The sequence below is a fragment of the Mustela putorius genome, unplaced genomic scaffold (genome assembly GCF_011764305.1).
Source record: "Mustela putorius furo isolate JIRA1106 unplaced genomic scaffold, ASM1176430v1.1 tig00000421_pilon_pilon_pilon, whole genome shotgun sequence".
NCBI lineage: Eukaryota > Metazoa > Chordata > Mammalia > Carnivora > Mustelidae > Mustela > Mustela putorius.
The window spans coordinates 11,989,464-12,061,552 of NW_025421375.1; the positions used below are offsets into that span (position 1 = coordinate 11,989,464).

Sequence of the window (72,089 nt, forward strand, 5' to 3'; positions counted from 1 at the left end):
AATAGATTGACAGAAGCAAAGAATCAGACTTTATGGGTTGTGTTTATTTATTTATTTATTAAGATTTTATTTATTTATTTGACAGAGAGAGCACAAGCAAGGGGAGTGGCAGGCAGAGGGGAAGGAAGAAACAGCCTCTCTGCAGAGCAGGGGAAGCCCAGTTTTGGACTTGATCCCAGGACTCTGGGATCTTTACCTGAGGCCAAAGGCAGGTGGCTTAACTAACTAAGCCACCCAGGCACCCATAGATTGTGTTTATTTTTCAATGATAAAAGTAGTTAATATTTTGGGGCACTTCTAATTTCTAATGTTTCTACATAAGCCATCTCAATTAATTCTTATAAGTTTGTGTGTATGTTAGAATAGCATTTATAATAGTTGTCCAGAGGAGGAAGAATAAGATGGCAAAATAATTTACCCCAAGCTCACTCAAAAAAAGTAGCTGGTAGAAATTGGATTTGAACTTGGGAATTTCTGGGTCATGAATTAGAAGTCATTAGTCATTATATTATACTGTTTCCAATGATCATTTGCCCAATATTCTTGCTGGTATCCAAGACCATCAGGTATATGATTCATAGGTGATTTGGGTTGGCATAAGGAACTGAGGGCTTGGCAACAAACAAACAAACTAAGCAAGAAAACAACTGAAATGCTCTTAGAGTTCTACCATTTAAGAAAATTCACCATGCAGAAGAATAAATTATTTTAGAAAATGTCTTTTTCAAATTCCCTTAAATGTCTAACAAGTCAATGCCAGTAAATGTGCTATTTTTCCTTTCCTTTACTTTTTTCTGCCTTACCATAATGCCGTCATCTTAATAGTTAGCATATTTTTGCAGAATCACTAAATTTAAATACTTTTCTAGTCTTCATTTCACAATACTTTTACATAGAACTCACCCCTCCTTTCCCAGCCTTGGGTTCTGATTGATAAGTCTTGCAAGCCAAAAAGGGAAAGTATGGCTTTACTACTAGATGAGCAAGCACCTTACCAGTGACAAAATGAGATTTATAACAACCCGCAGTCTTAGACTTGTGGTCACAGTAGGTCCTCATACTCCCTATTTACCTCCAATCAAAGAGACCTGGACCATCAGTTTCCGATAAAGAAACCGGGACAGAAGGAACATGAACTTCACCCAATATAGGAGGATCTTCCCAGGTGTGTTTAGTGTAGGGAAGCAGGAATTGCATGAGTGAATACCACTCCCAAGCAACAAAATTAAAAAGGACATGTGCATTCAGGTTCAGGGTTTTTGTTTGTTCGTTTAAAGTACAGTTGCCCTATTCACCAGCAAAAAGTGGCCTGGTAAATATATAAACACCAAAATTACTGTCTCTAAAACTGCCCTGAGGGAAAGGAAGGACCATGAGCAAATATCATTCTCTCTTAATGGATAGAGATAGAAACAGGGTGAGTCTAGAACAGCTTTCTCCCCTTCAAAAGAACCATTAGTGAAAAAGGCAGTCCTCAATTCCATTTGATGTCTATCTGAGACGTGGAGTGAAATTAATTTATTGATAGTTCCTCAGAAAGAGGCAGGACATCTAGTTTTGGAAGCTAGCATTCAGTCATAGTATCTAATTATCATGTGGTCACCTTGTGCGAGGTATTATATTGAGTTCTGTGTGTAGTATTTCATTTAATCTCCGTCATAATACACTAGAAAGAAAGTATTATTATACCTATGTGACATATAAAAACTGAAGCAGAGAGTTACTCAAAGAATTTACTCTAGGTCAAAGCAAGAAGCGGACTGAACTAAATCTGGGAAGTTATGAAATCCCACTACATGGAAAGGATTATAACAAAAGATAAGATTTACTTTAGGGGCATAGTCGATTAAGTGACTGACTTGGTTTCGGTTCAGGCCTTGATCTCAGGATCATGATATCAAACCCTGAGTCAGGCTCCATGATCAGCAGGGAGTCAGCTTCAGATTTTCTCTCTCCCTCTCTCTCAGCGCCCATCCCATGTGCACTTTCTCTTTATCTCTTTTTCTAAAGTAAATTATAAATCTTAGGGAAAAAAAAAGGGTGTTGACACTTTGGAGCATTCATCTTACTAGTGGAGACGGGAGATATAAATGCCAGAGGAAGGAGTTATTAAGCAATATTTTCCTTTTCTCTTTCTGAGAAGGTCCACGTAAATGACAATGTACCAGAAACCATTTTATTCTTCCTTGTAAAATTTAATCTAAAAATACTGTTATTTTCAGATATTTTTTCTTTATTCAATTAATTTCTTTCAGAGGCATCTTTTACTACATCTTGTTCAACTGCAAATTGTTTCTGCATCCGGAGTTTGGTTTGCAATTCTCCAGGCAGTAATTTCTTAACATAAGTTTCAACAAACAAATACCGTTTCCTACAATTTCCTTTCAAAGAGGAGTATTAGTAAAAACACCTCTGAATTCTAAGCATTCAGTATTGAAAGGAAGACAATGCATTTACTCTGCCAACAATGGTTGTTGAGTGCCTTGTATATTCCCAACCATGTCTTAGGAACTGTGAGTTTGTAAAAGACAGTATGGTTTATCTCCTTCCTACAAGACTGTCTTATCTCCTACTTCCCTATTCGCCCAACAAAGCAAAGTTAGGAGTTCATACATTTTGTTGCAAATATTCTGAGGATTTGATGAAAGTTCATTCATCCTACAGGCATATATTGGCTATTATGTGCTGGGCTACATCCAAGATATTCAATCTTGAATAGGTCACGGTGGCAGATATGGGAGCAAGGTTGAGTTTTGAAGACCTAAAATGGAAGTGATTCCCCAAGTGGCTGTACTTTGAATTTGCATCTTTGGCCTACCGTATATTAGCTGCCTGAGTTGAGGACAATATAATTCCTCAAAGCTCCAGTTCCTCAATGGTAGCATGAGATTATTAATTCTTCTATCACAGGGTTCTTATGAGAATTTAAGGACAATGTATATAAAATATCTACCACCTGACAATTTTTAATAAATATTAGTTTCTCCTCATTTTTTTACTGATCTTACATAAAGGTAGACCCAAAAAGGAAAAAAAAAGCAAGTTTAGTTACGGAGGTAGAAGGTGAGTAAGAGCTACTGGGTTCTGCTGTAAAGTAGTGTCAGCAGACTAAGAGAAGGTCGCTTTTACAGGTCTTGCTTGCTTGCTTTCTTAGCTTTAACTCTTTAATCCTTTTAATCCATACCCATCAGAGTACCCAGAACCAGAAAATATCCCATCAAACTTCTGGTAGTTTAGGCTTATTTTTCCCAAGCATGTTTTCCTCAGCATCTTTTGCTCATTCACTGAATTAATGGACTTCTCTTTTGAAGACAGATTAATATTTTTATTTGTTATGACACAACTATATGCAAGGACTTTATCCTTAGTCTTCACAACAGCACTGTGAATTAGGTACTATAATTACATTTATTTTATACACACACAAGGGGAGAATCATAAAGGATAAATAATTTGCCCAAAGTCACATGCCTTTGATGGAAAACTGAATCGAGTTTTGTCTGCGTTGCTGTGGTTATACTGTTGTGAAATTGCAAGAAAAAATAAGTATTCCACTCCCTAAACAAATTCACCAAGAAACAGAAGATAGGGGCCCTTGTTTCTTCACTTCAAAAGCTCTTGAAATGATATTGCTAAACTGATACTCTTCTAAATTGGCTTATCCTATGGGAACAATTAAGCAATAATCACTTATAAATGGCTTCAGGGAAATGCTGAAACTGGACTCTGTTAGTCTATAACTCCTAAACAAAATAATTGCAAATATGGCCATGGTTAAAATAGCTTTCTGTTTCTGTGGAATACATGACAATATATGGTGTAAATTAAAGCACATTTGTCTGTAAAAACATAATACACATTTGATTCAGAGTTGATATTTGGAGCAAGACTGCACTGGTTTTGCCCCGATAGAAAGATAATAATGCCTCAAAATAAGAAGCCATATAAATATGATCAGAATCAATATGTTTACCAGACCAATAGTTTCTAATGCCAGAATGAGTTATGTTTTAATAAATATTTTTTAATGAAAATGAATGCAGTGCTTACTTATCATTTGACCGGAAGTTTTGTTCTTTCTTCTTTTAGAAATTAAACTGCAGTTTCAATGAAAAAAAAAAAAAAAAGATAGACCTATCAATTATGAAATTAGGTAGGCAGGATTAATTTATTGACTACACTGATTAAAAAAATCATGAGAACTTTATAACTCCTTCAAGAACTGTAAACAAATAAGAATATCATATCAGATTTTTAAAAGTTTAGGTTCTCCTGATGCTTAAAATCTAAATAAGAATGCAAATTTACAAGGGAGCCATGGGGCAGGGAGGACCCAGGTACTTGCACTTTTGGCTGTGATGGAGTAACTGGTACCAGACTAACACTCTGCCATTAAATTAAATAAATAATCCTGGAAAACTGGATTAAATATATGAAAAAACCTCTTTTCATGTATCAGACAAAAGACCATGCATTACTGTGAGTCCTAAGGGAAGAAAAACAAAAGATGTGATCCTTATGATCATGCTGGCTTTCTGTCTGGAGACATCTTCCAGATCTCCACACAGAGGAGGGAGAACCCAACCAAAGCACAACAGTTTTACTAAGGAGAAGAGACAGACATCAGAGGTTAGTAAATCAGAAACAGCTTGAATTCACTGGGTGTAGAATCAGATGGGAGGGAAATACATGGACAAAAGCTCCAGAAACCTATAAGAAGTGCTCCATTGAGTCTTTGCCTGGATAGTAAAGAGTGCATATATAGACAGAGATACATATAAATATGTGTGTGTGTGTGTGTGTGTGTGTATCTGTATGGATCCAGTCAGGGGTCTGTGCAAATTTATAAAACCGTGTAATTTTTACACAATCAGAATCATTCTCCCTTCTTTCCTCTGTCTCTCCCTTAACTATTCCTTAGAAACATGATTTGAATGATCTTGCTGTTACATGTATATGTGTGCTGTCTTTCATGGCATGGATGGATCATAATAAATACAACCAGTCTCTTTTGGCTAAACACTTTGTTTGTTTCCTGTTTTAAACACTTAAACATTTTGTGACTTTCATTTTCTTATGATAAATTCCAGGAAGGTGAATCACATAATAAAAACTACAAGAAGGGCACCTAGGTGGCTCAATCATTTGACTGAAGGACTTTTGATCTCAGTTCAGGTCTCAATTTCAAGTGATGAGTTTGAGTCCTGCATTGCTTACTTAAAAAAAAAAAATGCATTCTTGATAAATATTGCCTGATTGCCTCTAGGAGTTGCAACTATTTGTGCTCACATAGCACAGAATGAATGATAATTTTAATCCATCTTTATTAATATTTATCTTTTCATTTTAAGCTTTTTCACATGTTTACTTGAATAGAGGAGAGTGTTCTGTGTGAAAACTTGCATCCCACTTTATTTTTAATATTATATTATTAATAAAATGTATTTATATAATGTTGTTACAAATGTGACTAGTACATACATTTCCAAGCTAGACTCTTTTTTTTTCTTTGTTGAAAAACCAGCAGTTTGATGTTAGATGAATCTCATGTTGCCTTCAAAATCAAATGTTAAATGCATCTGCTTCATATAAAGGCAAAAGCTGACATTATAGTTATATTTCCTGTCAAAACTTGTTAAACTATTTAGTGTTTTTAAAATTAAAAAATAAGGGGTCCCTGGGTGGCTCAGTGGGTTAAAGCCTCTGCCTTGGGTGCAGATCATGATCTCAGGGTCCTGGGATCGAGCCCCATGTTGGGCTCTCTGCTCAGCGGGGAGCCTGCTTCCCTTCCTCTCTCTCTGTCTACTTGCGATCTCTATCTGTCAAATAAATAAACAAAATCTTTTAAAAAAATTAAAAAATAAAACGTAACATTGACTATATCCCTACTAAGTGCCTGGTACTATTCAAAGTGCTGTAGATGTGTTACCAAATTTTTTTCCTCATAAAGTTCAATCTTCATAACAGTTTCATAAGGTAGGAACAATTTCCTCCCTCTCTCATGGATGAGGAAACTGAAGCACAGAGTAGGAACATAATTTACTTACTAAAGTTACAGACAGAGTAACTATGGAACTAAGATTTCAATTCACTCTTGTTGGGGTGCATGGGTGGCTCAGTCAGTTGAGTATCTGACTCTTGGTTTCAGCTGAGGTCATGACCTCAGGGTCATGGGATCAAGCCCCATGTAGAACCCCATGTTGGACTCCATGCTCAGTGGGAACTGCTTGAGGATTCTGTCTCCCTCTCCCTCATAACCCTCCCCACACTTATCATTCTCTTGCTACCCTCTCCTTAAAGTAAATAAATAAGTCTTTTAAAATAAGTAATAAATTATGTATAAATAAATAAGCTTTTACTATATTATACTATCTCAGCATTTTTTTTCCTGGAACTTATTAAAAATACTGGATATCTTAATCTAGAACTTTTTTTTTTTTTAAGATTTTATTTATTTGTCAGAGAGAGAGAGAAAAAGCACAGGCAGGCAGAGTGGCAGGCAGAGGCAGAGGGAGAAGCAGGCTCCCTGCTGAGCAAAGAGCCCGATGTGGGGCTCCATCCCAGGATACTGGGATCATGACCCAAGCTGAAGGCAGCCACTTAACCAACTGAGCCACCCGGGCGTCCCTAAGCTAGAATTCTAATTCATGATTGTTTTGAGATAATTAAATATAATTGATAGAAATATGGGAATATAAATATGGATTTTAGATAACTTTTTACTTCCTGGCAAAAGTTACTTTCAATGGCAAATTCTTAAAATTTATTCACCATATGCTTCGGTTACAATAAAATGTCATAAAAATATGAAGACACATTAAAAAAACTAAGAAAACATAATGAAAAGAGATGAAGCAAAAGGAAGTTTACTGGCTGGGAAATGTTAAAATGAATGAGCAGATTTACAAAAGTATACTTGACCATTTTGCTAAGGAATTAGAACTATTGAAAGTGTGTATCTGCAAACTCAAGAAAAGCCATACTCTGTGATCCCAGAACACAATGGTCCTAAGCTAAGTTGTTTTAATGTCCTTTGAAACCAGTATGGTAATATAGAGTCAAGTTTTTTCATGTTATTTATAGTTATTGCTTTCTGCAGCAACTTCCATCTAGACTTTCTGCATTTTTTTCCATTGTAGGCTTTAACTACAATCAAATTCCAGGCTTTTGTCCCACCAGTGGTGGGTAGAGGCTGATACTAGTCTTCCTGGCATCTAATATGTCTGCACAGAATATTGGACATCCTTGGTCTCAGGTTGGCCATCTAGCTATCTAGTTTCCTACTGGAACCAGAGAACTGTGTGGTGAGTCTTCATCAATTTAACTAGGGCTCTAACTCCTTATCTAGTTCTGGAAAGTTTTCAGAAAGCTAAATTCCAAGTCCTCTACCCCATGGATGAAACCCTTTTCTCTATGACTGGAACAATCTCTGAATAGATTCATATTTTCCTATAAAGATGTCTTCAGCTGCACATTTTATAATCTTGAACTACTTTTTAAACACATCTATTTGCAGAGCTGGCCCCCTGGAAACCAGTCACAGTCTAAGAAAAGATCTACTTTGTTAAGGTAAGATAGAACAAGAGGAAGAATCCATGCATTTTTTTAAAAAGATTTTATTTATTTATTTGACAGAGAGAGAGAGAGAAAGCACAATGAGTGGAGAGTGGCAGGCAGAGGGAGAGAGAAGCAGGCTCCCCACAGAGCAGGGGGAGTCTGATGTGAGACTTGATCACAGGACCCAGGGATCATGACCTGAGTCAAAGGCAGTCACTTAACCAACTGAGCCAACCAAGTGCCTATGCATTTGTGATAAGAATGAATTATTCTTTGACTCTTAATGGATTTTTAAAAAATGTAATATTCTATTTTTTTCTCAATAAACTTCTTGTCCAGATAGACAAAAATTTTCAGGTTGTCTTCCATTTTTCATATAATAAAAGAACTCAGGGCTTCTTTGGATTAGAAATTTAAAAAGGGGCATAGTCTGTAATCTACCAGTTTACCTTGTTATTTCTGCACATAAACCCACTGTCTGGCCATGGTTTCTACCAGTAATCATAGAGTAGTACTGTGGATAAGCCATGGAGATATCCCCACAGGATACTCACTACCCAATATAATTCTGACTTTGGAGAATCTCCCTAGGCTTCCAAAGCTGAAGATCTTGGGGTACACACCCCAAAGACATCTACATATCCATACCACAATAGAATTCCTCAGATCCATGGGCACTAAGTGTAACCAAAATAAAGATCTCCACCACAGTTCAGTTTTTACAGTGTGTAGAATTCCATCACACCTTCTAATGTTTGTTACTTTTTTTCTTCCATATGTGCCACCTGGCTTCTTGCCCATCTCTTCTTGAACAATTTGACTTTATGATCTCCATAGGCCCACTCTTCCCAAACACAGGTCTTTTCTTAATCTCCCTTGAAAGTATTAGAAGCCCCAACTTTAAGGACAGGAGGATCTCAGTCTGCTCTTCAAAAGATTCTTTTCTCTACTGCAATGATGAAACAAGTAGTAGCAGAAGCAACAACAGAAATGGTCCAAGGCCTCATATTGCTGATGTCAAGTGATGGATAATTCTTGTTGAAACTTACTTGTTTGCAATATATGTCAGTATATACAGTTCTACTTTTTTTTTTAAGATTTTATTTATTTATTTGATAGAGATCACAAGTAGGCAGAGAGGCAGGCATAGAAAGAGGGGGAAGCAGGACAGCCCGATGCAGGGCTCAATCCCAGGACCCTGAGATCATGACCTGAGCCGAAGGCAGAGGCTTTAACCCACTGAGCCACCCAGGCGCCCCCAGTTCTACTTTTTTTTTACTGGATTATTTGCCTACCTACATTGGAACATTAGATTATAAACTGTCTTCATTATTTTGTTTACTGTTCTATCATCAGTATAAGAAAGTTCCTAATGTATAGGAGGCATTCAATACATATTTATTACACACACACGCACACACACACACACACACACACACACATTCATTCTCTTTTCATTCTTCTTCCAATGCGGCACTGCCATTTTCTTATTCCTGCATTCATCAGTGCACCTAAACTTCATCTCATACTGAATGCAGTCCATAGCATTTTCCTAGTTAATTCTAATGATCAATTCTGTCTCATCTATTCCTTGAGTACTCAAAAGGCATATGTGTCACATACATACAAATATAATATTTCTGTACCAAGTTATTAAGTGAAATCACTTGACTTTAAACAACTAGCTCACAAATAAACATTATTATTGTGTCCCTTCACTATTCTATGACCCTAAATTCTCACACTTGACTTTTAAGCATCCAGTCATACACTGGGAAGTCATTTTGAGTTTGACCCACTATATAAAATTTGGTTCTTATTGTTGTTGTTAATGTTGCTTTTTCCATAAAAAAGGCAGAAGGTCTTAAATAGAACATTATATACAGGGAACATGTCATGGATATCATAAAAAATTTTTTTTGGTGTTGACTTTTAAATTAACATCAACTGATTAATGAACCAACGAGATGCACATTAGAAGCATATGAACACTGACCCCATTGTTATAACCCGATTTTGTAACACAGTTTAATTAAAAAACACCATATTAGGAGTCAGACCACCTGGTTCTAGTTTGGGTTTTATCATCCAATGGCAAAGTTTTATATCATTTGTAGTATGACTCGCTTGATGTAGTTTTGAAACATTCTTAAAACAGTGGAATCAATTTTCCAAAGAAATCCTTCAGTAGAACCTAGTAGATTACACAGGTAAAACGAAGGTGATCTGGTTAAAGCTGAAAAGGGAGAGCTGGGGGCCAAATATGCTTGTCCATTTACTCTCCTCTCACCTTTCCACTTAAAGCAGACTCCAAATCAACTTCATGGGACACAGTTTAAATTAGATGCTCTAGTTAAAATTTTTCCTAGCTTTAACATTTTATGATAAATTCTAACAACACACACACACACACACACACACACACATATCAGATTGAACTTTTTGTTTTTATTAGTTATTCGTTTTGTTTTTCGTGTAGAGTATGATTATAGCTCATTAGGAGAAGGAAGCTATCTCTTTTTCTCTAATCCATTGTATGGCCAGATAAGACATCAAGCCATTGCCTGCAGTCCACAGGGATGTTTTAACAGTCAGCTAGGATTCCCATACCTGTGAATTCCATTAGCATAAATGGCCCCACATTCCAACTCTTTATTTTGTGTATGCAAATATTTTAGAGACAAATTCAAAGGCAGAATTAATTCTGATCATTTCTTTTTTTGGGGGTAGGAGAACAGAGGGGACAAGGGTGAATGTTCATTCCTTTAAATTAGCGACAACGGATACAAAATTTAAGATCTCTTTGAAATGCAGAAAACGTTCAATCTCTAGACCATCTGCAACAGATTTACAGCAAATACTCCTGCATCCCTGGAAACAGTTTTATGCCACAAACTAGGAATTTCTCCAAAGTTACAATTACATGATTCAAAACAGGTAATTTTCACCCCAATCTCATGTTTTCATTCCAGGTTTTAGTTAATGCTGTCTTGATGGTTGCTGTTTGATGAATCAGCTTTCCTGTTAACTAGAGGTACAGGGCCATCATCTAATGAAAACACTCTGTATTTTATGACTCCCTGGGCTGCAGTTCTGCATATTAAAATGGAATTTCAATCTCACTGTTAGAAATAAAATCAAAACTAGCATCTGTGGTTTGAACAGAACTGAGAAAAATGCTGCTCATTTAATTTTAACAATATTTTTCATGCTAGACAGTATAAAAAAGAGGCCTGGATATAATTTTAAAATGCCTATAAATTAGAAATAAATTGGTAGAAATCAGCACAATAGGTTGTGCATGGGTTAGTTCGTTATATCCACAAATTTGAATGCTTAAAGTTTTCTGCTCTAGTTAGAAGTTTGCCAAAATATTCATAAATTAAGGTTTCCTGCTGTTCCTCAGATAGCGCTGGTAGCAACTCACTTCCATTCCTTCTATTACTAGTATTGAGGCCCTCTGATCACTTTTTAAAAGTCTCTTTTCTGTCTAGGAATGATTGCACACTCACATTCAAGAGGAAAATGAAGAAGAAATAATTTCATAGTTCAGAATAAAAGTCATAGCAACAGATTAGTTAAAAAAATGGAGCATCCTAGATGGGTTTCATCAATCATATTTACGCAAAAACATTACAAGATCACACTGACACAAAATGGCAAACTTCTCGTTAGTGAGATCAACAATCAATAACGTATTAACCAGTGTGCTCAATGTTTGCCTGTCCAACTCTTTCTCCTTGTCCTTCTGTTTTACTCCTCCTCTCCCCTTCCCATCATACACTACGCACACACTCACAGACATGTCCTGGCAATCCACTTTAACTAATTATGCAAACTTCTGAAGCTTTTGTGTAACTCAAATTTTATTTCAAGATAATATGACAAAGAAGACATATCAGTATTGGATGCTATGCACTCCAGCTTTATTGCAGCTCGAAAACCTTCAGCCTATTTGTTTTCACTAAGTCACTCTAGATGATCTTACCATAGCATAAATAATTATTATCATGGAAAAAGAATAATATACAACAAACATAAATGTAATAGCCACTATTTATGAAACGCATATTATATGTATCATACTAATCCTGTGTCCAGTCTTTGTCTCTCTATAATTTTCCCAACAACCCACAAAGTAGATGTTACTAATATCTTCCTTTTTAAAAATGTGGTAACTAAAGTTCAGAGTAGTTAAGTAGTTTATGCCAGGCCATAAAACTGACAAGTTTTGAACTGAGGATTTAAACGGATGTTTTTGCAATTCCAAAGCTCATACTCTTGAATTTTAAATCATATTCCTTTATACAGCTAGTCTTGTGGATATGTTTGAGTATTTGATACAGCTGGCATCTAGATCTCTGGAGTTGAGCTTATGAATGAAAACTGTTTAGAACTCAGATAGGAAAGAACTAGGACAATGTTTTATGCTTGTTCTCCTTTTACTCCCCCTTCTACTTCTTCTGCCAATTTTTCCTTTTTTTTTTCTTCATCTTCTTACTCTTTGTTTGCTTGTTTGCTCTACATTTTCTTCATTTGTGGAGCCCTTGTCATCATTAACAGAGCCATCTTCTTTCTAGTTAATTGTTACAAAGGTACTTAGACAAAGTACTACATGTATATATAATCCTTTAAAATTATATTCAATGCCATCAATAGTAGTCCATTTTATGGACAAGAAAGTTGACTCAGAGAAGGTAAATGATGTTCCTCAGATGATTAGAATGTTCACATTGGATAGAACGACAGAGTAAGAGGTGAAATGTCAGCTGGTAGCAAGAAGAAAGGACAGTAAGTTTTATGACATTTCAGCTCAACTCATCTCTTTTACAAATCAAAAGAGCACACCTGAGAACCTCCCATTCTCTGTAGCATCAAACACCTTATTTCAGAGCCAGAGCATATAGTTTGGTTCTCAAGTTTCATTTGGAGATTTAGATGGCTTAGATAGCTTACTGTATCAAATTCACCCTTTAAAAAATTCTTCTAATTTAACTGACACCTTTAAGTGCAATATTCTTATATGAAGTACAACCACCGACTACATACTACCAGATTCCATCGAGTGTCACCTATCTTGCAGAATTTCTCCTAGAATACTACCAGAACACCTGCAATTATCCCAAGCCTAGAGAGTCTTTAGGTTTGGACTTTAACTTTTCTTGATTTTTCTTATTTTCTACCAAGCAAATAAGTGAAACAAGCTAGTGAGGAAAAGTCCTAGAGTTTTTTTATTATGTAGAAGATAAACATACCTGGGGGAAAAAAGATTCATTGCCATTAGGGTGAGTACTGCTAAAAGCCAACACCACCTTAGTTCTTTACAATAAACTTTAAAAAAGAGACGTATAAGAAAGAAACCTATAAAAGAAACCTATAAACCTTAACCATATATTAAGCAATGAGGCGAATTCATAGACTCATTCACTGATTAACAGATCTTGAAAAAACCTTAAGAGATCCATCTTCCTAACTTGAAAGAGTTAAAATAGTTTTCTCTCCTCTGTAGGGATGACTTAATTGCTCTAAAGACCAATAAGTGATGTCTGCAAAGTCACAAGACAAAGTTTATAGGCAGAAAAGGCCATTTTACTTTTTCTTTATAAAACAATGGAGTGTAGGATTGGGCATCTATTATTTTCCCCCCAAAACTTTTGAAGATAGGTGTTATTAGCTATTGTTTTTACAGATGGGGAAATTGAGGCTCAGAATGGTTTACTTATCTATAGTCATACTGTGACCTTCCCATGTTCAAAGGCCATTCTTACACATTGTAGCAGCCATCCTAAATATGTAGTATAAATAATCTCTACATATAATAAAAAAATGAGAGACGTTCTAACACATGAGGATGAAAATATAACTAAACATCTAGGAAACTCATATCTTATTTCGTATGAACTTGATTCACCTTGTTAAACACAATCAGTCCAACGTTTTGCAATATTTATGTTTAGACAGTAATTTAAACACTTGACATGAGTCCGTCTTGTTGTAGAGGGATATAAAATAATAAGACATGTAGAGTGATATAAAATAAGACATGATACTCAGTCCCTATGTGCTTTGGATCAAGTTGACCAAAATGAACATATGGGGAGTACTTGTAGGATCATCTAATGTTAAAGTATGTGGGTCACATTTTAGGTGGAGTCGAAAGAGATGCACTGGGGTGTGTTCCTGCATCCAATGCATGAGGGGTTTTGTCTTATACTGTGTGTTGAAGCACGAGTAAAATTTACATATGTGAGTGTGGGAATAAGGTTGCATTTAAGATAACTAGATGACATGGGGGTGCCTGGGCGGCTCAGTTGGTTAAGCCTCTGCCTTCGGCTCGGGTCATGATCCTAGGGTCCTGGGATCAAGCCCCGCATCGGGCTCTCTGCTCCGCGGGGAGCCTGCTTCCCCCTCCCCCTCTGCCTGTCTCTCTGCCTACTTGTGATCTCTGTCTGTCAAATAAATAAATAAAACCTTAAAAAATTTATAAAAAAGATAACTAGATGACATGGAGATAGGGAACATAGTACAATTCTGAAATCTAAGAAATTCTGAAAGCTGAAAGTTTTTATAACTCATTTATTGGTAAAATAAGTCTTGAGCTGATATAAAATTTTTAATAGTCTTTAGGTATCCCACTTGGTGTGAATATTTATGTAGCTGCAAAAATGTACATGTATTTATTGTGTTTAAAGATCCAAATGGGGTTGGCAAATATTACACAAATATGCCTCCACTAGTATCTTTCTAACATCCACAATTTCTGAATTAATTTATCCACCCTGTCCCATGTGTTCTGAGTTAGGAATCATGAACCGTCATTGTGTTGGGAGTGAGAGAAAAAAGGGTACTAAGACATCGAGGAGGAGGTCAGAGTACACAATGAACCTAAAGATGCGCCAATGATCGGAACTAATGTAGTAGCATTAGGTGTTACTGATTCTACGGGATGAGTGCAATATGGTGACAGTGACATTTTTCAAGAAAGAATTGCCAGTCAATGTATTGAATATAAATTGGACAGAAGAAAAGGGGGAGTAAAACAAACAGAAAAACCCAGCATTATGACCTTTAAACATGTTTAAAGAGTTCAGTATAGCACAGAGAAAGTATTCAATAAATATTAGTTCTCCTTCTGATATCAGTGCCTCACCTTGATTTTCTCTATCTTTGATTCCCTGTGGCTTCCTGGTTCCTAATGTCAGCTAAGTCTTTTGACGACCTGGACTTGTTTTACCCATTAGTGATAAAAGTTAACTTTTATTAAGCTGGTCTTTCCTTATTTTTTCCTACACTAGCATTCATATTGAATGGGGCCAACAGAGTTAAGCATTTGCCTTAAATATAATAATAGCAAAAATTTTATTGCTTATTTTGCATCTAAGCACTATAAAATTACTCATTTTGCATCCAAGCACTATATTAAATATTTTCACATGTATTTTCTTATTTTATTGTTAGAATAACTTTAAGAGGTAGATGCTATTATTTTTTCCTTTTTTGTAGATAAAATAAGACTGTGAGAGATTAATAAATTGCCTAAGGGTACAGACCTAATAATTCACAGCACATTATTTTAACCATATACTCCTGACCCCAGACCTTTGCTCTACCCAACACAGAGGATAACAGGGACAGTCCCCAACAGGTCTGCATGCTTGAGATTTTATCACAAATTTTAAACCTACATTGTATTGGTTTCCCATCACTGCTGTAACAATTGACCACAAATTTCATCAATTAAAACAACACAGACTAATTCTTTGATAGTTTTGGAGGTCAGAGGTCCAAAATCATTTCAACTGGGCTAATGTCATGTGTTTGGCAGGGTTAGTTCCTTTTTGAGACCTTGAGGGAAAAAGCTGTTTTTGTCTTTTTCAGCCTTTGTGGCTGCTTATATTTCTTGGCCGATAGTCCCTCCTCTATCTTCTAAATGCAGGATTCATTTCTCCTTCTGTCATCACAGAGTCTCCTTTTTTTTTTTTTTTTTAAGGTAAGCTCCACACAAGGCTTGAACTCACAACCCTGAGATCAAGAGTCGAGCACTTCCCAACTGAGCCCCCCAGGTGCCCCTCTTGTCTACTGCTTATAAGGATGGTTGTGATTACACAAAGAGCTCACCTGGATAATCTAGGATAATCTCATCTAAAACTCCTTAATTGAATCACACCTGCCAGATTCCTTTTGTGATATAATGAAACCTTCACAGCTTCCAAGTTTTGGAGTGTGGGTATATTTGGATGGCCATTATCCCAGACTGCCACATACCTTTTCACTTATATTCAGATTACTTTCCTAAAATTACATGAAGAATTACTTTGAGAAAGTTATAATGGGATTAAATATGCTCTTCTGCCTCACTGTCATGACCTTTGAGCCACAGTAGGAATATTGTGATTCACTCTTATCTACTAAATGGGGAAAAATATCTTCTAAGGTATTGAGTGACAGAAAAGCCCTAAATTAATAAAGCAAGATTGCTTAAAGCATGGCGTTTCTCTGTACATAAAACAACAGATTTTCCTCCAACAAATACTTGTTTAATAGAACAGATGTAGTAAAAGAATAGCATTTTCATGTAACAAGGTTATCTGTTAATTACTCAGGCTGCTTCTGTACTTTCTTCTTTTTTCCTATTCAAATACAGCGCATTATTTTCATATTCAGCTATGTTAGCCGCAGTTCCCAATGTACTTGTTTATCTGATGCAAGGTTAATGTAGTATCAGGAAACTTTATGGAATTACTATTTCTTGTTATTGAACAAGAGTTATAACATTATCGGAGGCTTTGTATTGGATGTGATGATAAAAAGAAGAAAAAAACTAAAAACTAATATAAACTAGGGGAGAATATTCTGATAATGACTTTCTGACATGGCATTTCATATTGTGCAGATTATGAACTGGTCCAGCATGTCAGAAAACTCTATCTTTAATTGGTCTTTATAACCATCTTTCCTACTGCTGAAAGATATTAGCTAATAAAGGAGAACATGGCTTGCATTATTTAGGGCTTGAATAATTAGCAAGTCAGTCTCCAGATGAAGCTGATATGCTTTATTATTGGAAAAATCTAGGTTACTATACGAACTACATCTTTGCTACCTGAAATATACCCATCAAGGCAGTAGTCCAAGATCTCCTGCAATCAAGTCCCTGATTGGAGTTGTTTTAATTATAAAGCAAGCTTGGTTTTCTTTAATTTGAATTTAAATAATGATCTCTACCAACTGGTTGAGAAACATTAATGTCCTAAATTTCATCTGGGATTAAAGAAACCAGTTGACTTATCCCAGACCACATCTAATTCCTAGTCTCTCTCATTTAGTCAATAGAAGCATTTGTTATTACATGCAATGAAATTGGAAAGTGCTGACCAAGGGAAAAAAAAATAAATTAAAAGGAAATTAAATACTCTCTAACAGATGGACAGAGTCAATTAGTTATAAACTTCAGTGAGATAAATATGTAATCTGTGGTGCTTCAGGATTTTGTTTGTGTGTATTGTGTGTAAGTGTGTCTGCTGCATTTGCATGTCTGTGTGAGACCCTCAGCAAACACTCAGGCCTTCTGAGAATGTTGGCATTGAAGGATTATAGGCTTCAGGTGTAGAACAAATTCTTTCACTATGGTATAGGTAACCATAGTCCCATGTTTAGGTGGGGACAGAAAGAGGTATATCCATACTTGGAGAATAAGGGAAAGTTTTCAGTAATTCCTTAGATGCCAGTTCAATTCACCTCAAGAATTTGGTTCCTATTATATGCAAAACTCTTAACCAAGTCCTAGGATATATCCTAAGTTATGTAAGACATAGCTTTGCTCATAATTCATAAACAATTTAATAGTCATGTTATGTAATTTATGCCAGACTTTAAAAGAACAATAATCCATGACTCATTTTCTTAAAAATAAATGTCATAAAAATGAAGGAGAAACATATAATTAGAAGATACTTAAAAGACATCAAAATACCTGTGGAATTCATTTATATTCTAAATTAAACAAATCAACTATAAGAAGATATTTTTAAGATAGTCCACAAAAAGCAATCACAAACAGTATTAAAAGATATTGAAAAGAAAACTGTGATCTAATCTTTTTTAAAAAGGAAAATAATGAACTTGAATGGCATAGTTAGTTTGAATTCCCTATTAAAACGAGCAATGACATGAGTCAAAGTATTAGGTAATGTTACAAATATCACCATGCATTTGTTGTCAGTTAAAACAAAGTATATATACACTCCTTCCCTACAAAAACATGTTTGGATTCTGTTAGCCTTAAATTATTTGGCCTTTCCTTTGTAGCTAGTATGTTGGGGAGGTGACATGATGTGCTGATTGAGAGAACAGGTTTTGGAACTGTAGGGCAATAACTCCTGGTACTGGGTTCCTCACCTATCAGCTGGGTAATTTTGACAGTGGTACTAAAAAATCCTTGAGATGCCTCATTCTCATCAGCTGTGAAATAGGTACCACGAATGACTGTGGAGAGAATTTAATGAGTGTCTCACAAGGCAAACAGCTTAGAAAAAACAAAGTAGGGGACGCTTGGGTGGTTCAGTCGGTTAAGCTTCTGGTCTGGCTCTCTTGATTTAGGCTCGGGTCACGATCTCAGGGTTGTGAGAATGAAACACCCCCTAAGCCCTACTCCCCCACCCCCTGTCAGGCTCTGTACTGGGAGTGGAGCCTGCTTAAGATTTTCCCTCTCCTCTGGCCTTCCCCCTGCCCTAGAAAAAGAAGGAGAAGGACGGACATTTCAAAGTAAATATCTTAGAATTTGGGGCAAATATTATAGCAGCAGTAATTTTTTAAAAATTATATATACTTTCAACTTCCTGTCATGTGATTTTTTAAAGAAGGCTGAGGTTAGTAAGAATGGAATATACTATGGGAAAATACCTCAGTTGGACTATATACTTTGAAAGCCAGAGACATCAAAAGTCTCACTCCTCAGGGTTCTCAGCGTCAAGACATAAAACAAACAAACAAACAAACAAACAAACTCAGTTTCTATAAATTGAATTGATGTCTTTCAAATTATCACACTGATTCAAAGTGACTCTTAAAACTGTGAACAAGAGAAAGAATGTAAATATCATCAGAGAAATGCATACTAGAAGTTTTCAGAGACTCAAAAGAACAAGAAATAATGTCCAGCATAAGAGGACAGTGAAGGCTTCATTTCATTGAAGAAGTAGCCTTTGAAAGGAGCTTGTAAAAAGCTTGTGATTTGGATACAAAGAACTGAAGATAAAAGTGGTTATTTAGAAGTAGAAACAAAGGCATGCAGAACCAGTATAATAAGGATTATTTCCCATATCTTCATAAACACTGGGTAGTAGTTCATGGCAATATTACTAGAAGGTAATTTTTTTTTTCAAAATTTAACTTTGGACTCTTATGAATGTCTAAGTTATTTTTCTGAGACATAATTGATGTACAATAAATCACGCATTTTTAAAGATGCAATTAATAAGTTTGACATAGGTATACAACTGGAAAATGAATATCACTCTCAAAAGGGTGAATGTATCCATCACTCCTAAAGTTTCTTCATGCCTCCTTGTAATTTCTACCCCTTGACACTCATAGCCCCCAAGCCCAAGCGACTAATGATCTGTTTTCTGACACTATTAGTGAGTCGGTATTTCCCAGAGATTTATAAGAATGGAATTACATGACATGTATTCCTTCATATCTGGCTCTTTCACTTGGCATAATTATTTATCTGTGGTGAATATATCAAGAGTTTGATCCTTTTTATTGCTGACTAGTATTCCCTTATATGAATACCCCACAGTTTGTTTATCCATTTATCTGTTGACGGATATTTGGATTGTTTCCACTTCTTGCTATTTCATATAAAGCTGCTATGAATATTTATGTAGAGATTTTTTCTATGGACATATTCTTCATTTTCCGTTGGGTAAATACTTAGGAGTGAAATGGCTAGATCATATGGTAGCTGTGTGATCAACATTTTTAAGAACTGCCAAAATTTTTCCCAAACTGGTTATATCATTTCTTAAGTGTATGAAACTTGTAGTTGTCTCAAATTCTCACTACGTGATAACAAAATGCTAACTACATGGGGAGATAAATAAGATTTAAAACTTAGAATTTAAATCTCTTTAAAAGGTGTTTAAACAAAATATTATTCTTTGGGGACTGGATATTTCTATTCCTGTAAATCTGCTTGAGTTTTTCTTTGGAACTGAGTTAAATCACTTGGAAACAGTTTGAACCTTTAGGACAGGCTTTTCAAATTTGTTGGGCATATCAAAAATAATTATTCTTCACTACCAAGGCAAGAGCCTTCTAAGTACTCTATCAATGTCCAGTGAATAATGAGATCTTCCACTTTGAGTCTTAGGAGCAGGCACTACTTCTGGCCACATGTGATCTCTGGACAATGTTTCCTCTAATGATTTTGGATGGTTCTTTCCTTGGCCTCATGCAGTTTCTGCACACGCATGAACTATCAGCATTCTGCTGAGTACTTCATGGACTGCAAATAGACAGTACTCTATTGTGTGCAATTTTCATCTCTCCAGTCTTCCATCCAAACTCTAGCCACCTTCATCTCTCTCAACATCAGCTCTTCTCCTCCATTCAGAGAGTCCTTTCTGCAGCTTTGTGGAAGATCTCTCAACACACTAAGCTGAGGAAATCACAGAACTCGCTTCTCATGTTGCAGGTTATAAAACTCACAAGGACACTGTCCTTCAACATCTGGTGTCCAGGTTCTTGAAAACCATTGTTTGTCATATTTTGTCTGTTTGGTTTTAATTGTTTTAAGAGGGCAAGAATATCCAATCCTTGTTACTCCATCTTGGTCACAAGTGTAAGTCTGAACACTTTAATAGAAAGGTCTTATGCTTTCCTAAATTCTTATGAAACACCTGTTCATATCAGAAAGGACAATTCCAGACTTTTTTTTTTTTGGATAAAAATCAGCATATCAGAGGAAACAGCACATATAGAAAGCATAGAAAAACCTCTGGTCCAGGATGTGGGTTATGTACCTATTTAACTTCTTCCCCTGGCACTTTGAACCCACCTCCCCAGGAAGGAGAAGCTAGCTGAATAAGAATACACTGATTACCCAAGTAATGATTTATACTTCCTTTCCCAAGAAATATGGTTCTTGAGACCTCTCCTTCTGTCTGCTTAGGGCTTAATGTTTTGAAACCAGTTAAATCTGGGACCCTGGGTACATCTCTCTGAAATTCACTTTTCTCATTAGTCAGGCGGGATAATAACCACCCCTGTTTTTTTAAAAACTAAGCAAAATAAATTTCATTTGTTGATTACATGTTCAATAATTCTAGTTGAGAGTCTCAATATTGGTTTTGTTTTTTATATTAATATTTTATTTAGGTGTCGAGAACTACTTTTGAAAGATACTTTTAACATTGTCCTTACTGATGAATTATAAAATAATTAGAAAGGCTAACTTAATCACCATCTTCCATGTTCAAGTATTTATCTACAGGAGTAGAGTTCTGTGGTCCATTATATTAACCTTCGGCCGCTGCCTTTGAGCCCATGCTGTAAGAGTTCCCTCTCCCCTCCACTTCTTCCTCCTCCTCCTTTCCATGCTGTAGGGTGCATTTTCATTTGTGCTTCATTTGGGCAGGGAAAATAAAATATCAATATCTCAATATCTAACATTCTCTAATATTTTAAATGGGACCAAAAATCTAGACTTTCTAAATATTGATCATAAAGTAATTCTTGAAAAAATCTGCTTAGCATGCTTGGTTTATAGCAAGAGCTCATAATATTCCTGATTTGTTAGCTAGTACTGTTGTATTTCCCTATTGAACATAAATGCACAGGGAAAAACCAGATTAAAATATCCTATCTTTTATCAAATCAAAGATAGTCTATATCTTTCCAAGTTTGATGAAATATGGTAGTAATTCAGGCATACTCTCCCTACTAACCAAGAACCCCAGGCTGCTTCTCCTGAAATTACAACTAGTCAAGTTTCCTATGAATTCTTTTGCAAATTTTTCATGCCTGTCTAACCTGTATCATCACTTTTTTATTTTGGGGACTTTTTTGTTTTGTTTTGTTTTTGTTTTAAGGTTTTTGTTTTTTACACAACTGGGAGAGAATATATGCAATATATGCATTGCTCTATATCATACTTTTTTCACTTGATAATGTGTTAGAGATCAAATATGTATTTATTATGGTATTTTATATTATTCGTTTTATGTTATCCCACCCCACCTGGAACATATTATACCCTGCTATGTCCTTTTTTCTTTTATCAACCTTCAGAGAACTGTTTTGCTACCATCTCTCACTCACTAACTGAATGTCTGGAGGGAATGCCAGAGCTTTACCCATTCCAAAGAAGAAAAGCAAATTGGAAGGATGTTGTGTAAGTCAGAGTTTCCTGAGGAAACAGTACCAACAGGATAGATAGGGATATACATATGAAGAGATATTTTTATAAGAATTGGCTCTCTTAATTATGGTGGCCAGGAAGTCCCATGTTCTGCCATCTGTAGACTCCAGAATGAGGAAAGCCAATAGTGTAATTCAGTCTGAGTCTGAAGGCCTGAGAAACAGGGGCCCACTGGTGTTAAGACCTGGAATATGAAGGAGCTAGAAGCCTGATGTCTAAGGGCTTTCAACTGATTGGATGATAAGGATGAATTGTTCACTCAGTCTGCTAATTCAACTGCTAATCTCTTTCAGAAATACCCTTAAAGACAATCCAAAAAATAATCTTCTACCAGCTATCTGGGCATCCCATAGCCCAGTCAAATAGACACATGTATTTTACCATCTTAGATTTAATTATGAAACCCCATTTGGGTGCTCCTTTATCTGAATCATTCTATATAAAATAATTCTACAACTCCAGATATTTTTATTCCTTTGCTCAAAAGCCTTCATCTGTTTTCAAATACTTATTTAATTATGTACAATTATGTTAGCATTTAAGGCTATGCAGTATCTACAAATCTTTATGTTCCAGTATTCCTCCGCAAATATCTCATATGTTTTATCCAATGTGACCTTACTGTGTGTGTGTGTGTGTGTGTGTGTGACCTTACTTTTTTAAGATATCACATATTCCTACCTCTCTGCCTTTGCGTAATTTTACTCCACCTAGAATGCCCTCCTGTTGTCAAAACGCCACAAAGTCTTTTTTGTTGTTTTCTTTTGTTGTTGGTGGTGGTGTTTTAAGATTTTATTTATTTGTCAGAGAGAGAGTGAGAGAGAGCACAAGCAGGGGGAGTGGCAGGCAGAGGGAGAAGCTGACTCCCCACCTGGAATCATGACCTGATCAGAGGTAGACGCTTAACCGACTGAGCCAGCCAAATGTCCCATGTTGTTTTCTTCCTTAAAACAGAGTATTACATCTCTTTTATCTGAAATCCCATAACGTATTTTTGGTATGTCTTTTAGGACATTGGTGTTCTCCCTCATTTTAGAATTATTTGCATACTATCCTTCCTATAGTGATGACTGATTACTTTGGAAACATGCCAGTATCTTTGTCCTCTGTTTATGCCAGTGTTCAGCATATCTTAGGTAAGTGCCCAACAACGATTTGCTGATTTGAACCGAGTTGTTTTGGCACCTCTTTACCCCAGTGTGGGAGTAAGTTTCTATAACTGATCGAATGTTAGTTTGCTCCTTGGTGAGTTGCAGATAGAAACTACATCAGGTACACTCTGGTGTAGTTAAATGTATTTGCAGCAAAAAAGGAGATCACTGGGAATAACTTCCAAAGCTTTGACGCCCCAAGTAAAGGTGGACAGGTTCTTTTTATTTAAGGTTAGGTTGAATATTTAGATAGGGAAGCCTTGGCATCATATGTAGATATGGCAATAAGGCAATGCATGCACCTTAAGGAAATGTGCCTATACCTACACTGTATGTTTAATAAATGAGGCTTGGGCTCCTCCTTGGGCAGAGATTTTAGTATTACAATGAGGTAAAGGTGATTGTATCCTAGAGGCTACTCCCTCATCCGTCTGTGCCACACTCAAACTGGCGTGGGTGGCCTGGGCTAGCTGGAGGGCTTGTGGAGGCAGTCACTATCACTTGAAGTGTGAAATTGGGTTCCTTTTGCCTTTCTAACTAAGCTAGAAAGAAGAGCTTAAGGAAGAGTATGGGACAAAGGTCAATGATTGCAAGCAGATGGGGAGTAAAGGTCAGATCTTAGCGTCTAGCTGGTGATACTTCTGAGTTATAATGAAAATCACTGGGAAATATGTCACTAGCCTTGCTGGAATTTATGCAGTCCATTAAATGAAAGGCAACTGTGCAGTAACTAAACAGGTAGTTTTGGGGATTTTGTTTTCCAATAGAGTAAGAAAGCTTAAGTTTCATTTAATGATGAAGAGCAAAAATCAGCAATAATGGTTCCAATTACCTTGAACAAAATATTTGTCTTTTAAGAATGGACAGACCAGGGTCGCCTGGGTGGCTCCGTGGGTTGAAGCCTCTGCCTTCGGCTCAGGTCATGATCTCGGCGTCCTGGGATTGAGCCCCGCATAGGGCTCTCTGCTCTGCAGAGAGTCTGCTTCCTCCTCTCTCTCTCTCTGCCTGCCTTCCTGCCTGCTTGTGATCTCTCTCTCTGTCAAATAAATTTAAAAAATCTTTTTTTAAAAAAATGGACAGATCAGATATATATACAGTGGAATACTATGCAGCCATCAAAAGAAATGAAATCTTGCCATTTGTGACAACAGGGATGGAACTAGATGGTATAATGCTTGGCGAAATAAGTCAATTGGAGAAAGACAACTATCACATGATCTCCCTGATATGAGAAAGTGGAGAGGCAATGCGGGGGGTTTCGGGGGGTCGGAAAATAATAAATGAAAGAAGATGGGATCTGGAGGGAGTCAAATCATAAGAGACTCTAATCTCACAAAACAAACTGAGGGTTGCTGGGGGGAGGGGGTTTGGGAGAGGGGGGTGGGGTTATGGACACTGGGGAGGGTATGTTCTATGGTGAGTGCTGTGAAGTGTGTAAACCTGGCGATTCACAGACCTGTACCCCTGGGGCTAATAACATATGTTTATTTAAAAAAACTTAAAAAAAATAATTGACAGACCAGAATCGGATGGCAGAAAAAATTATGACAAATAGCAATTATTTTTCCATTCATCTGGCAAAGTCAGAAGAAAGAAAAGATTATATGGTAACCATGTTGCCAAAATGAGAATAATTTATTCAATAAATCACAAGTAAAAACAAATTCTATCAAATTTGTGTATGTCATGTTTCCCACTTAGCAAGAGAACATGGACTTTATGGGGGGGGGTGATTTCTCAGCTTTTCAGTTATATGATTTTCTTACCTCCAACATAAGACATGTGAGTCCTCAATATGTTAAGTCTGATTTCTATCAAATGCATTTAACAAAATTTTATGAATTCACATTGGAGTCCCAGAAATCACATGTGTCTGTAAGGAAATATATTGAGGAAAAAACGGGGATTTTGTGAATCATCAGTTGGAGAGAACAGCATTAAAACTGGGAAGGCCAGAGAAAACGGCCTGTACATGGCACTCATTTCTCACTTTATCATCATCATAACCTTCTCTGTATTGGTTTCCACTCTGTCCATTGCAAATGTATCAGGTATCACATTTGTACAATATGTGTCAAATAAGCAGTAATCAACATATCAAATTTCCATACAGGAAAAACTATGACTTTCAAAGGACTTTTAGAATCCATATCATTTGCAAATGGAAACTGACTGTATTCTGATCTAATAGTAGCTTAAGTGGGGTTGGGGGAGTAAAATCTTGTATCCTCACTTTATCAATAGGCAAGTCAACTTGGGAAGAAGACATATTAAGGTGGAAGAGTAGAAAGAAGACAATATAGATGCACTTTAGAAGATTCTGTTCATTTGCTGAATTCAGATTCCAAATTTGGGGGTTTGAGTTAGAGCGAACAAATTAAAAAGGGAAATATGGTTATTTACAAAACTAGTTATGGCTATACGTGTTCTTAAAAAATATTAAGTAGCATAATCCTGACAAAATATCTCAGTAAATTATTTCATATGGTTATTTCTTATAGCCACCCCTCCAACAAGCAGTTTCAGTAAAACAATAAAATATCAACTATCAAGCATTTAGTACAAGCCACAGCCAGGAATAAATGTTATACAATTAATATCTTAATTTTTTGAAAAATATTTTATTTATTCATATGACAGAGAGAGAGTGAGAGAGCACAAGCAGGGGGAGGGACAGAGCGAGAGGGAGAAGCAGGCTCTCTACTGAGCTGGGAACCAGGTGTGGGGCTCAATCCCATTACTCCGAGATCATGACCTGAACTGAAGGCAGACGCTTAACTGACTGAGACTTTCAGGCACCCCTACTATCTCAATTTCTGAAGAGGTGTTATTACTAAGATCTGCATGATAGACAAAGAAACTAAGATTTAGATCTGAACAAATTTCTCAACATTCCACATTTATCAGGATAGGCAGCCAGAATTCTAAGCTAAAAGCAGTGGACTGGAAGATGGATTTAACCATATGTCTCCTCTAAGTATCTTATAGAGGAACAAAATAAATTGGTTAATAATAATAATAATAATAATGAATGCTTATTGACTACTTACTATATGCTGGACAATCTCCTTTTACGTGACAGGTATCAACTCATTTAGGCTTTATAACAATCTCATTACTCTGCCATCACCTGAGTCGTTAGGATGCTTGCTGCAATATTTTATTTGCTTATATAAAGAAAAGAGGAAGTTATTAAAGCAGAATGAATGTTACAAGCTGGTTCTGGTTTCAACTCTGCTTTTCCCTAAACACACGTCATTGGAAAAATCATTTACCATCTCTTAACATCATTCTTTTCAGCTATGTGATATGCTATGCACACTTACAGGAGGGCTGTAAAGATCAAAACAATTCATACATGAGATATGGCTCTGTAACATGTAAACAGATGAAAACTACAACAATCGTCATGATTTGTCTAAGCCTCGGTTCATAAAATGCACATACCCTTATTTCACTATCATTAAATAGTATTCTTGCTGGTGGCATGGGTTCATATCTTAGCTCCACTATTTGCCTTATGTTTTGTAATCTTGAACAAATTACTCAAACTCTGTGCCTCTTGCGTAAAATGGAATACATAGAAGTACCTAATTCACAGGGTTGTACTGAGCATTTATAATACTCTCAAGTATGTAAGGTACTTAAAATAGTACCTGAAACACAGTGAGTCAATAAATGTCATCATTATTATTAAAATTATTAATAACTCAGTGATTTTTATTGTTGAGTCATCTAATGCTACCATTATGGTCTATCATGGCCACATTGATTTCTCTAACTAATACAGATAAAAGTAGTACAGTAATTTTTATATGTACTATGATGTTTAAGGATATTTATGATGATCCCTAAATATCATAATCCATCACATACAATTAACATATCTTTATTATTTCTAGTTGTGCAAATAGAAAAAGTTGATGCATTGCCTTATACATATATCCACAATATGCTGTGTTTATTTTTTGTTGAACAACAATAATTATACACTACTCAATTGTTTAAAATTGTTCACTATATAGTAAAGGAAGAGCAGGTCTGGTATGCCACAGTTTGATTTAAAGGCATAATGACCTTTGTATTTTTTCTCTTACTTTCAATGAGTATGTTGAATAATCCAATGGGAAAGGCATTTTCCTTGACAGATATTTTTCATACTCAAAAAAAAAGATAGGCTGAGATTACAAAATATTTTTAAATGTCCTATGAATATTATTTGAGTGCATATATTTCTATGTAATGGCATTTGCCATCTGGATTTTTGCAAGTCGGTCCTCTCTCTTTAACACAGTACATCTTTTTACCTGTCTTTCTCAGTTTGTGTCTATTAATAATTAATCTCTAGGTTCACGTAATAGGCCTCTCCTACATGTTCTCTTAGCTAAGGAAACAAGTACTCAGGAGTGCAACATCATAGGCAGGGAACAAAAGATTCACATTCCATTCTCTGTGTTAGAGAGCACTGATGTGATTCTCAGGAGCCAAGCTTCTTAGCAACGGACGAAGGATTTACAGCCCTCCAGCTTTCTCAGCTGCCAAAGCTCTTGAAGGCTTTCAAGAGCTGACCTTCTTAGCAAAGGGCTGGGTTCTTTTAATGCACTCACTTTCAAAAGGTAGCATACCTGTTTTTCCAGTGTGATGTGGATGCTATTAAAAGGGAGTTTCCATGGATACGGACATCAGTGGAAATGAAATAGGATTGTCCTCTTTTCAGACTCATTGTTGCTCCAAATATCCCTAAAACCTAGATCATGTTACCCCTTTTGTTCACATTTCTTATGGCTTGCCTCTTATTTATGAAGCAATGTCAATGATAAGTAATTAATGCCTTTTTAAATGTGTAGGTTCAAACGCAAGGTATTTATGAGACATGTTGTAACATGTGCATGGAGAAGAGGTCAGTTAATTACAAAGAGTTTAGTGAGGATGAGTTTTGTTATGTTTTTCATGCGACTTTAGAGAATACAAATAATAAGAGACATCATCCATTTCTTTGAAGTAATACATAATTTGTCAAATTTAGAACCTTCCTTAAATTATGTAAATTTGAAGCTGTATTACACCACCATAAGGGCCTCTCCCCCCTCCTTTTTTGGGGGGGGGTATATTGAGTGAGTTCATTCTAAGTATATACATCTATTTCACCCTTGTAAGTATGCATTTCTGGAACATTATGATTAAAGTGTGCCAAATCGCTTTAGTTGAATGTCAAATATGACCATATCCCTTTATTTGTTGAGCATTTATTATGTATCAGGCAATATGCTTGTCATTGGGACTTCTACAATGAAAAGAACAATAACTTTTTCTGGAGAACTCATGAAAGAGTTGGACCACTCCCTCTTAATGAAGATGAAGACTTTAGGGGTAAATATGCCCAGCCTTGAGAAAAAAGTTATGAACCACCCGAGCCATTTGTCATAAATCTATGGTGTAAAACTCCTCATATGGAAGAGGGAAGAGGATCCATGAAAAATAAGCAATCGAGTTAACTTTTCCATCTCAAAACAACTCCTCAACCTGGATAGATTTTCCAAATTCAGGACAGCAGCATCAGTGATTTATAACCTTTCAAATGATGAGGGGAAAAAAAATCAATCTTATCTTAAAGATATTGATAATCAAGTTGATAGAAAATTCAACTGAACTTGCTAAATTTTAAGGAAACGTAACGTGGTTGCTCAGTTGTTTTTATTTTCCCCCTTAGATTGCATTTCAGGCAAATAAATAAAGGATATGACATAGGTCTCATGATACCATGTAATTTCAGTTTACTAATAAGCTGAAATCATTTATGGAAAACTTCAAGTCAATTTGTGAAATGAGAAAACTTTATTTTTTTATCTGCTAATAATCTGGTCTGTTTTCAGTTAAATATGTGTCCAATCACCATTTGATTTGGTGTTTGATTTGGTGTTTAAGAAAAATCAAAGAATTACAGTATTACTACTTTTCCTATAGCTATTAGTGCTTCCATTTAAAAAGTCTGTGTCCCCAAAAATGCCCTCCTAAGATGTGACCTAGGAATTCTATGACATCTTATTAATTTGTGACTTAGTATCTGTCAATTTAACATAAACATTAATAATTCCACAAGAAATTATGTGTTCTTAATTTGTTTTTGCTTGCTGCCTTGATATTGAAAAATCTAAAAATTGAAGGTCATGTGAGAGATGATGACTGTTGTGATAATAAAAAAATTCAACATTAACCCCCAATTTATAACTTCAAGACAATGGGTAGGTTGAAAGAAAAAAAAAATTACTTGTCTCAAAGTGAGGACAGGGTTAACTTAGGAGATTTCCAGACAGCATCTGAATGGTAGTAATCATCCTTCATGAAGATGCAACCAAATAACAATATCTAAGCTTTAATTTGCTTCCCTTTAAATTATGGAAAACCACCAACAAATTATTCATTATTTAAAAGATCCAGCTTCACTCAATTGCGTTACTAAAAATTTGACTCAATTACTTATCAGAAAAAAAAAAACTACACAAAATCAGACTCTGAAAATGGAGGAAACTTATCTTCAGATTATAACCTTTATTTATTTCATTAAATTATTGAATAGAAATCATTTTTCAAATACTTTTAAAAGGAAACATTTAACATATGCTTTCTTTTTTATCTTCTTTGGAAAAGAGATTAGAAAAGACATTAGTTATGCCCTTGAATGTCTACCTACATTTCAGCCAAAACTTTAAAGGGTAGGGAAGGTGGAGAAAACTTTCACAGAAATTCATAAACCCTTCAAGTGCCACAAATAGGTTTTAGGTAGCATGAGCAATTTATTAGATTTATTGCTTGTACTTGTTCACATAAAGGAAGTTATAAGGTATTCCACAAAAGAAGATAAAATTGAAAGTTGTTGGTAGAAACCTTTATTGTTGTAAACTATCCAAACGAGGGATGTGACCTAGGAATAAAAAAGAAGTTATTTTATCTTTTCTGTCACCTGGATATGTCTCTCCTTTGAGTCATCTCTGAGTATTTTACATTGTTTTATTTTTCATCCTTGTTGTGAAAGCACTCTTATTGTTTAGTAAGCAGAATTAGGGTAGCTGAAGTTTATAGAGTCAATGGCTGACAAACAATAAGGTCAATGTCTGTCCCATCCTGGAAAAATTGAGGTTAGAACAGGTGAAATTATCATTCTGTTTTGTTTTTATGGCTCTAATAGAATGCCAGAGAGTCCCTGACCTCTGCTGCCAGTCATGTCTTACTCTAATAGCAACGTGTAACCTTTGACACTCAATTAAAACAGGAAATAAGGCAAAGAATGGGTCAATATGCATGTTTGGCCAATGCAAGCCTCTGAAATAAATTCCAAGGGGCTTTCAAAGGAGCCATAACCCTTATTCATTTGGCACACAGGCATTAAAGTTATGGTCAGTAAAGTAAAAGAACATAGAAACAAAAAAAATAACCTGCATTGTTTATTTTCTTTCTGACCCTAAGACCTGTATATTAAGGTATGCCACAACAGAACGATTCACACTACACTTTCTGATTACTGAGGGCAAGTGTGGCTTGATGGGACTGGATAGGTATTTTGGGTATAGAAGGTTACTTACTGGAATAGTCAGATCTTTTTATTTAATGTGAATTTATATTATAAGCAGAAAAGAGCCAGAGTATACTTTTTTTCCTTATGGATTAATAGCAGCATTGTTTTTGAAAAGTTAAGTATGTGAGTATGAGTGCTGCTAGTATGTTTGGTAGTCAGCTGGAGAGGAGTCCACGTTAGAGACAACAGGTGTACCATAATTCTGATATATCTCAGAGTGACAATGTGTCGGTGGGTAAATATTCTCCTCATGGATGTTCAAGGATACTATCTTGGGTTTTGTCCAGGGAACAATGAGAAAAATGTGGAGGAAAGAACATTTGTGGCAAACAAACAAACAAAAAACAAAACAGAACAAAACAAAAGCAGCATGGTCTTGGGATCGGTTAGGTCTAGATATAAATCCCAATTTTCTTTCTTATTAAAAATGTGCAAAAATGTGCCTATGAATAAATTAAATGATCTTCTTTTATCTATCATTTTCTGTGTATTAGGAATAATATTATACACCTCTTTATAAGGAATTTCTTATTGTTTTTGACTAAATGAGATGGTTCTTATTTAATTATTCAATGGCTAGCATAGAAAAGACATAAATATTTTTTAGCCTCTCATTAATTTATTATGTTTCTCTATTGAACAAATTGATGTGATCTAATGTGATATTAGTTGTTAGAGCTCCAGAAATAGAGCACTAGACTGTAGAATATCATGGAGACATACATTTTAATTTCAAGTAAAATGGTTTAGACAGGCCCTGGCAACACACGGAGACATACACAAACACACATACGTACATATTAGAAAAGATCTGGAAAGATATATATAAAATGTCTATAGCAGCAATCTGCAGGCAATAAGAATAGGGTACATTTTTATACTTCTATATTGTAAATTTACTACTTTTGTAATAATAATAATGCAAAAAGACATGCTAATTTTTGCAAATCATCTTAGTTTAAAAATTATAAATTAGATTACTGGCAATCTCTGTTAGATATCCTCTCACCTGAAAATACAAGGAATATTGTTTTAGCACCATCCCTTGTTTCCAGTACTCCTAGATGCATGAGTTTCTCAATGCCTATATTAATTGATGGCAAATGTGTGTTCTCTACATGCCAGCCAGAAATACTAAAAGAAGAAGTTAGAGGTCCAAAGAAATAATATATTTAATCCAGGCAAACAGTATATGCAAATGTTTGTCAATTTTCCAACATTCTCAGAATAAAAGTGAACTATATTCTAAAGGCAAGTCAAAAGCTCCATAAAGACTATCTTGAAAAGGTCACAGACTTAATTCCAAATTGTCTAACAAAGAATCTGTGTGAAGGTTACCTGGGTGGCTCGGTCCATTAAGCATCTGACTCTTGATCTCAGCTCAGATCTTAATCTCAAGGTCATGAGTTCACACCCCACTTTGGGGTCCACAAAAAAATATTCTGTGTGATATTGGCAATGGGACAATAGCATGCTACTTTATTCAAAAAAGAAGTGAGAAGAAAATTAGACACCTTCAGTGGGTAAAAATACACAAATGAGTCACGATTAAAATTTGAACCAAATGAATAAAAGCCATGTCTTAAAAAAAAAATGGTGTAAATGATGATAGTATACTTAACACTTAAAACCTTTTTCTTTTATATATTTTTAAATTCTAGAATAATTAATATACTGTGTTATTTCAATGTCAGGTGTATAATATAAAGATTCAACAAATCTGTATATTACTCAGTGCTCAGGATGATAAGTGTACTCTCAATCCTTTTTACCTATTTCACCCATACCTCACCTATTTCCCTTCTGGTGATCACCAGTTTGCTCTCTATAGTTTAGAGCCTGCTTTTGTCTTCTTTTTATTTTATTCATTTGTTTTGTATCTTTAATTCCACATATAACTGAAATTATATGGTATTTGTCTTTGACTGACTAAATTATTTCACATAGCATACCCTCTAGTTGCTTCTAAGTTGTTGGTAATGGCAAATGGCAATGTTTCATTCTTTGTTATGGCTGAGTAATATTCCATTGTATGTATGTATGTATGTATGTGTGTGTGTGTGATATACATATATGTGTATACACACCACTTCTTTATCCATTCATCTATTGATGGACATGGCTTGCTTCCATAATTTTGCTATTACAAATAATGCTGCAATAAACAGAGGGATGCATATATCTTTTTTGAAATAATGTTTTCATATCCTTTGAATAAATACACATTAATGGAATTCATGATCATGTGGTAATTCTTGATTGATTGATTGATTGATTGACTGATTGAGGAACCTCCATACAACTCCACAGTGTCTGCACCAGGTTGCATTCCCATTAACAGAGCGTAAAGTTCCATTTTCTCCAAATCCTTGGCAACACTTGTTGTTTCTTGTGTTTTTTATTTTAGCCATTCTGATAGTTATGAGGTGATATCTCACTGTGGTTTTTATATGCATTTCTCTGATGATGAGTGATGTTATGCATCTTTTCATGTGTCTGTTGGCTATCTGTATATCTTTGGAGAAATATCTTTTCATGTTTTCTGCCCATTTTTAATTGGATTACTTATTATTTGGTGATGAGTTGTGTATCATTTACAATTATCTTCACCTGTGAAACTGTTCAATAGGATGCCAGTTTCCTTTGCTGTGCAGAAGCTTTCATTTTGATGTAATACCAACAGTTTAATTTTGGTTTTATTTCCCCTGCCTCAGGAGACATATCTAAAAAAAATGTTTGTATGGCCGATATCAGAGAAATTGCTGCCTGTGCTCTCTTCTAGGATTTTTATGGTTTCAGGTCTCACATGTAGGTCTTAATCCATTTTGAGTTTATTTTTATGTATGTCATAGGAAAGTGGCCTAATCTCATTATTTAGCATGTAGCTGTCTAGTTTTCCCAACACCATTTGTTGAAAAGACTTTTTCCTATTGCATATTCTTACCTACTTTGTCAAAGATTAATTGACCATATAATCATGGATTTATTCCTGGGCTCTCTTCTCTATTCCATTCCATTGACGTATGTGTCTTTTGGGGTCTATACCATCCTCTTTTGAATACTGCAGCTTTGTAATATAACTTGAAATTTGGGATTGTAATGCCTCCAGTTTTGTCCTTTTTTCAAGATTGCGTTGGCTATTTGGGGTGTTTTGTGGTTCCATGCAAGTTTTAGGATAATTTGTTCTAGTTCTGTGCAAAATACTGTTGGCATTTTGACAAGGATCATAAAATGTGTAGATTGCTTTGGGCAGTATATGCATTTTAATAATGCTCAGTCTTCTAAGCCATGAATATGGAATATATCTCCATTTATTTTTATCTTCAATTTATTTCATCCATGTTTTATAATTTTCAAAGTACAGGTCTTTCACCTCATTGGTCAAGTTTCTTCCCATGTATCTTATTGTTCATGGTACAATTGTAAATGGAACTGATTTCTTAATTTCTCTTTCTGCTACTTCATTATTAGTGTATAGAAATGCAACCAATTTCTGTAATTGATTTTGTATCTTCAGACTTTATTGAATTCACTTATCAGTTTTAATAGGTTTTGTTTTGTTTTGTTATGGAGTCTTTAGGGTTTTCTACATATAGTATGTCATCTGTAAATAGTGAAAGTTTTACCTCTTTCTTACCAATCTGGCTACCTTTTATTTCTTTTTCTTATTTGCTGTGGCTAGGACTTACAGTACTATATTGAATAAAAGTGGTGATAATGGACAACATTATTCCTGAACTTACAGGAAAAATTCTGTTTTTCCCCACTGAGTATGATGTTAGCAGTGGGTTTTTCATATACAGATTTTATGTTAAGGTATTTTCCTCTAAGCCTACTTTGTTCAGAATTTTTATCATGAGTGGATGTTATACATTGTCACATACTTTTTCTGCATCTTTTGAAGTGTTCATATGGTTTTTATCCTTTTCTCATTGATGTGGTATATCACATTGATTGATTTGTGAATACTGAACCATCCTGGAAATAAATTTCACTTGATAGTGATGTATGATTGTTTTAAATATATTGTTGGATTTCATTTGCTACTATTTTGTTGAGAATTTTTTCATCTGCGTATATCAGAGATAATGGCCTATGGTTCATTTTCTGTCTCTCTCTCTCTATCTCTTTCTGTGGTTTTTTCTGGTTTTGGTATCAGGGGAAACCTGTGCTTATAGTATGAATTTGGAAGCTTTCCTTCCTCTTCCATTTTTTGGCATATTTTGAGAAAAATATCTCTTCTTCAGATGTTTGGTAGAATTCCCCTGTGAGGTTGACTGGTCCTGGACTTTCGTTTGCTGGGAGTTTCTAGTTACTATTTCAACTTCATTACTGGTAATTGGTATGTTTTAATTTTCTATTTATTCCTGATTCAGTTTTGGGAGGTTTTATGTTTGTAGGAATTTATTTATTCTAGCCTGTCCAATTTGTTGGCATATATTTTTCATAATATTTTCCTATAATTCTTTTTATTTCTGTGGTGTCAGTTGTTATTTATCCTGTTATATTTCTGATTTTGAGTTCTTTCCTTAATGAGTCTTGCTAAAGTCTTATCAGTTTTGTTGAGCTTTTCATAGAACCTGCTCCTATTTTCATTGATCTGTTCAGTTGTTTTCTTAGTTTCTATTTGTTTCTGCTCTACTCTTTATTATTTCCTTCCTTCTGCTGGTTTTGGGATTATTTGTTCTTTTTGTAGGCTCTCTTTTGTAGGTTTAAGATTAGGTTGTTTATTTTAGATTTTTTTCTTGCTTCATAAGGTAGGTCTGCATGGCTATAAACTTCCCTCTTAGAACTACTTTTGCTGCATCCCAAAGATTTTAGACTGTTGTATTTCCATTTTTATTTTCATTTGTCTCAGTGTATTTCTTGATTTCCTCTTTGATTTCTTGGTTGATCCATTCATTGTTTAGCTGTTACTAACCTTCATCTGTTTGTGTTGTTTCCAGACTTTTTCTTGTGGTTGATTTCTACTTTCATAATGTTGTGGTTAGAAAAGATGCATGATAGAACTTCACTCTTTTTTAATTTGTTGAGACTCATTTTGTGACCCAATATGTGATCTATTCTAGGGAATATTCCACGTGCACTTGAAAAGAATGTATATTCTGCTGTTTTAGTATGGAATGTTCTGAATCTATCTATTAGATGCATCTAGTCCAATGTATCACTCAAAGCCACAGTTTCCTTGTTGATTTACTGTTTAGATGATCTATCCCTTGCTATAAGTGGATTTTTAAAGCCCCTACTCTTATTTTATTACTATCAATTATTTTCTTTATGTTTATTAACAGATGCTATTTGTATTTGAGTGCTTCCATGATGGGTACATAAGTATTTACAGTTGTTAGATATTCCTGTTGAATTGTTCCCTTATTGATTATATCCCCTTTAACATTTCTTGTAACTGGTTTAGTGGTCATAAATTCCTTTAACTTTTGTGTGAGAAGCTTTCCTTCTATTCTGAATGATAGCCTTACTCAATAGAGTATTTTTGGCTATAAGTTTGGGTCATTCAGTACTTTAAATATATAATGTACTCCCTTCTGGCTTGCAAGGTTTCTGCTGAAAAATCAGCTGACAACTTTATGGAGCTTCCCTATATATAACTATTTTCTCTTGCTGCTTTTAAAATTTTCTTTTTATCACTACTTTTTGCCATTTTAATTCTTATATTTCTTGGTGTGGACCTCCTGGGATTGATTTTGTTGGGGATCTCTGTGCTTCCTGGATCTGGATTTCTGTTTCTTTCCTCAGATTCAGGAAGTTTTCAGCTATCATTTTTTTTTTTTCAAATAAACTTTCTGCCCCCTTTACTGCCTCTACTCCTTTTCAGACTCACATAATGTTAGTTTTTCTACACTTCATGGTGTTGCTGAGTTCCCTTAATCTGTCCATTAAAAAAAAAAAAAAAAAAACTATTCCACTTTTTAATTCTGTCTTCCTTCTCCTGTCCAACTTGATTGCTTTCCACTACTCCTTCCTCCGGTTACTAATTCATTATTCTACTTCCTCTAGTCTATTTATTCCACATAGCATATTTTTAAATTTCAGCTATTGAGTTCTTCATCTCTGATTTTTTTTAATAGATATTTCCTATTTATTGAGGGTCTCATTTAAGTCCTCTCCTCTTTTCTCCAGTCCAGTGAGTATCTATGACCATTACTTTAAATTCTCTATCAAGTAAATTGCTTAACTCTGTTGAGTTTGGCCATCTTGCTGTGACTTTTAGATAAAAGTCTTTCACTTGTTCTTTCACTTGGGTCATATTCCTCTGTCTCCTCATTTTGTCCAACTCTTCATGTCTGTTTCTCTGTGTTAGGAAGGTGAGCTGTGTCTCCTGCTCTTCCAAGTAGTGGTCCTGTAGTGCTGCAGTGCAATGTCCCCTGTTCACCAAAACTTGGCTCTTCAAGGCTATCTCCTGTGTGTGTCATGTTAACCTTTTGTTGTGGCTGAGGTGTGTTTGCCTACAGTCTATTCATCTGCAATGGCTCTCATTACCTCTTATGGGCAGGGAATGATGCAGTGTAGAGCTGCCTTGGGCTTGAGTTGGGTCAACCAGGCATTTGCCAGAGCTACAGTCACACCAAACTACAGGGGGAATCTCCCTGTGTTGTCCCTTTGAGGCTTTCATTGGCAGGTGGGTCCAGCAGTGAGACCAGATGTCTACCCACACCCCTGCCCTGGTTACTGCTGAGGCTACAGAGGTGAAGCTGATGTGTGTCATTATCTTCCCTGTCCCCAGGGCATAAGCCACTCCGGAATGCTGTGGATTACTGTGAGGCTTATTTGCACACAACTAGGACTGTGGCTCTGGTTTCGATGGACTCCTGCAGGGAGCAGGTTGAAGGCAGTGGAGTGGCAGGAGAAAGCGGGGACAGGGCTTACCATATTAACAAGCTATGCAAGTGTCTGCTGTGGGTAGCCTAGGGCAGGTTGGAAGGAGCAGTCCATGGGAGTGTGCATGGTGGGGTGCATTGTTATAGCCAGCTAAGGGGAGAGTGTGCTAGTTCCCACAGGTGTCTGTATCTAGTCTATAGTGTGGGGGAGGGAAATAGTGCCTGCCAGCTCTTTTTTTCCTTGGGGAAATCTAACGACCCCTGCCTCTCCTGCACAAATTCTGAGATTAGTAAATAGATCTTCCTGTATACCTTAGGTGTTTTTCAAACTGCTGCTTCTGTGCTGTATCCCTGTGGGGTTGTTAGGCAATCTCTTAAGGTCAGGGACTCCGTTTCCTCTCACCCTCCACCCCTCCCAGAGCCAAGCCCACTGATTTTTAAGGTTCCTGGTGTTGAGTGCCATTGACTATATAAACTTGTAAAATTAAGCCCCTCTGGTTTTCAAAGCCAAATATTCTGGGGATTCATCGTCCCAATGTAGTTCTCCGTATCTGGCATATCTGGGGTTGGGTCTGCTCCTCTCCCTTATTCTTGCCTGCAGGGGCCCTCCACTCTGCAAAGAGTCTGCTGGGGTAGTTTGGTTCTTGTTAGTTTCTTTACCCCTCCTACTCTTTCATTTGGCCTCCTCTCTATAATTAGCTGTGGAGAAGCTTTTCTATCAGTCTTTGGGTCATTTCTTAGGTTATTTACATTGATTTGTTTAGGTTCTTCCTACTCTGCCACATTCCCCAGAAGTCCAGTGCTTTTCCACTACAGTATCAAGGGCATAGTAAAAATGGAGTACATTTTCTGTTCCATATGTCATGGCTTTACAAATTATAACAAGGACATTCTCTGCAATAGCTCCAGTACAATTATTTTTTTTTAATCACACTTTTATAATACTACTATCAATCCACAGGATATATTCAGATTTTGCAAATTGTACTTTGAGTGTTCTTTACAGCAAGACAAAATTCTGGACCATGTGTAACATTTAATTTTCGTGTCTTTATCAGAACTTTACAAAGTATCTTTTGCTGTGTTTGCTTTTTATAATTACTTTAGTTTATTTTGTACTTTGCCTTTTGGGTCAACTTTTCCTAGTATACAAATATCACACATATCTAGACAGTAACATTTCTTGTTTGCATTGTGTTTATAATTCCTTTAAATTCAAGGCCATTACAGAGCTTCTTTAGTAGATACCAACTTTCTATTGGTACCTCCCATTTTCTTTCAGGGATAGGTTAGAATTTTTTTTTAATTTCCTCAACTTTTGAGTCATTGTCCATTCCAAAATTTCATGCTATAGATTCATGCCTCAGATATATTTCAATATTTTTAAAACTATTTTCTTAAAATCTATCCTGTGCATCTGACTGCATTCAGCACTCTATTCTTCCAGTACCATGTAGACTCTAAGATGACATAATTTCTTTTCCCCAAAGTTCCCATTACTTTAGCAATCGATTCTTCCCCGCCCAAAATAGTTAATTCCATTCTGGGGCACTTGGATGGCTCAGTTGTTAAGCATCTGCCTTCAGCTCAGATCATGATCCCAGGGCCCTGGGATTGAGCCCTGCATCGGGTTCCCTGCTCAGCAGGATGCCTGTTTCTCTCTTTCCTACTTCCCTTGCTTGTGTTCCCTCTCTCACTGTCTCTCTCTCTCTCTGTCAAATAAATAAATAAAATCTTTAAAAAAAAGAATTCATTCCATTCTAAACATCTGATCAGTTCCCCCCTCATCTCCTCTGAAAGGTAAAATTTTTAAAAGTTAGGAATATATATATATATATATATGAGACTTTCAGTGAATGTCCAGATGGTTAAAGCCTCAAATCACTATTATAATTTGCATCCTAGCCAATGTGTGCTCTGCACACAAAAAAGTTTTTATTTACTCCATATAGCAGATTAGACTGTAGTCTTATCTTTCAAAGAGGTATCACTTCTGCCATCCTCTATGCTTGCTTAAATTTTCATGAATTTCTGAGAGTGTATATATTGTTTTGACTTCCACAGTTTTTCTGCCTTCTGATATAACAGATGTTTCTTTTGAATAGGCCATAATTTTCCTTTAGTGTATTCTTATCCTACCCTACTGAGTTTCAGAGAATACTAAAAGAGGTTATTCACCATTTTATTCTATAATCTCAGATCTGCATTGCTTACCATTCATTCTTTATATTTTAGCATGCTACAGAGCTTCCCAAGCCCTGTGCTATGCAATATTATATTCTCTGAGATGTGAGTGGGTATATAGTGAACAAATGGCTCCAGGTGAAATAATCTGGGAAACACCATCTACTCTAACTTCTTGGGAATTCTCAAATTGAATAGCATGTGAATAGTTCCGGAAAATGCCACAAATAAAAACACAAAAACTACACAAAAACACAAAAACAGATATAAAACTAAAAACTTTTATATCTGATATGTTAGACATATAGTATTCATGATATAATCAGAGTGTAAATATAGTATTGTTTGTACATTTAAAAGTTATTCACTAAAACAAATTTTATTTGAATCCTAAAGGAAAACTTCAGCAGGTGCATGAGTCTTGTCTATTAACTGCTACGTAACAGTTAGATACTCATAAAGTTACTTTGAGTAAAAAAAAAAAGAGTTTCGGTACATAATCAGGTTGTCTTTTCCAAGATAGGAATCAAAGCTGTGGGTTTTATTTAGCACGTATCTTCCTCCCAACCCCAACCTAAGCCTGCTTTAGTCTGAAAGTTATTTTCTTCAACTTATGGCTCTCCTGCCTTTGCTCTCCCCCAGGTTCTGAACTTTCTGGGGATTCAGGGGATGAATGAAAGAGTGGTAGGAACATAGGAAAGGACTTGATAAAAAAAGGTTTACATTCTTTGAGACTGGCAGATGGTTATTCCTCTTGGTCTCACAGGCATTTATTTCATTGATGGGAACCTTGCTACAAGTTAATTTAGACCCACTAAATTCCAACTGGTCATTTGACTTCTACAGTTTCCACATATCACACCATCCTCCTTATGACTGGGTCCCTCTGCCTAACTGCCATGGCTCTACTAGTCAGGACACAAGACTATGCCACCCTGTCTATCCTACATGATTATATCTATCTATAGGAAACACACATCCCATGTCCTGATAAACAAAGTGGACAAGTCAATTCTCAGTACAGTCTGCTCTATGCTGTCACAAGCCACTTTGATTTTCTCACACACAGTCACCAGATTTCAGGGAGCACATTTCAAACTCTCTGAGAGTTCAATAAATGTCCTCACCGGACTTGCAGATAAGAAGGCAGTGCACCCGCCACTCTCCACTGGTGAGTGTAGGGCTGGCAGAGACACTATACTGCATCACAAAAGGAAGCGATATGGTATATAATCTACATGGATGACTGAGGGTTGGGAATGAGGACATCACTCACAGAACTTATAGCACCCCCAAGAATTGGACAGCATGGAAGTTTTGATGGGTGGAAACCCTCAACATAAGAACAGCAATTGGCAAAGTTATGTCTTCACAAATCATCCCTCCTTTTCACTAAACCCTCTGTGTCAGAGGGTTTAAAGGTCATTGAACTTGTTCTCGGATACATCCTATGTAAATTTTGCATTCTCCCTCTTCTCTCAGGATCTGATATCTATCATCTTTGCAACTTAGAAAATAATAAAGTAGGGGAGAAAGGCAATTTAAATATCCTATTAATCAAACATTTTACAAAATTATTTGATTATAGAAAATATTTTTCCCCACAGGACATTGATATTTCATGGATCAATGATGATCCGCATAGCAGAGTTTGGTTAACACCAATATGCGGCAATCTGAGGTCAATGTAATAGCCAAGATTACTTACTATAGGTCTTGGTTTGCCTATAACAGCTCTCCATTCTCTCTTGATTTCTTTGGAGAATTTCACCTCTTTCCATATCTCGGGGTCCTGTCTTCTATCAAAAAATAAGAGTTAGCCTCAATGCAAAAATAAAACCAATATATTTTTCACAGGATGTTTTAGATAAAACCAAAAATTTTCCCATGGATTTCATAAGAGCAACAGATATGAATTTGGGGGTTAGAGCATGAAGAGAGCATGTCTGCAGAATAAAGTCAATGTTAAGAGGGAGTTAGAGCTAAGAAAGGGTATTTTTTGAGTTCTTGTAGATAGCTGAGCCTCAGAAGGTAAGTATATCATTAAGCTTGCCAGTTTTATGAGAAAACACATTCTACTCTCCTTTTTCCCTAAGATAGTTTTGGTTAGCTGTTTCTTGCTTGCAACGAAAAGAAAATAATAATAAAAAATTAAATTTTTTTTTTTTAAATTGACCTGAACACCCTGATTATACTAGAGGCTGCTTCCCAGTTGTTTTCCTTTGGGAAATAGGTACCTCAAGTGTGTGTGTGCCTGTATGCATGCATGTATTTCCAATAATAAATCCACAGGCATATCACACATCATTATTAGCAGGTTCATCATTTTCTTTCACTCTGTCTCCTATTTGTTTCCTATGATCCTTAATACAAAGTCAGGGACATTGCCAGGTAATTCTGCTATGCTGATTTAATGTCAGATCTGATCCTAAGATATCTTACTTTTTACAGGACATACTAAAGGAAATATTAAGGTAGTATTAAATCTTTTGGCCTTACTCGAGAGCATAATTTATATTTTAAAGTTCATAAGTGCACCTAACTAATGCTAATGACTTTTGACCTGAACTTCATATCTGGAAATGAGCAAGCACATTCAGTTCTAAAGGAATTATATACGTGTAGTACTTTCTACTGGGTCTTTCCTCCTATACTTTGATAGAACTGGAACTACTTGCTATTATCCACCATTATATCCAGTATTATTCTTAGTGGCTAATTTACATGCTTATTACAATTAGAATATACCTCTAAATATAGAAGAACATGAAAAATTCACTTTAGGAGCCTACTTGTTATTGAAAGCTTCCCTGCATTGGATGAAATATGAGCAACCGAGGGAAATCAGAGAATGAAAATAAATAAGCATAATGATGAATTTAGAAAGCCAGATTTTTATTAAATCCCACCACCATGAAACGTGATCATAGTTTCCTTTCCTCAAATGAATGTACTCTTGAGAAACAAGATACATCATTAATACACTGGTGGGGTTTGTTTGTATTAATTAATTAAAATGCATATTTTCAAATGAAGTGCTATATCGGAAAAAATAAGCATATACAGTTATATTTCCTTTCCAAAATTCAGCCTCATCTTATCAAGCAATAACTATAAGCATACTATGTTGACCCTTAGTCAACTTAGAGAAAAGAGAAACACAAAGACCATAATATAGCAAGGCTAAGCTAAAGTTAGCACCCCCTAGAATTGTGTAGAATTGAAACTTTGGCAGGGGCATACTTACAAAGCAACACAGCTCTCTCTAAAGAAACTTATTCGCAAATATTACTCACTATATACTTCTATAATCTCTAAGTGAGTCAATCTGTTCAAAATCTTCTTTTAAGAAAATGGAAGAAACTCTACCAACTGTGTTTCACGGTTTTAGATGGCCACACTATTTGGTTTAGGGACATGGGGTGGTTTTTAACATCAATACATGAACATGAAGAATAAAGTAAATTGGAAAACATATTTTCATTTAAATTTAAAGGTTCTTTCTGAGGATTAAAATTAGTTCATTCTGAAGGGCTTAGTATTGATCTCCCTCTATCTTGGCAGAACAACAAATGATGGAGGCAAAAGAAAATAGACAAGTTTTTCCTAAGAGAATTTAACCACACAGTTATTACTGATGAGAAATTCATGTCTACGTCAAAGACTCATGTATCCCAAGAACTTTAGAGCTAAAGAAAATGTATGATCACCAAATACTACTCCCTTAGTTTACAAATGGGAAAATAAAGATCAGAGAGTTAAAGTGATTTGGTCAATGTCGTACAAGGAGACACTAACAGATCTATACCTGAAATTTAGTTGCTAGGCTTTTTCTATCAAAGTGTGCACTTGTGTGTCTCTCAATTACTTAGAGGCATGAAAAATCTTACTCTGGCATCTTTTCCAAAATGCTAAAATCAGAATCTTAAGACTGGCAGTGAAGCACATAAGAACATTTAATCCCATCTCATCAGTGTGTACCATGTGGAAAGATCAGCTCTCTCTTTCTCAACAAAATTCTCTAATACAATAATCAGAATAAAACTATTTCCAAAAAGCATTTGCTTTAGAAAAGCCTAATATCTTGCATGAGTATTCTAAAGACACCCAGAAGATGGAAATTTTTTTCCTATCCTACAATAATTTCATAGTAAGAAAATGCATTAAATGCCATTTTAAAAGCTGGAAGCAGCCATCAAACTGTTAAAAACCATTGCAGAGGAATTTGCATCATTTCCCCACTTAGTTTATGTTTATTCAACTACACACAATCATAAAATAGACTGTGAACAATTTAACTACTAAGTTGAACTATATGAATCACCATTTTTTGTACTTCACAAAGTATCAAATTGAGTCCATATGCTTCTGAGTGATCATGGAATGGGAGACAGTAATTCTGAACTTCTTGGTTCCTGTATGCTTGAGTATTTTGTAAGCTGAATGTGACTCTAATATTTTAAATTACTTCCCTTTTTAACCATAGGAATCTTAAATATGATCCAGTGGCCTTATACTTACATAAATTTATGTGCACTATACTTCTGAAAATGAGCAATTTAAAGACATTATTAAGGTTAAATTGGGTTACACACATTTACCACCTTTAAATTTATGACTTTAAAGTGTAAATCTGTATAAACCATGAATTCATTTATCTCTGGGTGTTTTAAAGTAAAAAGGTTTATTTTGACTATTAAAGTTTCATATGGTTTATAATTATTTACACAAACATGCATTTATTTTATCTGTAAGGTATCAAAGACTACTGCCAGAGAAATTATCTCATCCACCTCCATATTATACCAAGGATTTCTAGAGGATTAAAAAGGGGGCTTATGGAGGGTTACCCGGTTCCTGTGATGGTATCACTATCAGAATCCATCTCTCTTGAGTTGCAGCCTGCTGTACTTTCTACCACTTATCACTAGAGCATATATTTACCTCCAATAAATGTATACTTTATTCTTCTTCTATGGTTGGTTTTATCTCATATGAAGGCCATCTTCCAACCTGTCAATAGCTAGGCACAAAAATGTTTCATCTTCATCTCACGTGTGGGAGCAATAGAAGCTGAGGTGAGAGCCTGTAGTGGGGAGCACAAAGGACTATTAGAAATCAAGTGGGATTATTTCCACAGCCATTCGTTGCTCTTGGTTTAGGGAACTCTAATACTGTGAGGGGTTCTTTGTTCTAATGGCTGGCGTCCCATGAGAGAGAATCAGGATAAAGAATACAACAAGAGCAGCTGAGGTCAGGAGAACTAAAACAAGACTTTAATGGATTGGGTTCAAAACGTCATGGCAGGTGTTTTTCCAAACATCTAACAGAAGAAGCAATTTGTAAGCAGGACAACCTGATTTTGAAATTCAAGCGCTTTCTCCTTCCACTCAGGATCCTGACTGTTCAAAATTAAATCACAATAAAGATAAATGCAATGTGTTAAGTTGTCCCTGAGCTATCGGAATCAGATAAGAGGTGTGCAGCATTGTGGGGAGATCACATAAGACTGTGATAACTCAAATGTTCAATTTGTCAAATGGCTCCTTCTGTTGGTGCAGAGAGCTGAAGCATTTTCATGAGCTTGAGATCAAGATCCTGAGCAAGTATGAGAAATAACTATTTTGCTTTGTGGACGAACAAAATAAATGTGTTCTGGATTATGAGGAGGAAAAAAGCAAGTGTGATTAACCTTACATATTTCCAAAGTGTTTTTCTTCAGAAATAAAACTAACACGAACATTTTTTTTGTTCCCAACCCTCATCCCTCTGTATACTATTTTCAGTCTCTGTAAAAGTAACAAAAGCTCTTTGCATTTATATAGCAGATTTACCCCAAAATTCAGTAATATTATGAATAGAAATAGTTTAATTTATCTTTGCAATGCATCTCTTATGTGAATAAAGGGTAGTTTTTCTGATTTTTATTTTTTGTTTGTTTTAAGGACAGAATAAGTCACAATCAGATTGGCAGTCCTGCAGACAATGTAGCTGTAATAATTGAAACCACTGCCCTATTTCACCATTACAGTTTCATCAAGGCCAAGGATTTGCAGATTTGGGGGCTGAAAATATCATAATAGAAATTTTAAAATACTCTCTGTACCTTCGGTTCCGCCAGTAGCTAACATGCAGCTTTTCTTACCAAACTACTATATCTCTCTTGGTTTGAAGCATTGCAAATCTCTGTCAATAATTAACTATATTGAATCTTCAGTGTGGTTTAAGGCCCAACTTTGAACCAGAATGAACCTTGATTCCCAAACTGGAAAAATGCACATGCAATTACTTAATCATAAACCAAACATAGTAGCTACTTTGTATGAACAATGGGCTTTTAAAGAATAGTTTAAAAAGAATAGTCAACAATAGTTTCAAGACATTGAAGATTTAAATGATTTCATAAATGCCTATTATAAAAGTTAGAAATACTCTAAACTAGATGAGGCTTGACTGAATATACCAGTGCAGAATGGCTCAGGATCATGTTCAAGGACTCAGAAGTAATTAGGCAAGGTGACAGTCAGGATTTTAGACATCTCAACAAATCCAGTGAATATCTTTCAAACACTGCTTTCTCCCTACCAGTGAACTTTCAAAGGTATCAAAAATAACTAGCTTCCCTCCCTCAAAATGGAACTCTTCTAAAGAAAAGTCCTTTCCCTTATAGCAATAGCAACTAATTCAATGTGGATCAGATTTCTTGTGTACACAGCACCTATTTTCTGGCCCAGGAAGCTATGTTCAGGTGATCCAGCAGTATCTTAATTTTCCTTCTATTCCTCTTTTTTGTTGCTTTGATTTGCATATTTTCTAATCTAAGGGAAAAGGTCTCAATACTTCTGACAAATATATTTTTGTATAAACAATAAAAAATAGTTGGCCCAACCTCAAGACCTTACAACAGTGGTAATGGTCTACATTAAAAACTGTGCTTTAAATATATTTCAGAAATTTGAAGCTTGGTGAGAAGAGAAATACAAAAAAGAAAAAATAAACGGCCATTAGATATCGTAGCAACCTGTTTCAATTCTCTAAGTATAAAAGGAGTGGTACTAAATGATGCATATGGACCTCCAAAACATAGATAAAAGTGAATTAAAAGAACATTATTGAGTATGTATGAGTATATGTGTTTGTCTATGAACAGCGTGATCATGTTTTGCCATTGAGTTCAAATTCTATTCCAAATGTCAGGCTGACAAAAGAAAGAAAGTTCTGCTAAATCAGTATCTATACTAAAGAGAGTGACTCTTAATCTAAAGTTTTAGTTCTCTAAAACATGTCATTATTCAAAGCCTCAGAGACCACAAGCAATTAGGCAATTAGGTAAAAGCAATGTTGTTCTCTAATGGTTCATGGACAGTGCCAGAAGACACAAATCCAAAATAAAAGCTCAGTATAGGCTTTATTCTAAATTAAGGCAGTTTTAAATTAAAAACAGTTCAATTCAAATATTTATTTACTAAGCTACTAAAAATATGTATTGAATGCTCACAATATAAATGGCACTTTTTGAGGTACTGAGAATACATTAGTAAATAAAATAGAAATCCCTACCTTTATGGAACTCCTGTAAAAAAGATAATACTCAAGTTGATAAATCTATACAGTAAGTTAGAAGGTAGGCAGTGCTATTGAGAAAGTAAAGCAGGGGTAGGGGAGTGGCGGGGGGGTGGAACACTAGAGGCCCAGTTGGGATAGTGTTTTTGGGGGGGGTAAAATTTAAATAGGATGGTCAAGAGGAGAACTCTTGAGAATATGGCATTTAAGCAAAAACACAACCTGAGGAGGCTTACCATATGGATAGATTCCTCATTCTACGGGAATAGCATCACAGGGAGAGGGTATAAACAAAAGCAAAATTGCTGAGGCAGAAGTCTGTCTAATATTTGAATATCTAAATGGCTGAAGAAAAGTGGAAAGGGTAGGAAGTCGAGGGAGAGGAAGTCAGAGAGGCTATAAAAGCCCAGGAGACAAATCATAGAGGGCTTTTAGGCTATTTTAAAGATGCTGATTTTCATTCTGACTTTTAATTCCTACATTCGATCTACTGAGAATGCTTTGTTTAGAACAGACATAAGGAGACAGAAATAGAAGAGACGGAAGCAGTAAGACCAGTTAGGAGGCTACTGCAAAAATGCATGGCAAGGTGAGTGTGGCTACATCCAGGGTGATCATAATGTGAGGTGGTAAAAAATGGCAAGATTCTAGATCTATTTTAAAGATACAGCTAACAGAATTTTCTGATGTGACATAGGAGACCAAACAGAAAGAAAAAAATTTTTAAGCAACAAAGAGAACCCCTGGATAACTCCATGATACTTTGACTTGAGCTATTAGACGTACAAAATTACCAGTAACTGATTTGTGGGAGAATAGAAAACCAGGGTTTCTGGCTTATTACTACCCATTATGTTTAGATGCCTTTCAGACCCTGCAGCAGATTTGTTTGGAGACTAGTGAGAGCTACACTAGAAATACAAAGTTGTCAGTCATCGATGTATAGTTGGTATTTAACACACAGAACCAAATAAGACCCCCAAAACAACACAGATAGAAAAGAGAAAAGATTAGAGGAATGGAGAAACTCCAACATTAAGAGGTCAGGATGATGAAGATGAATCTCCATTAAAGAGATTTAAAAAGCACAGAAAATAAAGGAAACAAACAAACAAAAAACAGGAGGAAAGAATATTATGTTAAAAAAAGTCAAGTGAAAAGACTATTTTAAGGAGAAGGGAATTTTTAGCTGCGTCTTATGTGGATTGTAGATAAATAATCGGAGAATCAAAACTCTACTACTGTATTTGCAATATTAGGGCATTGATAACCAAAGTCAGTAGCAATTTTCCAGTAGAGCTGAGTAAGGCTTGCTGAGGGAACAGGGGAAGAGGAAAGGGAGTCAGAAAGTGTAAACAATTGTTTTGAGAAATTACAAGGAGGAAGAGAAGAGTGGGATAGTAATGGGGAGTAATAGGGTAAGAAAGTTTTTTCATTTTTCTTTTAATAGCATGCTATTTTGTGGAAATGGGAAAACAGAAAAGGGACATATGATAATGGAGGTTGGAGAGCAGGAGAAGACTGACTTGCAGTGGTGTTCTTGAAGAGGCAGGAAAGGATGAGTATAGTCTACAAATGAATGAAAAGGCCTCTGACAGGGGTAAAGGGAGCTCATCTATAGGAAGAAAAGTAGAGAGATGCACATGGAGGATTTGAGGGATAAGCTTGTAGGATTTCTCGTCAGTTTCAATTTTCTCAGTGAATTCAGAAGTAAAATGATTGGCTAAAAATATGTGTATATTTGCGAGAGAATAGATGTTTGAAACTGTTTCACAAGACAGTGAGATAATGACTGAACTAAGGAACTGCATTATGCTGAAAGTATCAAGGGTTCATTTGAAGTTAGTAGTTAATAATTTAGATGAGAACAATCAGCATGGTTCTAGATCTTTATCCAGCCATAGCCAATGTCATGAATGCAAATATATGCAGTAGGCAGTTGTATTTTCCAGCCTTAGTGTTTTGTCATGTATGTAAATAAAGTGAGGGAAGAGGGAAGCAAAGAAGTTGAGTGTGTGTATAACAGAATGGTTTTAGTGACAGTAAATTCAAACTAGGTGAGAAGGGCTGGGAGAACATGAAGAAGAAGAGAGGTAGTAGAAATGTATTAGGTCATTAGATTTTAGGCCCCAGGGAATGAAACATCCACATAATAAAATAAATGTAGTAAGAATAAACATCTATGAAATAAAGCTACAGGAGGGCCAGTGTCCTTGAAAGCACAATCTTACTACCAGCAACAAGGTGAAAGGGAAATTCTTTCAGAAATTAATTTGATATACAGAGGATTTTCTTGATAACAAAGGGGAATATTTTGAAAAGTCTCAATTTCACATTTCATTTTAAAATTGGTACTTTGCTTACCAGTTCTGTGTTTGCTATTTATGTTTTTGCTTTGGCATAGAGTTAATTTTGGGGAAAAAAATGTTTCTAACTTCTGAACAATTATTGCATAGGAAGATGTTTTCCCATGAGCTTGAAGTTATCTAACACTTTTTCCAAATCTGTCCTCTGTGATTTTGATAATCAAAACAAGATCCCTTATAGAAAGATCTGAAGGCAATAGATCAAGGGTCAGCTGGGAAGATGGCCAAGTAGGAGAAACCTAAACTCACCTTGTCCCATGGATACAACTAGAAAACACATCAGTATAAATAACCCAGAAAAGTATCTGAAGACTGGCAAAACAAACTCTACAACTAAAGGTAGAGAAGAGGCCACATGGAAGAAAGTAGAAAGGATGAAGACGTTGTCTGGGAATGAAAGGGACCATGGCCATCTGTGGCGGGGAGGGAGACAGTGGTATGAAGAAAGGAGAAAAATAGGCTTTCCCAGCAGGGAGCCCATGAATGGGGGGGGGGCGGTAAAAATCTCTACACATTTGCCCTTGAAAGCAAGAGGGACCAAATTTTGTGAGCCCTTGAAACCAGCAGGACTTAAAGTCTAGAATTTTAAAAACAGGCAGGTTTGTCTCTGGGAAAGCCAAAAGAGAATTAGTAACTAAGTCCCCACCCATAGGCAGTAAAACAAACAGCCACCGTGGATTCAGACTAAAGCCACAAGTTTGAAAAAAAGTCAAAGCAGATGGATGAGTTATTTGCTCATCTCGGAGCATGGACTGGAGAGACAGGATCACAGGGAGACCCATCCAGGAACAAAGGAACTGGCAGGTACCATTTCCCTACTCCACCTGCCAGCATAAACAATGACCACCTACAATAACCAGCACTGCATCTACACTGCTTACCTAACTACACACATGAAGCCTCACTCCCCACAAACTTCAGTGGATCAACCCTTCCCAGTTACACTCCTCATAGTCCCCTCTCTATGCCCCCTCCCCTAGAATATAGGTGCAAACCCTTCCAACACTGCACCTCCCAACCCAGTTCATTTTGCAGGACTTCAGTTCTGGCAATGGAAGCACGTCTTATTTTGCAAGCAGACTACTGCACACCTTGTTAAAATGTGCCCCACCCCTGCTAGGGACAAAAACTGCCCAAAATATTCAAAGAGAACCTTTGTCGACAACTGGACTGAAGGAAACAAAGGCCAAAACTAACACAGTCAGTAGGACATACAAGACACACACAGGAAACCTGTGTATGTACCAGACCCTGAAGTACCAGACCCTGGAGAGCAGGAGACACTGCACTGCAGGGCACTACATTTCTTCATAAGGCTATTATCATTAAGAGCAAGAGAATTAGCTGATTATTCCCATACATGAGGTGACAGAGAAATATGTCCTAAATGAAAGAACAGGACCAAACCACAGCAAGAAGCCTAAGCAAAACAAGTATAAGTAATATGCACTAGAGAGAATTGAAAGCAATGATCATAACAATATGCAACTTGAAAAAGAGTGGAGGACATCAGTGAGACCATTAACACAAATATAAAAAAGAACCAGAGATCAAGAAGAACACAATAAATGAAATTAACAGTGCTTGATGGAATAAATAGCAAGCTGGATGAGGCAGAACTAATTAATGACCTGGAAGAGAGTAATGGAAAATAACCAAGCTGAGCAAAGGAGAGGAAAGAAAATTATGCAAATCAAGAAGCGCCTGGATTGCTTTGTCAGTTAAGTGCCTGACTCTTGGTTTCAGCTCTGGTCATGATCTCAGGGTAGTGTGATCGAGCCCTGCATCAGGCTCATGCTCACGTGGAGTCTGTTTGAGATTTTCTTCCCCTCCCTCCCACCTGCTCCTCCCCCAACTCACACATGCTCTCTCTCTCTCTCTAAAACAAATAAAGAAAATCTTAAAAAATATATATATATTCTTAGGGAAATCAGTGACTCCATCAAATGTAATAACATTCACATTATAGGGCTTTCAGAAGAAGACAAAGGGGGCAGAAAATGTATTTGAAGAAATAAGGGCTAAAAACCTCCCTAATCGGGGGAAGGAAATAAATACCAGATCGAGCAGACAAAGAAATCCCCCCAAAAATTCAACCCAGGGAGGTCTACACCAAAACATATAGTAATTAAAATGGCAAAAAGTAGTGATAAAGAAAATATGTTTAAAGCAGCAAAAGAGAATAGTTGCTTACAAAGGGAAAAGGATTTCTCCTGTAAGGCTATTAGCAAAATTTTCAGCAGAAACTTCTCAAGCCAGAAGAAAGTGGCATGATACATTTGAGTTGCTAAAAGGGAAAAATCTATAGCCAAGAATACTCTATCCAACAAGGCTAGCATTCAGAATAGGAGAGCTAAAGAATTTCCCAGGCAAACAATAAGTAAAGGAGTTCAGGACCACTAAACCACCCCTACAAAAAATATTAAAGGGGACGCTGAGTATAAAGGAAAGACTATAAGTGACAATATGAAAAGTTAAAAAAAATAAATTTAAAGCAGTAAAAATAAAAATTTCTGTAAAATCAGTCAAGGGATTAACAAAATAATAGAATGTAAAATATGATACTATATACTTAAAATGAGTGGTGAAGAGTAAAAAATGGGTTCAAACTTAGCCATCAACTTAATACAAATCACTATTTGCAGATGGGATATACAAACCTAATGGTAACCACAAATCAAAAACCAGAAAAAATATGTAAACAATAAAGAGAAAGGAATCCAAGTGTATCACTACAGAAAGCCAACAAACCATAAAAGAGGACAAGAAAGGATCAGAGAAAATATATAGAAATAGCCACAAAACAAGTAACAAAATGGCAGTAAGGACATTTCTATAAACAATTACTTTGAATGTAAATGGACTAAATGTTCCAATCAAAAGACATAGAGTGACAGAAAAGATTAAAAAAAAAAAACACCCATCTATACACTGCCTCCAAAAGACTAATTTCAGACCTAAAGACATCTGAGATTGGAAGTAAGGGGATAGAGAAACATTATCTTGCAAATGGATATCAAAAGAAAGCCAGGATAGCAATATTTACATTAGACAAAAGAGATTTTAAAATAAACACTAACAAGAGACAAAGACACTATATAATCATAAAGGAGACAATAGAACAATAGGCTATAACAATTGTAAATATTTATGTATCCAGCCTAGGAACACCCAAATACATATAGCATCTATTAACAAATATAAAGGAAATAGTTGATAGCAATCCCATAATAGAGGTGCTTTAACACCGCACTTACATCAACAGATCATCCAAGAAGATAATAAACAAGGAAACAATGGCTTTGAATGACACAGTGGACCAGATGGATTTAACAGATATATTCAGAACACTTCATTCTAAAATAGCAGAATACATATCCTTTTCAACTGCACATGGAGTATTTTCCACAACAGATCAATATAAGGCCACAAAATAAGTCTCAGCATTATCCTTTCTGACCACAATATTATAAAACCAGAAATCAGCCAAAAGAAAAAAATCAGATCATTGCTGTTAAAGAACATGCTACTAAACAATGAATGGGTCTATCAGAAATCAAGGAAGAAATAAAATATTACATGGAAAAAAATCAAAGTGAAAACATGATGGTCCAAAATCTTTGGGATACAGCAAAAGTAGTTCTAAGAAAAAGTTTATGGCAATAAAGGCCTACCTTAAGAAGCAAGAAAAATCTCAAATAAACAACCTAAAGTTAGACCTAAAGGCGCTAGATAAAGAAGAATAAACAAAACCCAAAGCCAGCAAAAGAAAGGAAATAATACAGAAGAGAACAGAAATAAATGATATAGAAACCAAACCAAACCAAACAATGTAACAGATCAATGAAACCAGGAGCTAGTTCATTGAAAAGATGAACCAAATTGATAACCCTCTATCAGACTCATTAAAATAGGTCTCAAATAAACAAAGTTATAAAAGAAAGAGGAGAAATAAAAACCAATACCACAGAAATGCAAACAATTGTGACAGAATATTATTAAAACCTTCATGCCAACAAATTGGACAACTTAAATTCATTCCTAGAAATTTCTACAAATGTATAATCTACCAAAACTAAAGCAGGAAGAAAGAGAAAACTTGAACAGACCAAATACCAACAACGAAATTGAGTAAGTAATCCAAAAAATTGCAAAAAACAAAAGTCCGGGACCAAACAGCTTCACAGGGAAATTCTACCAAACATTTAAAGATGACTCAATGCTTATTCTTCTCAAATTATTCCACAAAATAGAAGAGGAAGAAAAACTTCCAAATTCATTTTATGAGGCCATTATCACCCTGACAGCAAAACCTACAACAAAAAAAGAGAACTACAGGCAAATATTCCTCATGAATAAAGTACAAAAATCTTCAACAAAATATTAGCAAACTAAATCCAACAACACATTAAGAAATCATAAACCACAATAAAGTGGGATTTATTCCCTGGACAAGAGTGATTCATTATTTGCAAAACTATCAACATGACATATCACATCATTAAGATCAAGGATAAAACCATATGATCATTTCAATAGATTCAAGAAAAGCAACTGACAGAGTACAACTCCATTTATGATAAAAAAAAAAAAACCCTCTGCCACGTAGCCCTACAGGGAATATACCTCAGCATAACGAAGGCCGTATACGAAAAACCTAGAGCTAACATCATACTCAGTGGGGAAAAACTGAAAACTTTCCCTCTAATGTTAGAATAAAGGAAAGGATGTTCTTCTCACCACTTGTATTCAACATAGTATTGAAAGTCCTAGCCAAAGCAATTAGACAACACAAAGAAAGAAAAGGGATCCAAATTGGTAAGGAAGAAGTAAAATTGTATTTTCAGATGACATAATACTATATATAGAAAACTAAAAACTCCACCAAAAAACTACTAGAACTGGTAAATGAATTAAGTCAAGTCATAGGATAGAAAACTACTGTATAGAAATTTGTTACATCATTATATGCTAATAATGAAGCAGCAGAAATTAAAATTAAGAAATCATTCCCATTTAGAATTACATCAAAAACAATAAAATATCTAGGAATGAACTTCATGGAAGTGGCAAAAGACCTATACTCTGAAAACTATAGAACACTAATTAAATTCAGTGATGCAAAGAAATGAAAAGATATTCAACCCATGTTTATAGGTTGGAAGAACAAATATTGTTAAAATATCTATACTACCTAAAGTAATCTATATACTTAATGCAATCCCTATCAAAATCCCAATAGTGTTTTTCCTAGAACTAGAACAAACAATCCTAAATTTTGTATGGAGCCACAAAAGCCTTCAAATGGCTAAAGCAAACTTGAAAACAAGCTGGAGGTATCACAATTCCAGATTTAAAGTTATATTACGAAGAAGTAGTAGTTAAAACAGTTTGGTACTGGCATAAAAATAGACACAGAGACCAGTATAATAGAATAGAAACCCCAGAAATAAATCCACAATTATATGGTCAATTAGTCTTGACAAAGCAGGAAAGAATATCCAATGGGAATAAGACAATTTTTTTAAACAAATTGTATTCAGAAAACTGGACAGCTACATGGAAAAGAATGAAACTAAATCAGTTTCTTTTGCCATACACAAAAATAAACTCAAAGTTGATTAAAGACCTAAATGTGAGACCAGGAACCATAAAAATCACAGGCGCTCATCTCTTCGTCATCAGCCATAGCAACATTATTCTAGGTAGGTCTTCCAAGGCAAGGGAAATAAAAGCAAAAAACAAAACAAAACAAACTATTGGGACTACAACAAAATAAAAATATTCTTCTGCACAGCAAAGGAAACAATCAATAAAACTAAGAGGCAACCTATGGAATGGGTGAAGATATTTGCAAATGATATATCTAATAAAGGGTTAGTATCCAAAATGCATAAAGAACTGATAAAACTCGACACAAAAAAAAACAAATAATCCAATTTAAAAATGGGCAGAAGATAGGAACAGAAATTTCTCCAAAAATGACATACAGATGGCCAACAGACACATGAAAAAGTGTTCATCACTCATCATCAGGGAATTACAAATCAAAACCACAATGAAGTATCACCTCACCTCACACCTGTCAGAATGGCTAAAATTAGTATCACAAGAAACAATAAGCGGTGGGAAAGATATGGAGAGAAAAGAACCTTGGTGCACTGTTGGTGGGAATGCAAACTGGTACAGCCACCGTGGAAAATAGTATGGAGGTTCCTCAGAAAGTTCAAAATAGACCTACCCTATAATCTAATCATGGCACTATTGGATATTTACCCAAGAAGTACAAAAACACTATTTCAAAAAGATATATACACTCTTATGTTTACTGCAGCATTATTTATTTATAATAGCCAAACTAAGGAAGCAGCCCAAGTGTGCATCAATAGATGAATGTATAAAGAAGAGTTGGTACACACACGCACGTGCACACACACATGATGGAATAATATGCAACCATAAAAAAGGATGAAATTTTGCCATTTGCAGCGACATGGGTAAAACTAGAGAGCATAATACTGAGCAAAATAAGTCAGAGAAAAACGAATTCCATATTATCTCACTTATGTGTGAAATGTAAGAAACAAAACAAAAAAGCAAAGGAAAAAAGAAAGAGAGAGAGGAACCAAGAAAGCAGACTCATAACTACCGAGAACAAACAGATGGTGACCAGAGGGGAGGTGGGTGGAGAGATGGGTAAAATTGGTGATGGAGATTAGAGAGTATACTTATGATAAAAAAAAAAAAATTTAAATATCTGAAGGCACTTTCTGGTGAAATTCTAATGGCAAACATTACAGACTATAGAAAAAACTATAAACTGATGCTGAGAATATCCGCTCAGATTGGTGAAGCAAAAAACTGAAGATGTGGGATACTTTATATTCTTTTCTATTTTTAGTTTTCTTTACCTTCTCAGTTCTTTTCCTTGAGTTCATCTGTATTCCTTTATATTTTCCCATGCTTTCTCTTTTACTTTCTAATTGCCCTCCTTTCTCCCAAACTCTGGATGTTCTTACCCCAACTTATTTTTCATCTTTTCTCTCCTTTCCCAGAATTCTATCCTTCAACTAATTCAACAGTACATTTCACTTCATTATTTTTGTCTTTCCTACCAGCATTGTAGGACTTCTGTCATTTTATATGCTATCCCAGCAAATGTGCATTCATTTGTCCTTATAGACTGTGTTGTTCACTGTCCTTAGCATTTGTTAGCAAAGGTCTCTCATTAATAATTCTGACTTCACTTGATAACAACAGGTTGATACGCAGTGTGCAGTGACATTTCAAACATATTTAGAAATGATAGCAATTGCAGAAATAAAAACAATTCTCCTCTGCTCATTCTATTTATTTTTCCTTAGACAAAAACCTAACTGAAACAAAGATGATGAGTAACTGAAAAGTCCTTTTTTTTCTTTTTTCTTTTTAAGATTTTATTTATGTATTTATTTGACAGAGAGAGAGAGATCACAAGTTGGCAGAGAGGCAGGCAGGGGGCGGGGAGCAGGCTCCCCACGGAGCAGAGAGCCCGATGCGGGGCTCTATCCCAGGACCATGAGATCATGACCTGATCTGAAGGCAGAGGCTTAACCCACTGAGCCACCCAGGTGCCCCTGTTTTTCTTTTAGTGAACAGAAATGTTAATACAATTCAAGTAAATTTATTTTAGAAAAGCATTTGGAATATTGTAACTATTTCAGTGTTATAATTTTTCAAACATCTTAATTTTTTGAAAAGATAAAAAACATAAATAATATTAAATACAGCATCCCATAATAACTTAAAATATATCCTATAGTAGATCTGACATATTATGATCCATACTGAGATGGTATGTATAAAGGCTTGGTGGCTAACTGCCAGGCCTTATTATGAATCTTGACCATGTCACCTACTATCTATATAACTTTGGATACTTCATTAAGATATTTTTCTTAGGTAAAAATATATGGGCAATAGTACTCTTCTCATAGGCTTGTTGGGACAAGTAACGTGTGTAAAGCATTTAAAACTGTGTCAAATACATGGTAATGACTCACTAAAAGGTTGCCATTATTGTTGCTAACACTTTGATATGCTCAATGTTCATGGAAGACCAAGCCACAGAATGATTTCAGTCTTATCCATGATATTTCTTCTCTCTTTCTATGGATTAAGCATCAATAAAGGCAAACTGATGAATGATATGGTTAATTAAATGAAAGCTAGTCAATTTGCCTCGTCCAGCTTTTTTTTCTTTAAATATCATAAATGTACATGTCATCTTCATGTGGGGACCATGCTAATCTAATCTGTATCATTCCAACTTTAGTCTTTGTGCTGCTGAAGTGGGCATTGTGTAGTCCAATTTTTGTTGATGAATGCTGGTACATCAACAGCAACATAGGAGTCAGATATATTCAACAAAAATCTGTTTCTCAGGGTCTGCAGAATCTGAGAACTTTTTTTCCTCTCAAAGTGGTACTACCTAAAATGTCACGCCACCTCAACATGGGGTCACATATACAACTGTCGTGCTCTGACTTTGCCAACTCTGGGTTGCCAAAATACAAAGAACACTTTAAGATTGATCCACAATTTAATTGAATTTTATTATTTTTTAGTAAAAAAATTGTACTTACTTAGAAGCAATTTTAAGTGAATTTTAAAATCTGATTTATTAGCTTATATGTCACTTAATCCTTTAAAAATAAGGTAGGAATTAGGATAAGGATTAGATAATTTTCCCAAGCTATTTCGTGTCAGTGCTAGAGTTTAAATTCTAGATCCTGACTCATTTTCTGTTATGTTCTACTATTCCAGCTTGATTATGGACTGTTTGACTACAAAATCAGCACAGGTAGAAAATTAAGATCACTAAGGCCTCCAACATTGTATTTTTGAGGATTACGTGACTACATTGTGAAGGAATAGATCTTTAGCTTCCTTAAATAACAATTAATTCTGTCATTCACCAAATATATATATATATATATATATATATATATATTTTTTTTTTTTTTTTTCAAAAATAGTGCTTTGAGGCTGGGCCCTAATAACAACTTTTAATTATTCCACCTGATAGCCAAAACCATCATTAAACTGGACCCAAAGGTGAAAGCATTGTCTGTTAAGTACATTTTAATAAAAGTTTATTTCAAAACATAAGGATTACAAAATGTCCAGTCTACTCAGATGGACAGTTGACACAATTTCTGACCTAGCTCCCTAGTCTCTCTTTTCCCTTCTCCCAAATTCCATCCTCTCTTCTCTCTCTCTGGAAGCCTGTTTTTGGTTCTTTTTTCCTACTCCCCAACCTCCTTAACACCTTCTACTCTCAAGAATGACACTCTTGGGGTGCCTGGGTGGCTCAATTATTAAGCGTCTGCCTTCAGCTCAGGTCATGATCCCAGACTCCTAGGATCGAGCCACACATCAAGATCCCTGCTCAGGAAGCCTGCTTCTTCCTCTCCCACTCCTCCTGCTTGTGTTCCCTCTCTTGCTGTGTCTCTGTCAAATAAACCAAATCTTAAAAAAAAAAAAAAAAAAGAATGACACTCCCGACTTTTCAGATGAAATGTTTTCTCTTCTATTCTTTCCAAACTAAATTCTTCACATCAGCTCTTCAGATATTTATAATTCTTTACTTAGAAATATTATGCTTCCCAGAAGGGTGTGGGGAGGAGAAGAGAGAATTGAGGGTTGGAAGTAAGTGCATCTGTGCACTCACATGGTATAAACTTGACTTGCAGCAATACTTGTTAGCTTCTTCTTCTCTTAAGAGAGTTAAAAAAAAATTTTAAAAATCCTCTCCTTAAGGGTCTGTCCACTCCAGCATTCCTAAGTTGGCTAAATGAAGGAGGTCAAGGGAAGGACAAAAGAGAAAATAAAATTTGTGTATTTTTGCCAAAAATATACTAATGTCTACGGTTTCAAAATGTCTGTCTTCTGTAGACTCATAGCTAATTATTAAAAGAGATGCCATGACAAATACTAGAGGAGGAGGAGGAAATTGATGCATTCATAATAGACAATATAAAATAAATCATGGAGGTGTCAAGGCTAAAACTAAAGGCAGGACTGATGGACAAGAGGTAACTCGCTTATAATAATAATCATAATACCTATAAGTTTTCTCAAAACTGATTTTGAGGAGAGATTTATTCCTTCTAAACTATTCTATACAAGACCTTCAATTTTAACTACTTTTATAACTTGGATTAAAGACTAAGATTTTCCATATCAGAATTTCTCATGTTCCTCATTACCTTCCCTCATTTGAGAGGCTATAAAAAAATTCCATTTTCCCTATTATAGTTAATTTCTCCATGACACAAACTAAAGCTGAATTTTCCAAGCAAGTTCCTAAGTAAAAATAAAGAAAGTAATGAATGTGATGTATTAATTTGGGACATTTCTATTAAGAGTTGCCACTTATTATTTAAAATGTATTACACTCAATCTCACTTCAGTTTTTCTACTTTTTTTCCTCTTCTTTCTCCCCAGCTTTAGTTTATCCATAAAAAAATGTAGATATTTTTATCACCTTTGGTATGATTCACTTACTTAAACATCTCATCTGAAATAAAAATTTTAAATCCTTATTAATGAAAATGAGTTCTCCTTGAGTCAAAATCATAAAGAGATCAGTAGAATAGTATGCCATCATAAAAAGGGTAATATATTTCTGTATCATAGAATGAGGAAAAACTAAAAGTAACTCCCATTTTCTTTCTAGTCATTTTTTTTTCATTTTTGTTCTAGTTTGGACTCTGTCCATGAAATAAAGAAAAGTGGCTATTCTACAGAAAAGCAATATCTCTTTGGAATAGGGGAGAATAATAGGATATGTGCTATCACTGAAAAGAAGGAAAAAATCTATCTGTAAATATATGAAGCAATTTCTGATTGATATTTGTAACTGTGGAAAAAATGCAGAATATACTGCTGGTTGCTAATAAAGGGAAACACACCCACACACATACACACACACACACACAGGTGTCTCTATATTTTTACATCATCTCTAAAAGAGTTGGTAAGTTTTTCCCTCTGGGGAGGGATACTGGATAGCTTCCAGATACGGACAGAAGGAAGAGCTAGTCTTCATTGTATATACCATTGTATTTTTAATCTTCTTATCAAGTGCACATATTTACTATTGAAAAAAATAAGCATTTATATAGAAGATATCTTTTTGCTATGCAGAAAAAGGTTGGCACTCAGTATTACTAAGACCCAATGCTAATTTTATTGCCCAGCTAGATATGGGACAGATCCAAGAGTTTTACAAACTCTCAGAAAGTTTTATTTGTTGTAAGCCCATAAATTTATACTTTTTAAAATACAAGCACTAACATTCCTACGTAATATGTAACCTGAATGAAAAATTGCTTTCATGATGTATTAAGCTATACATCATCAGGGCCAGCTGTCACTCTGATGATGTATTGGTGCAATAAATCTCAAGGTGTGACACATTGAAAAAGTATTACTCAAAAGAGAATGCTCTCCAAGTTAAAAACTGATCTAACATAAAATTCAAAGAGAAAACTATAGAGAAACAATTTATCTGTTGCCAAGAAGTGTTATGCAAGGAAAGATATCTTCTCAGGGCATTTCTGTTTTGAACGTTACAACTTTAGCAGGCTCAGGGGAAATCAAAACAATGTGCCCCTTTTTCCAGTATCCAAAATTGATCCTGGAGATAACGGGTTAAGAGCACACCCAAGGCGACTTCAGAGGAAAAAAGATGTTGCGATGAACATGGAAGTTTTAAAGGTGGTATGGGAAGGGGAAAAGTACCTGGGCGTGGGAAGCAGTTCAGAAGAGGGTGCCTGTATCATTTACGGGAGAATCTGCCCTGAAAGCTAAGAACTGGAAAACTGCAATGGAATACAGAACCCCCGTCAAGGATGCAGGGGAGAACAGGGCAGGATGAAGTAGGACATCACAGGACAATTGAGAAACAGTTTAGAAGATTCTCTCCAGATTAGACACTGACATAGAAGAGGGAATTCCATAGGATGGCTCAGAATTTTGCCATTTATTAATCATTTTACCTTGGAAATTTTGAAATACAGTTCTGGCATTCAAATTAGAGAAATTGGGGATAGAGGTGTAAAATGCTCACTTTCATCCATTACAAGTTACCAAAGAAAGTTTCTGCACAAATTTATCTTTCATTGAGTAATTTAATTAAGCAAATACATAATGTGATCTTTTAGATGTCACCCCACTCACAGGCCAGGGGAACATCTCCCAATTCGTTCATTCATTCATTCATTATTAGACATTGTCCATTGTGTTTCAGGTCCTGTGACCAGCCCTAGGGCAACATAAATGAACACAGCAGAAATAGTAATGCTTTGTTTTTGCTCATGCTTCGTCTCCCTTTTGTATCCTTTATCTAACAACATCCTCTCAATCATTCAATGGTACCTCATGTTTCTTGTGCCCCAGGTCCAATCATCCATGGCCATATGAGCCCAAGATATGATATACCTTTTCTTAGGTTCACTGAACTTTCAGAATTGAATGAGACATTCTAAACTCGTTCAACATTTCAATTTAGAAATAAGAAAATTATGGCCTACAAAGATCAAGTGCCTTACATGTTTGGGGGACATGGTTATCAAGTTATAACCTTAAACCAGGTCTTCTTTAACAAAAATTTGTCCACTTCATCATACCTGCATATTTTCAAGGCTATGCCACTTACTTGGCCTACACTCTCTGTTTGTTTCTTTTATTTTTGCATGTATGACTTATGCTATTCCCAACTAAAGAGGCCATTTTTGAGTCTAAAGACTATGTCTCCTTTGTCTAGGTACACTGTTTCCTTCCAACTCAGGCCCTCACAGTCTTCCTGACAGGGGGATGTGACTGCAAATGTTATTGGACTTTCCTAAATCACTAATTTCCAAGAGAGGAGCAGTACCAAATGGTGCTCTCTGATAGCCCCCATCATACAACTTTCCTTTTTTTTTTTTTAATAAATTGAGAGTCTCTTCTAACATCACATTATGAAAAAGAATTCCATCTATATTTGGAAATGTGGCAAAAAGCACTCAAAGGGAAGGCAGTGAGCTCCAGGGAAAGAACTAGTAGATCAACTATTAAACTGCCCAGTTCTTCCAGATTGATTTCTTTTGATCTAGAAAGAAAAAAAATCCTGGGTATGATTTGAAAATGACACTTAATAAAATGGCCCCTGAAAATCCCAATGCTGAACCTGACTGAAATATTTGAGATAGGAAAGGAAGCCAGTGACCCAGACAGCTCAGTGGCAACAGAGAGAAAGCCTTTGGCTGTAAGGAGTGAACTCCTATAATCAGCTCTCCTTAATGAAATTGAGGATACTGCCACAAATTTCTGCAGGATTATTTTGAAGATATCAACTTAATACAAATATTAATTACTTTTACACATAAGAAACACTTTCCGCTCTTCCCCTCTTCCAGGTTTCCTTTGAAAATCCAATTATATAGAAACGCAGTTTTAATTATAATATTGATTTTACTTATTTGCTAGGAGTGGGACTAATTCAATTAGTTGTAATTATGTGCATAGAGTGGTCGGACTAATCTTTTAGGATGTTGGCCCACTAACTTCATACCGCTTTTCTGCACATCCAAGTCAGAGAGGAACATTCCATCTCTGAAAGGCCTGAAATTGTGCCAACCTTTAAGAAAGGAAAACAAGGAAGATGCAATAGTCTCTTTAAAAACTTGACAGTTTGACAGTGGCTTTTCAGATGCAAAGCTGTGCAAATCAGATTTTATGTAGCCTTTGCAATTAGCAACTGCTGCAGGATTGAAAGAACTTTTATAAGAAGCAAGAGGAAGACTAACAAAACAACTAAAGAAGAAATAATGTTAAGTGACAACAACTATTTTCCTATTAAAAAATCAAAGTAAGATCAAATGAAATTAGTAGCTTTAATAATTTATATAAATAATGTCTTTGAGCAGGGTGTTGTGTAGGAATAAGAGGGGAAATGATAATGTCAAAGTAAACTGTACTAGACTATTAAACAGTCAGAGAAGATTTTACTCAAGGCTCTTGTAATAGGAGAGAGAAGAGAACTTTGATTTCAGTTCTGCTGGAGCAAAAGGCAGAACGGGACAATTTTAGGCCATCTGTATTTGCTAATTCGTTTACCCAAAGAAAGAATAAACTTTCTTATTTCTTCAGGACATGAGATGGTTTTACATCTTGAAGCAAAGTGCCCACCCAACTTGGACTCTTATTCTCCCCACAAAGATTGGGAGAGAGAAGCCTCATCTTCCCTGATGATTGTATTTCAAAAGGATGTCTCCCAAGTCCCTGAGAAAGACAGTCCTGGTCGTTAAGACTGGCAAGAGGCCTTGAAAAAGATTTATGTTTCAGAAGTGTAGAGAAAAAGTTTACAGTGACAAGTTCCTAACGTAAATACTCAAAGAAAAGGGTGGTTAGAGGCCTAGAGTCAAGTGAAGGCTGTCTAAAGTTTTGTCAAACTAAAGGGATCATGAAGACCCTCTTGGTCAGTACCCTTAAAGAACATGAAATGTTTCTTTGAATACAAAAATTCAGGGCCCTTGCATCCAAATGGAAAAAAAAAAAATCATGAAAATACTAACAATGAAGAACTTACTTGTGTGTACCTTAATCTTTACATCTCCTCTATATCTTGAGAAAAGTACAGCGACCTCTGGTGTAAGTTGTTCTGTTTGGAAACCAAAATATCCGTGCAAGTCGCATCTCTGTCACTTACTGGCTCTGAGATTTTAACAAAGTAAAGTCACGTTCTTTCTCTGATCTTATCATCTCCTCCTCAAAATGAAAGACTTATTTCTTATAAATTCATAGAAATTAAATAATTTGACATGCTAGGATGTCATAGCCATTTATATTTTACTTTCACGTTACTTACCTGTACCCTTGCTAAACTCTAATTTAAAAAAGAGATATTATTTAAATTGATTCCATGGATTGTTATCAGTATAAAGTCATTTTCTCATTTAATAATAATAGTTTTGGTCCTGGCTTTTCAGTTAGTACACATCACTTTATTTTACTGGATCTTGCTTCTAGCTCAGTGTTCAATTTTTGTCTTATTCCTGATTTTATGAAAATTTGTCTAGAGTATCACCTTTACTCATTACGTTAGAGTTTGACTTGATACCTATATTACAAGTTTACTATAAAGTTTTTATTATTATTATTATTTTCTGATTTAGAGTTGCTAGTGTAAGGATGGAATCTGAGTTCTTCTTGATTCTGTATCTTGCTCTAAAGGAAAGATTTTTTCCTGACTAGTCTGCAGCACCCTGGGTTTCTTTCCTAAATGATAAAACACTTACCCAAGACACTGCTTTGAGGAATCCTTGGGCTCATCCTTCCTTACGGCCAATTTAGCAACTATGCAAAGTATTAGTCATGAATTGGGGAAGAGACTGGGGACAGGGACAACAGCCCTCTGGGTTTAGAAAAGGCTTTTAGTCAGGGAAGTAGCAATCCAAAATTAGGGGCGTCTGGGTTAAAGGCTCTGCCTTTGGCTCAGGTCATAATCTCAGGGTCCTGGGATTGAGCCTCACCCTGGGCTCTCTGCTCAGCAGGGAGCCTGCTTCCCCCTCTCTCTCTGCCTGCCTCTCTGCCTACTTGTGATCTCTGTTGGCCAAATAAATTAATTAAATCTTAAAAAAAAAAAAAAGAATCCAAAGTTATATGACTAAAGGGCAATTTCCTACCTTCTTTTCTTAGGTAACCATATTTTTTTTCTCCTCAGTAGTTCATTTTCAATTTGAGGAGTGAAAATTCCTATTCAGGTATGGGAAATTACTGACCACTGAAACACTACCTTGGAAATGTTTCCCAAATTTCAGCAATTCAAGGAGAAATGTGGAGGGTGCAAAGCACACATTGCTAACTTTCTCTGTTGAAAACAAACATTCAGCACTTTATATAGATATACATATACATATATTATATATATATTTAACATTTATATAAAGTATTTTAGTGTAACTGTAATTTAGTATTTTTGAGATTTGAGAGTTCTCTGTTGAAGATGAATGAACATTCTGTTTTTCATGTTTCTCTCATCCTTTAATCTGTAACCCCATGGTTTTCTATTTCACACCAAATATGTACACTTCTTCCTTAGCAGAGCTTCCCCAAGATTATTATCAATGCTATTGTGATGTTAAGTCTGTAAGACTAGACTTTCTTACTGTCATTACTCAAAGTGCTGCTGACTGGGCTGTCTAAGGAATGGTAACTCACAAATTACTTCTGTGTCTGAAGATAGAAAAAAATGTTAAGTCAATTTCTTGAATTAATTAAGAGATAACATTGATATAGGAATGGGCTAGTGCCACAAATAATTATCACTTGAAATTACACAGTCAAAAAGGCCAATTAAGGAACCAAATATAGCTAATGAGAAAATTTAATTGATAATTTTTCAAGCTGCTGGCCTGGTTCTGGTATTTTTTTTTTTTCACTATAGTTCAACAACAATAACAACAGCAAAACAACAACAAAAAGCTACAGAGGCTCAGCTGATTTTTATATGAGCACGATCCTTCTGGATCTCAGTTGAAATTTATTTTATCTTTAGCTACATAAATCCATTCCTTATTCCACCACATATGTACGTATTTACTTTACTGTTACTTTTCCCTACTCTTTCAGAATGGTAAAATTCAAAGTAGAAGGGAAATTTCTATACTTTAAACTTCTAGTTAAGAAAAAAAAAATTCTAATTCACCATGAAGTTCTTGTCCATCCAATTATCTTTTTAATAGCATGGCAGGCTATATCCTCTGATGGACCTTCCAAAAGAAAATGGGTACAAATTCTGGTGAAAATCTTGAAATGAACTTTTGAAATTTCATTTCTAAGTAGGCATGTGGTAAGGAAACTTTGAGCCAAAACCAAGATGAGATCAGGGTCCAAGAGAAATAAGAGAATTAATTATTCAACCTAGCTTTCATCATAAGGGCATTTTCCAATGACTTATAACTTTGAGGGTTTTTTTTTTTTTTTAAGATTGAGTTTATTTTTAAAGTGGCACAGAGCACAAATAGGAGATAACCTAGAATTGATCCAGTAAAAGGTGAATAAATAGGAGACAAGGAGATCTAGCTACACAATCTCACTGAGGGAGCTGGGCATAACCCTGCTCTTTCCATACCTGGAGACAGAAGAAGCAAAACATGGAGAAAGAGGAGAAAGAAGAAAGAGGGAAAAGAAGAAATGAGGGAAGAAAAATTGTACATCTCAAAAAAAAAGATCTGTTTTTAGGATTCTGACTCATAATCTAGGCCTTTTAAGGGTTTGCAGCCTGAATTTACATCTGTTGCTTAAACTAAGGTGATTTGAAACGACAAGCTCATTTGAAAGAAGTACAAGATTGAGAGTGCCCCTGGCAGAAGAAAACACAAATCTATTTTGGAGGAATGCACAGTACTTGCCTCCTACCTGGGCAACACTGGTTCACAAGATCAGCATTGTAAATGCTGGCACCAGTTATGATCTGGCAGAAACAAGGCGAAACCACATCAGATCACCAAAGACTTCAGGTATTGGAATTACCTGATTTAGAATGTTTTTTTTTTTTTTAAGATTTTATTTATTTATTTGACAGACAGAGATCACAAGTAGGCAGAGAGGCAGGCAGAGAGAGAGAGGAGGAAGCAGGCTCCCTGCTGAGCAGAGAGCCTGATGCGGGACTTGATCCCAGGACCCTGAGATCATGACCTGAGCCGAAGGCAGCGGCTTAACCCACTGAGCCACCCAGGCGCCCCTGATTTAGAATGTTTAAAAAGAACATTTATTTAAAGAACTTAAAATAGGAAAACGGAAATAAAAAAAGTGGAGAAGGAGGCCATAAAAGTATTCAGCCAGATTCAAAAAATGTCTATACGCTACATCAGGACATGAAAAATGGTATAAATAAAATTATAAACATAGTGTGATGCTGAACAACATATCATAAAGAATCTATAGAAAAAGTAATAACCTGAAAGATCTGAAATAAATATCAAGAATGCAGTGGGACAGAAGAAAATATGTCAAAAAGGAAAGGCATGCTACCTCAAAAGTAATGACTACCAGCTAGTTTTTAAAGATCAGAAAATAGTTAACAGTATCTTTAATGTTACTACAGATATTTAATATCTATCAAGGCCACTGTCAACCCAAAATACTGTACAGAGCAAAAATATATTTCAAAGTGATTTTTCAGATTAAAAAATTGAGAGTTTGTCATATTTGCTCATAAGAGGGATTTCTAATGGATTTAATTTCATTAGAAGAAAATGAAACAGAGAATGAAAATCTGAGATCCAAAATGGAATTATAAATAGAATGATAAAATTTTACATAAATCTACTTACATAAATAGATATGGACTGAATTAATCAAGAAAATTCATGATCCGAGGGTCATGAGATCGAACCCTACGTTGGGCTCCATGCTGAGCCTGGAGGCTGCTCAAGATTCTCTCTCTCTCCCTTTGTACCTCCCTACCCCTGGTGTGTGTGCACTTTCTCTCTCTCTTAAAAAAAAAAGTGCTTTATTAGAGTATTAATTAATATCGCCTTCTCTGTCCCTCCCAAGTGAACCCTTACTGAATACTCAATTCAAATGACATTTTTCTAATGAAGATATCCATCCCAATTTCCCTTGAATTTTTTACTTTGTTCACTTTTGTGTTTGTCCACATTGTTGGTTAATATCACATCTGTCTCCCATGCTAACTGAAGCTCTCCAAGAGGAGGAAAGGAGATTGCAAGCTTTGACCCTGAAGTAGAACTATCCTTCAGGCCACTGGAACTATAGACAGGTTATTTCCTACTCTACCAAAGGCCCTGCAATTGCCTCAAGAATCCCTCTAATAAGGCGCTCTTAATTGTGACTCCAGGATTTAAGCCCATAAAAGAGAAACCCCCAATAAGTCTTTCTATCATTGAGTGTATTAATGATTATGGATGCCCCCTCATGAAGTCTTCTATTAATTCTGCTGCTGTATCTTGATTCCAAGGGGTACAAGTCTAAATTCTTTTCCCCTTTTTCTTCCCCATCCCACTATGATACCACCATTCCCACAGTTGAGCAAATCCACACCACTATAGCTGCCTTCCATTCCTTTGCCTTCTGTATGAATGAAACGAGTTTTAATTTGTTCCATTTTTCTACTGCCAAGTCCAAACCATCATGCTTATCATAATTTACTGGAACTACTGCTAAAACCTCCAACTTCCATCTGTGCCTCTCTATCAACCCTGTTCACAAATTCCTGGAGATATTTTTTTTTTTTAAAGAATATATAAATAAGATCAAGCCTTTGTCTGAAATGTTCTATTTTATCTTCTTACACTGAGAATAAAATTCAATCTCTTTACCTTAACCTGGCTTGGTCTTTGATATCTCCACATTCCCCTTACAGCCTTCTCCTAGTTAATTATGGTTCAGCACCAGAGGTCTTTCCTTGTTCCTCTGTTATACCTCATATTCCCACACGAAGACCTTCCTCTTATTAGTCCCTTTACCTGCTATGCTCTTCCCCTAGCTTGTCACAAAACTGCTTCTTCTCATCCTTCAAATCTCTTTTTAAACGACATCTCCACAAAGATCTTACCTAAATGTCCTTTTCCTTAAAAAATATAAAAATAATAATTTAAAAATAGCCTTTCTTCCCAATTATTCTATTAGCAACTTAAAAAAAATTCTTATTATTCTGCAGCCTGTATTTATTTAAAAAACACATTTAAAAATATATCTTCCCCATAAGACTATAAATTCCAAGGAGCGAAGACACTGTCTTTATTGTATTCAGCATATTACACAGAAAATGTCTCCTATAAATGCCAAATTAATATTTTGAATGAAGGGATTAATGAATTAATGACTGAAACATCTAAGCACAATGCCTGTCACGTAAAAATTTTCAATAAATGGTAGCATGTGCATGTTGAGTACATCTCATTTACTTGGCACAGTGCTAAGCATAGACTGGGCTGTGGTGAGTAGAATAAAATATACATTTGATGAATAGAGGTGGGGCTATAGCAGATGGCCATGTGCTCACCAAATCTCATTTCATTTCCTTCCTGGCACTTAGCTAGAATGCATTTCCCAGTCTCCCATATAATCAGAACTCACCACGTGACTGAGTTCTGGACAATGGAGTGCATATGGAAAGAAATAAAATATGCCATTTCAGGCTGAGCCCATAAAATTCTCTCATTCAGCCCTTCTCTGTTTCTCTTCCTTTATGCCTGAGTAATCAAGATGACTATGAGAATCCAAATGAGAAAAGCCTGCATTCCTGACAACTGCATGGAACAGTCTCCCCTAACCTCTCCCTACCTTGCAGTATGATATGAATGAGAAATATACTTTCATTATATTAAGCCACTGAAATGTGTGATTGTTTTTAGCGCAGGTGACCTACCTTTATATATCCTCACAAAATTATAATCTCGTGGGATTACAGTACAGTGTGATAATGTCTTACCATGTTTTGTGCCTCTTTTAGTTTCAGAATATAATTATTCCAGCAGCAAGGGCTGTATTAGAACTTATAAACTGAAGCCAAACTCACATAATAAAAATTAAATGTCATTTTATAAAATGAGGCCAAATCTCACATGGAAAAGGAAACCACAGAAACACAGGATCATAGAATAGGCTCCCAGAGACTGTTCTCTTTTAACTTGTTAAAACAGTCCTTTTCAGGCTGTTTCTCTTTTTTATGAAATTGTAGTAAGAATCTATTTTATGTCTAAATCTGTTTTATGCAGCTATGCTGCTAAGTGTCACTCTTTCTCTGTCTTTGGCATTACATCCACCGGATTTGCCATTTCTAGGATCTAATCAGTACTTCCACTAATTGCATGAGGTACAATATCAGGATAATGGCAAGTCATCTTGTTTTGGGTCATAAGGCTGCTGGTTACCGGGGCTCTTCAGCAAGACTTTTCATTACTATATAATAGCCTTTAAGTGAGTTTTTAAATTTTATTTTCAAGTATTAATTGGTAGCCCCTTAAGTCAAAGAATTGGAAATGTCAAGAGTGACAGTGGTTATTTTGTTGCTTGTTCACACTCCCTTTCACTACCTGAATATACTCATTATCTGATTATTTCATCTGTTGTTCATTTGGCACCATACAAAATTCTCATCCCACAGCCCTTTCTGTGGTTGGCCCCAGTACAGAAGACACATACGAGAGAGCTCATATTCCTAAAGTTTAATGAGGAAATGGAATTCCCAGAGCATGAAAGTCAAGTTGTAAATTTTCAGAGTCCAGGATAATTATGAAACTAGAGCAACTGTCATCCTCACAAGCTTGGGACTTCTACCTCTTGGTAATGTTTGAGGCCTACCTCATTTTTCTAAAATATTTGAAGATAATCTTATCTTCTGTGATGAACCAATTGATGTTTTCAATCCAAGCAAAGCAAGAGTACTATTTCCTTTTTCTATACACTTCTGTGGTATTCATTTACATCATATTTTTTAAACATGGGGACAATTTTTGACATGGATTTAAATATCCTTGATGTTCCAATTAGCAAAAATTCTTAGATAAAATTTTGCGGTGACACCAAAGACCTTTGTTTTATTCTGTTTGCAAATATAGACATCTGAAAGAACAAAAGTCCTACTTCTCTTTAAATTCACCTTCATGTATAATGTTACTGTACACTTGAGACATGTTCACTTCCATTAGGAAAGGTGTTCAGAGAAAATACCTCAAAATGCCTCACAGGTAAGTTTTTCATTCCAAAAGTAAGAATTGTGTCAGAAGAGAAAACCCACTGAGTTAGAAAACTGAGGGCTTATACTCCAGTTTCCCACACTGGATGATGCTAGGCAAGCCATCTGACCGTCCTATTTTTATTCCCTTACCTGCAAAATGGTTCTTTTAACAACTGTGTGCCATGCCACACTAATAATTATTATCTTAGAAGTGGCCTTTGCAGTTCCCCTGGTATTCAAGAATATCATTATTAATGTCAGAAGTTACATCATAATTTGAAAACAACGTCTGAAATCCAAGGCTCTTGAGAAAACAGGTTCAAGGATGTAAGTGGAAGTTCAGCAGCAGAGCATTTTGGAATCCAGAGATAATGAACAGGTCAAGGCAAGCAGGTTTGCAGGAGGCCCTCCAACAACCTGAGCAGAGGATATCCTCTGAGGACTTTTTTTCTTTTATATTTCATTTATTTATTTGATACAGAGAGAGAAAGAACACAAGCAGGGGGAGTGGGAGAGGGATAAGCAGGCTTCCTGCTGAGCGGGGAGCCAGATGGGGGATTCCATCCCAGGATCCTGGGGTCATGACCTGAGCTGAAGGCAGACGCTTAACAATTGAGCCACCCAGGCGCCCCACCTCTGAGGACTTCTGTAGGAGGCTTCATTTAAACAGGGGACACCGAAGGAACCATTTTGCAATG

At 35.7% G+C, this 72,089-nt stretch overlaps 1 long non-coding RNA gene and 1 other non-coding gene across 2 annotated transcripts; both read right to left on the bottom strand.

Annotated features, from left to right (window-relative positions):
• Positions 1 to 29,668: 29,668 nt before the first annotated feature.
• On the bottom strand, positions 29,669 to 44,809 carry LOC123392002. Its single transcript, XR_006606685.1, has 3 exons — positions 44,671 to 44,809; positions 41,435 to 41,525; positions 29,669 to 30,055 (listed from the first exon to the last, which is right to left on the bottom strand). It is a non-coding gene; the product is annotated as an uncharacterized LOC123392002 (long non-coding RNA).
• Positions 44,810 to 57,886: 13,077 nt separating this feature from the next.
• LOC123392020 lies at positions 57,887 to 57,993 on the bottom strand. The gene has a single exon (XR_006606695.1). It is a non-coding gene; the product is annotated as a U6 spliceosomal RNA (small nuclear RNA).
• Positions 57,994 to 72,089: the final 14,096 nt, after the last annotated feature.